The 71405-nt window shown below is 47.6% G+C and overlaps 2 protein-coding genes across 4 annotated transcripts; one reads left to right on the top strand and one right to left on the bottom strand.

The window, feature by feature from the left end:
* PLA2G2E (phospholipase A2 group IIE) lies at positions 15134 to 20516 on the top strand. Of its 2 annotated transcripts, XM_018054912.1 has the most exons (5): positions 15134 to 15173; positions 16036 to 16174; positions 16368 to 16474; positions 18712 to 18839; positions 19202 to 20516. In XM_018054912.1, the coding sequence occupies exons 1-5, from the start codon at positions 15134 to 15136 to the stop codon at positions 19238 to 19240; spliced, it is 453 nt and encodes a 150-aa protein (XP_017910401.1). In that variant the 3' UTR covers positions 19241 to 20516. The 2 variants fall into 2 exon arrangements, with proteins under 2 accessions (XP_017910401.1, XP_017910402.1); XM_018054913.1 differs by lacking the exon at positions 19202 to 20516 and having other exon boundaries at positions 18267 to 18798.
* OTUD3 (OTU deubiquitinase 3) lies at positions 24523 to 58386 on the bottom strand. Of its 2 annotated transcripts, XM_018054897.1 has the most exons (8): positions 58025 to 58385; positions 49605 to 49753; positions 44291 to 44403; positions 38122 to 38244; positions 33302 to 33433; positions 32525 to 32621; positions 30343 to 30521; positions 24523 to 29475 (listed from the first exon to the last, which is right to left on the bottom strand). In XM_018054897.1, the coding sequence occupies exons 1-8, from the start codon at positions 58243 to 58245 to the stop codon at positions 29302 to 29304; spliced, it is 1188 nt and encodes a 395-aa protein (XP_017910386.1). In that variant the 5' UTR covers positions 58246 to 58385; the 3' UTR covers positions 24523 to 29301. The 2 variants fall into 2 exon arrangements, with proteins under 2 accessions (XP_017910386.1, XP_017910390.1); XM_018054901.1 differs by lacking the exon at positions 38122 to 38244 and having other exon boundaries at positions 58025 to 58386.

Raw genomic sequence — 71405 nt, 5'->3', positions numbered from 1 at the left:
CAATGCCTCTCCCCATCCCATTCCTCTTAACCTGCAGCACGCTTTTTCTATTTCCATAGCATTCGTCACCTTCTAACATACTATATAACTACTTTAAAAAAAGCTTCTAGATATTTTTTCAGTCAGTTCAGTCGCTCAGTCGTGTCCGACTCTTCGCAACCCCATGGACTGAACAACAATAACGAGATACATCTTAAAATCAGTATCATTTTACAATTCTCTGACAGGTGGGATCCTTGACCTAGTTGTGTAAAACTTTCCATTGACCACTCAGATAAGAAGAACCAGCATCAAAGCATATTAGATTAGACAGAAGACTCTTTCACCTTGCAAGCTAAATTCTAAGGGGATTGTGGCTATTATTTTTCGCTGGCTCAGTCTCAGCTAGAGGCTTCCAGATCTCATTTTCCCTTTTATGTTTCTAGGCCATCTCCCAATATCTCAGGCTTTCTCTCAAAGCAGCGGTTCTGCAACCGCAGTGAGCATCAGAATTACCTGCAGAGCTTGTAAAAACAAGTTCCAGAGCCCGACCCCTAGGGTTTCTGGCTTAGAAGGCCCGCAGTGGGGTCTGGGAATTCGCCTTTCTAACAAGGTCCGGATGCTGCTGATGCTGCTGGTATCTCGTTTTTATTCTTTTTCTTTTCAGATGTATCTACCTGTTTATTTAGTGGCTGTGCTGGGTCTTCGCTGCTGCACATGAACCTTATAGTTGCGGCGAGTCGGGGCTGCTCTCACTGCAGTAAGCAGGCTTCTCGCTGCCTGGCTTCTTGCTGGGCGGGGCGTGGGCTCAGGAGTGTGTGCTCAGGAGCTGTGATGCATGGACTTCGCTCCGAGACACATGCCGTCTTCCCAGACCAGGCACTGGCAGGCGGGTTCTTAACCACTAGGCCACCAGGGATGGCCAAGAGACCACATTTTTTAAAAAGTTATTTATTTTAATTGAAGGATAATTGCTTTACAGCACTGTGCTTGTTTCCACCATACATCAACATGAGTCAGCCACAGATATCCACACGTTCCCTCCCTCCCACCCCACGCCTCTAGGGGGTCACAGAGCACCAGTTTGAGCTCCCTGAGTCACAAGGCAAATTCCCGCTGGCTATCTATTTCACATGTGACAGTGTATTTGCTTCCATCATCTCTCCATTCACCCCACCTTTCCCCTCACTGTGTCCGCAAGAGAGACCACAGTCTGCGAATCCCTATTCTAAGGAACTCTCTCCCCTAAATTCACCTGCCTGCCTTCCTTGATTCTGTTCTCCTTCTACTGCTTTTGTTCAGACTAAAAACAAAAAACAAACCAACACAAACCCTGAGGCATACTTCTCAAATTATTCTGGCTCCTCTTTTAATTTCCCAAGCAACGGGACCCCTGGAGACAGAGCGTCGCAAGTGCAGCCCAGCTTACCTGCCTTAACCTTCAAGTTGACGATAATTCAATTGCATCGTTTCTGTACCTTACTACAGGCAGATGGCATGTTGTATTTAGAGTAAAATTGTCCATTCCTTTTTTATTTTTCCTCTGTTATAAAACCTACCACCTTTTCATGGGTGGATCTAGAATCTGACTGTGGCCTGACTTCTGGCATTGATAAATCCAGAGCTAACCTGAGACTTTATGTAGGATTGACCACACTAGACGAGCCCTGCAAATTCAAGGCTAATCCCTCCACAGCAGGGTTTTCAACCTCAACACTATTGGCATTTGGGACTGGATACTCCTCTGTGGGGGGGGGCTGTCCTGGGTAGCGTAGGATGTTTAGCAGTGTCCCTGACCCACACCCACTGGATTCCAGTAGCATCCTGCCAGTTGCCACCCAAATACCCCTCCAGGTGTCCCCGGGGGACGCTGAGAACAGTCCTCTACAGTTTAGTGCCTTGGCTTTGAGGCCATTCAAAGTAACATAAAGGGAAAGGAATTTTGATGATCCACCTATACTGACCACTTCACCCTTTAATGCTAAAAGCTAAAGCCTTCGTGCTGTACAGCAGCACTGCTCACAATGCGCTGTGTGTGAGAGTCTCCCAGGGACTCTTGTTAAAAGGCAGACTCTGGTTTCTGGTCTCACATTTAGGGCCCCTGTGGAAAATAGTGTGGAGGCTCCTCAAAACACTAAAAAGAGAACTACCATATAATCCAGCAATCCCCAAACTGGGTATAAATCTGCAGAAAACAAAAATAATTCAAAAAGATACCTACACCTCGATGTTCATAGCAACATTGTTTATAATAGCCAAGATACGGAAATAATCTGAGTGTCTATCAACAGAGGAAGGACAAAGAAGATGTGAGATGTCTACACACAGTGGAGACAGACACGCACACTAGTCTACTGCTCAACCATAGAAAAGGATGACAGCCGAGCCGTCTGCAGCAGCATGGACGGACTTGGAGGGTGTTAGGCTTCGTGAGACACATCAGACAGAAACAAATACCGCGTGATTTCACTCGCATGTGGAATCTAAAAAATAGAACCAACCAGTGACTATAGCAAAAGAGAAAAGACTCACAGATATAGAACAAACTCACGGTTACTAGTCAGCAGAGGAAAGAGGGAAAGATAGGGGTGGGAGATTAAGAGCTGCAGACTACTCTGCATAAAGTTCACAAGCCTCGAGCACGTACTGTACAGCACAGGGAAGACAGCGAATATTTTTTTAAAACTTTAAATGGAATATAATCTATAAAAATATTGAATCACTATGTGTACACCTGAAACTCACATAGTATTGTAAGTCAACTATACTTTGATTTAAAGTATAAAATCAGTTTTAATTTTTTAAAGTGCTGATTCTGGGGTGGAACCTACCTGCGTACTTGAAGTCCAGCCCAACTCAGTGGATCAGAATCTGCCTTTTAAGAAAATCCCCAGAGGACTCATATGCATGTTAAGTTCGAGAAGGACTACCTGTAAAAACACACTCAAATTTAGCTGAAGCTTAAGTGCTGGTCTGCAGAGCTGGCTGAAGAAACACAGGAAACGCAAGTCCCACCCCTAGGGACTATAGGACGTGCCTACAGAAAGCCTCATTCTCTCACCGTGAATCATCATGAATCCTTGTTTCAGTTGTGAATACAGCCTAAAGATTCCACAGCTCTCCAACACCTGCTAAAGACCTCTGCTATCCCAAGTGCCTGTGCTAAGGCTGGCTCTAAATTCAAGGTCAAGATAAATTATGTGGTTCACGCTTTTGCTAAGTCCCTTCTCATGTACCTGCCCGTTTCTGTCACCTGAAGCTCCACTGGAAAGGGAACAGGAGCTTGCCTCAAATGTCATCTGTACTTTGCTTCCTAGTTCTATTTTTATTTCTTATGTTCCTAATGAAGATCAGATATGGGTTTTGAAGGAAGGTCATTAAACAGTATTTTTCCCTTCCCATGTAGGTGGTTTTTGTAGTGAACTTTAAATTCTATCTCTTATTAACCCAGATCCAGATGAACATCTTATTTCACCTGACTCATTTTTTTTAACATTTTGAAACATTTTAACACAAATACTGTAGAATTTTATCTCTAAATTTATGATTTCTATGCCACGTATTCTATGGACATGAGTCTGAGTGAACTCTGGGAGTTCATACAGAACTCTGAAACTATGTCTGCTAAGTCGCTTCAGTCGTGTCTGACTCTGTGTGACCCCAGAGACAGCAGCCCACCAGGCTCCTCCATCCCTGGGACTCTCCAGGCAAGAACACTGGAGTGGGGCGCCATCGCCTTCTCCAATGAATGAAAGTGAAAAGTAAAAGTGAAGTCACTCAGTTGTGTCCGACTCCTAGCGGCCCCATGGACTGCAGCCCACCAGGCTCCCCCGTCCCTGGGATTCTCCAGGCAAGAGGACTGGAGTGGGGCGCCATCGCCTTCTCCGACACTATGTCTGGCACATTTTATGTTATGTGGTCTAGTTCACTGACAGACTTTTCCTTGTCTAGTTCTGGCCTTTCGTTACTATCTGAATACACTTATCTTATCTGCTTTCATCTGTTCTTAGATCACCTTTGTTCTGTTATCTCAGCAGTTAAGGCCTTGATGGACAAATTACTTTCAGGTCTCAATCTGAAGATGTTTTGTGTCTAACATCAAAGTGTAACAAGGTGATCCTGGGTAGGAAAAGACTTGAAGATGTTTGAACCCTTGGTGAGGACAAATGAGAAAGGGATGGGCCTGAGCTTGGCTGTTGGTGTTTCCCACGTGGTGTCATTTAACATGGAGCAGCATACACTCAGGAGGTGTGATGACGGGGACGGTAAAGATGGATGATGACGATGATGAAGATAAGGAGGAAGGAGGCAGGTCAATAATACAATCTTTCCCGTGGCACTTAAGTCCATGAAATGTCATATTGCTTTAAATTTCCAAATCAAATCAATGCGGCTCACCTGAGCCAGGTTGGTGGGCAATTTAAGTCATGTTTTGGAGGAATCTCTTCCACCTCCCTTGGATTTGTCCCATAGTCCTCAGGATTTATTCAGGCCAGGACATCTGGGAAAGAACCTTGGTACACCACAGCTGTACTTCTTAGTGGTCACTTGGCCCATATGAAAAGCTGAGGCTTGTCTCTCTCCAAGCCATGGTTGAGCCCACACATCTTTCTGGAGGTTTCTAACCTCTGCACCTGGTGTTCAATCTCACCTCCATGTACCACCCAGATACTCACCCTGGTGTCTCCTGAGTACAAGTAGGGCCAGATTTCTGCTACCCATGGGAACTTTCTGGGTTAGTCTAGATGTTTCTCAGTTTCAAACGAGAAACTGAAGTCAAAGCAGCATAAGTCTTAAAGAGAATTGGTTGACTCACATAATTTGAAGGTTCAGACCGGAAATCAAAGAATGTTGGATACAAGAATCTCAGCATAGCTCTCTCTGTCTCTCTCAATCACTCTCTGTCTCTCTCCACTTCCTCCACCAGCCACCATTAAGCATACTGGCTTAATTCTACACACAGCTTCTCCCATGAAGTCAAGAAACAAGGTCACTGCCAGGTCTTTACAGCTCAAGGCCCCAGAGAAAAGGAGACCCATAAATCAAACCTAAGGAAAGATTCTGATTGGTCCAGTTTGGGTGCCTATTCCTGGAAACATTGCTGTGTTTGGATATCCTGGGTCATAAGTCCACTCTAGTGGTAGAAAATGCAGGACACCATGGCAAACGATTGTACAGGGCCATTGGAATGGAGGGGAGATGGTTTTTCAAAGTGGAAAGTGTTTGTTACCAAATGGAGACATGTTAACACAAACGCTCCCCACTACACCCTGCTCAGTTCCGCTGACTCAAGGTCGTGTCCGACTCTCTGTGACCCCACGGCCTGCAGCACGCCAGGCCTCCCTGTCCATCCCCAACTCCCAGAGTTCACTCAAACTCACGTCCATTGAGTCGGAGATGCCATCCAGCCATCTCATCCTCTGTCGTGCCCTTCTCCTCCTGCCCCCAATCCCTCCCAGCATCAGAGTCTTTTCCAAGGAGTCAGTTCTTCTCATCAGGTGGCCAAAGTATTACATATGTCTTTATGTATGTGTGTATATATATAACACCCGGTCACATAAACACACAGAACGCCTAGTACCAAGACCTCATGAATGGTCTCTTTCAGACACTAAGCACCGCACGGCTCTGCTCCATCAGCTTTAAGCCAGTGCCCTGTTCTGCGGAAGATATAGCGTCTCAGGAGAAGGTCTGATTGGCTGGCTTGTGTCATGTGCTTGCCTTTGGGGGTGGAGCCTCATTGTGATTGGCAGTTCCACCAGGAGCGTGTTGAATGAGAGAAGGGAAAGGAGAGGAGAGGGGATTCTGAGCAGAAGGAAGCAAAGATGCCCACAGGACTTCCGAGCCTCCGAGCCTCTGTAGCCGCAGCTCCTCCGGGCTCTCCCAGCAGAGCCCTGCTCACTCTTTAAGGCCCCAGCTCAGCAGCCGGCCCCTCTCTGCAGCTCTGCTTAAAGGCCAGGCTGGCAGAATGGATCGTCCCCTGTGACTCCTCGGCTCCATTCCACACTGTTACAGCCGCTCACACATCTGCTTACCTGTCCCCTGGGATCAGCATGAATCTTTTCATCATGGCAGTCAACAGTGTTAGAACCTAAATGTTTGCTAAACTGAATGTGTTGGATTCCTTCTCTCTCTTTGTAGGGACCTGGGAACCATTCATTTGCGCCTATTTTGAGTATCTCCAGGCAAGATGGGGCGTGTTCTGCTGCTCTGGCAGCTTCTGTCTGACTTCTGGCAGCTCCTTCATCTGGGTCTTGAGACTTGCTGAGCACATCAGAGCCGCCTTGCTTTGACTTTGAGATGTGCTTTGTTCCTGCGTCTTACCTTTCCAGTTTTTCTTCCTAAGGTTGTAATTTCTCTTTGTCTAAGGGCATCGAATTGTCTTGTCTTCTGGCTGACAGGGAGGCACCTGGGTGGTCCTTAGGATGCTGACTTCCTGGATAGAGCTTGTGCATCTTCCCAACCAATTAGAACAGCAAGATTTATATCTTTACATTTAGACTCTAGGGCTTAGGGCAGATATCTCCAGAATTACCCAAATCCAGCTGGGGTTCTTCTGGATTTTTCTCTAAGAGTAGTTTCAGCTCCACAATTTCATTGAATCAGTTTGGATTTAGTATTTTCCCCCAACCGTACGATAATGGGCCCTTCTCTCTACCCACTTCCAATTAAACAGGATTTCTGAATTTACTCTGTGTGGTTCTGGAAATACCCATGGAAGCATAGTGGTGAACACAACAGGCTCTGTGTTTCTGCAGATCACAAACCAAGAAGCCCCAAGTGTTAGGTTTTGGGCACCTGGGTATCTCCAAGGAGGGCGGAATAGCAGGCTCTGGAAGACCAACGCACAAAGGGTCAGAGGAAGCGGCTGAGGTCAGCTTCAGTGCATTGCTCCCACCGACTCCTGAGACCCTGAGCCTTGGGGACATCAGCCCTGTTCCTGAACTCACCATGGGGAGGCAGCATGGAGCAACAATGTCAGAGCTGCCTGTCATCTGAGCCAGCCTGTGAACGGGTAGCCTTGGCTGATTACTACCTTGGCAGGAGACTGAGCCTAAATTCCACCATCTGTGAAACAGGAAGCCCAAGACCCATGCCACCGGGCTGTGGTGAAGGTCAAATGTAAAGCCCCTGGAATGACATAGGAGGCGCTGAACGGACGTGGCATCACCATCAGCCCTGACTACCCGGACAGACAGACCAAGGAGGCCCTGCCCAGGGCCCCACACTCTAGAGGGCTCCACGTGTCACACACACACATAATCAGATGTACACAAACTCATGGACACAGAGGGACGCACACAGAGACACATAGGCACACAGACACACGTGTCCATGCCTGCATGCACGCTGGCAGAGGGGCACACAGACACACACGCTGAATGTGTTGGGAGGCCCAGGGGTGTCTGCAACCTGACAAGCACCCAGCCCTCAGCATCCTCCTCACATCCAGCATCATTCCGGCCCCAGCGAGCATCCTCTGCCCTGTGGGTGGTGCTGCAGCCACGTCATCAATGGACACTTCTTCCCAGGGAGGCCACGAGCTGCAGGAGCCAGGGGTTGAACAACCTCATCAGACTCTCCTCTCGGAGGGGATGGAAGTACTAGCTCTTCTTCCTTTTTCTTTTTTTAATTTTTGGCTGCACGGGGTCTTCACGGCTGCCCGCGGGTGTTCTCTAGTTGCAGCGACCAGGGGCTGCTCTTCATTGCCGAGCATGGGCTCTAGGCATGCGGGCTTCGGGAGGTGCAGTGCACGGGCTTAGTTGCCCCATGGCAAGTGGGATCCTCCAGACGAGAGATCGAATTCACACCCCCTGCGTCGGAAGCACAGAGTCTTAACCACTGGCCTACCTGGGAAGTTCTTGCCTAACAAAGTGCCACCTCCCATGAGTTCCAAATACCCTTTGCCGGTGTCTGTTCAAACCACAGGTCTGGAGGTGCTCGTGAACTAGTAAGGTACCCTCCAAGGACTATTTGAGGAGATCAAACAATACATACTACTTGTACACTTATATAAATGGAGGTGATTGTTGGATAGCATCACCGACTCAATGGACATGAGTTTGAGCAAACTCCGAGACATAGTGAAGGACAGGGAAGCCTGGCTTACTGCAGTCCGTGGGGTCGCAAAGAGTCAGACACAACTGAACCCCAGCAGGGCATATCACTGTCGTGAGAGCAGCTTCTTATATTGGCAACTGAATGACACTGAACGTTAGAATTGGGAATGGTTTTATTCTTATTAAAATATTTGGCACGTGTGATTAAACTTTCACCAAAAACTTTCAGAAAGTCAACTTATTCAAATAATTTCATTTAAAATTTTGTGTACCATGTGCTATAATTGATATTGTGCATTTTAATTTTCATAGAGAATTCAGAGCACTTTAGAGGAAAAGCCTTTTTAAAAAATTGTTTTGTTGTTCCGTTGCTAAGTCATGTCTGATTCTTTGGGATGCCATGGACTGCAGCACACCAGGCTCCTCTGTCCTTCACTATCTCCCAGAGTTTACTCAAATTCTTATTCATTGAGTTGGTGATGCTATCTAACCATCTCATTCATTCTCATTGCTGCTCGCTTCTCCTCTTGCCCTCCATCTTTCCCAGAATCAGGGTCTTTTCCAATGAGTCAGCTCTTCACATCAGGTGGCCAAAGTATTGGAGCTTCAGCTTCAGCATCAGTCCTTCCAATGAATATTAAGCACTGATTTCCTTTAGGATGGACTGGTTGGATCTCCTTGCAGTCCAAGGGACTCTCAAGAGTCTTCTCCAACACCACAGTTCAAAAGCATCAGTTCTTTGGTGCTCAGCCTTCTTTAAGGTCGAACTCTCACATTCACACATGACCACTGGAAAAACCATAGCTTCAACTATACAGACCTTTGGCAGCAATGTCTTAGCTTTTTAATATGCTGTCTAGGTTTGTCATAGCCTTTCTTCCAAGGAGCAAGTGTCTTTTTTTAATTTCATGGCTGCAGTCACCTTCTGCAGTGATTTTTGGAGCCCAAGAAAATAAAATCTCTATTTCCATTGTTTCCCCATCTATTTGCCATGAAGTGACAGGACCAGACGCCATGATCTTAGGCTTTTCACTCTCATCAAGAGGCTTTTTAGTTCCTCTTCACTTTCTGCCATAAGGGTGGTGTCACCTGCATATTTGATATTTTTTTGTCTTTAGATTTACTTTTTTAGGAAACAGTTAGATTTCATACACTTTGAATATAATTACATCTTTAAAAAATCGTTTAGATCATCACTGTCAGAGGAACACAAACTAGAGGACATTTTGAATATAGCATAGTTGATTTCACTGAAATGAAAGCAAGAGAAATATATTTTATGGAATAAATGTATAATAATTTGTGAAGTGTGTCTGTCTTTATAAGTCATTCAAACATCACCAGCCCATCAACAGAGCACACGAGAATGATGAAACTCAATCGATTTGAACATATTTCTGAGTTTCAATTTTATAAAAACTGTGGCTTTCCATAGTTTCTTCAATTTATTGTTGGGAAAGTATATTTAGATGGAAACATAGAACATGCTTTATTTCCCAGTCTGTTGGCTTGATTGATAACTTTTAAATATTTACACACATGGTATGAGGACTCATCAGCCCCGAAAAATGTTAAAATTTTAGGAGTAAGACTGACCACCACCAACCAGGACGGGGTGGGAGTCAGCGAGCAGGGACGGCTCTCCATTTTGGTGTGAGGGCTTCTCGAGTAGGTGGCTCCTCTTGTTCTGCAGCGCAGGCTCTGGGCACCCGGCTTCAGTATTTGCAGCGTCTGGGCTCAGCAGGTGAGGCCCCGGGGCTTAGTCGGATCTTCCCAGACCACAGATTGAACTGGTGACCCTTGCATTGCTGGGCAGATTCCTAACCACTGGGCCACCAGGGATGCACCTGCGGGTACTATTTCGTTAACTCTCCCAACAATGCTATGAGATGGACGCTACTGACGTCCTTACTGTGCGGATGAGGAACAGTGTGGGAAGTGAGGTCATTTGCCCGAGGACACCCAGTCAGCCAGCGGTAACACCAGGCAGCCTGACCGCGAAGCCCACAGCATCATCTGAACCAGGACCCTATGGCACCTGGAGCAAAGGGGCCCCTCCCAGCGGGCTGGCCTGAACGTCCCCACCCCCCCCCCCACCATGTACAGGCACTTACAGACACCCCCCAGCCAGCATCACACAGGAGCTCATGCAGCACCCCAGCCCGTTCCTTTGTGGGCGTCCCTGCTCCCTGTGCCCTTCTTGGACCAGCGGGGGCAATGAAGCCGTCTGGGACGGAGACTCTCGGCCTCCGCTCCCTCCCGTGGCCCTGCACCTGCCCAGCAAGGGGTGGCGCCTGGCACATTCATCACCCTTCCTCCTTGGCTCCACCACCCACCTGCGCTGAACCAGGTGTCCACTGAAGCATGGGCCCGCCCTGGAGTCCACGGTACCCCACTCTCCTGCCTGCTTCTCTTCCTGGCTGCTGTCTCTCCCATTCATTCACTTCTCAGCAGCCAAAGTCACTTTGTCCAAACACACAAGCAAGTCACTTGTTTCAAACCCTTATGCCATTCCACCGGTCCCTGGACAGAGCTCAGCAAGGCTCAGCAGAGCCACTTTACAAGGATGCTGGTGACCTTATAGACAACCGGCCCAGGCCAAGGAGTCTTGTTCTTCACCCTCCATCACAAATGGGAGGACCCAACTCTGTGATGACAGTTGTACAAAGCCCGTTCCCACCAGAGGGAGGTTTCTCGTTGGGGTGAAAATATCACCAGGTCTTTCAGAAAGAAAGAAAGTGAAGTCGCTCAGTAGTGTCCGCCTCTTTGCGACCCCATGGACTGAAGCCTACCAGGCTTCTCCACCCACGGGGTTGTCCAGGCTGAGGTCTTGCAGAGAGGGGCCTTATTCTGCCCTCAGGCCTTCTCCTGCATCCCGCAAGCTCTAGGCCGCTTGCCCATCAGACTCAAGCTGTGAGGTGAACGGGAGGTCAAGATCCCGGGATCAGCTTCCCAGTGAATCATGCCCTTCAAGACCCACGCACCACCAGCCCAACTCCCCAGGCTCCTTTCAGCCCCCCAGGGGCCACGTCCTTCAGACCACAGGGCCTCTGCACAGACTATCCTTCCATTTAAACTCTCCCCACTTCCCTATGAACATCTTGAGATCCCTGCTAAATCATTTCTTCCACAGGGAGCCCTGCCCAGATCAGACCTCCCCACTAAATGCTCTCATAAACCCAAGGAACATTTGGTTGGGCTGCTTATTCCTATTTGAAAGCTTCCATTCAGTACACGATGACTAATGTCAGTCTCCCTGCTGCACTGCCAGCTCCATGGGGGCAGAGACCAGGTCTGGCTTTGCTCTCCCATGGAGCCCCAGCACCTAGAAGATCCTCAGTCTAGTTTATTGACTGAAGAGCAATGAATTCTTTCGGATGAAGGGGATTGCACTTTGCTGGGAGAGGCTGTAGGATCCTTCGGGCTCCGGGGTAAGCATGGAAGTGAAGAGATTAAGCAGATGACGAGCTCTCTGCAAAGTGCTTGCAACACTGTAGGAACTTAATAAATGGTGGTTGTTTTGCCTTTTTTTATTGCGATGAGGATGACAATGTCGAGAAGGAGGAGGATGGTGACTTCTCACTACAGGGACAGCTTTACACCAAAAGAAAGAAGCCATTGCTGAGAGATGGGACTGTTTCCTGTTCCCCCATCATGGAAGTTAGGATCTGCAAGTGGGGGCAATAACCCCACTGAAATGCGGGGAGACCCACTGCATGCTGGCCTCCAGCAGGGATGAGGGCTTTGAGCTCCTAGGCCAGTAGCTGCCTCCCGTGTGACCAGGTTAAGGAGGGACCCAGTGTTTATGGATTCCTCCAGTGGGCATGGCACCCTGCAAAGAGCTTTCCACATTTCATTTCCTTTTCATCTGGCCCCAAACTCTGAAAAGGAGGCCTAATTATCCCCCATTAGTGATGATGCAGTGGAGGATGGGATGGTTAGATAGTATCACCGACTCAGTGGACATGAATTTGAGCGAACCCCGGAAGACAGTGAAAAGCAGAGAAGCCTGGCGTGCTGCAGTCCATGGGGTTGCATAGAGCTGGACACGATTTGGCGACTGAACAACAACACAGATGATGAAACTGAGCTCAGGTGGTGATGGAACCGGCCAAGGTCACGCAGCCTGTAAGTGGTGGGGCTTAGGTGAACACTCAAGTCCCTGTCTTGGTGATGCAGAGATCCAGAGCTTTCAACTACTTTGTGCTACTAGTGAGAAAACCATAAAACCAAACACATTTCCTGAATGCCTAAACGTCTCCTCCCAAACGTCCCCACTTCACACCTCAGCTGGGGACACTGCCACCTGGAAGCCTGCCTAGATTTCCCTGCCTGACTGGCCCCACAGTCCTTAGGTTTCTGCCACAGGTGCACTCTGGCAGAGCTCACAGGGGCCCCTGTCCTGGTCAGGCCAGGACTCAAAATGGCTCAATAAAGGGACTGTCTCAGAAACCCAACCCTTCCTGAGAAACACCCTTTATGCTGCTGGAGGAAGGGCTGTGCGGCAAACCTCCCCAGGAATCAAAGCTAATTTTCAGTTATTTAGGAGGTAGCTCCCCTGTGAGTCACTGTTTGGGATATAATGACCTAGGCCAGGAGCCCGGGGCTGCCAGGAGCGCCCTCGTTAAAATCAAAAGGCAAAAGTGAGAAGGGGATGCCCCCTCCCCCCCGGAGACAGCGACTCAGCACAGCTAGGTGACCCTGGCCAAGGGCACTCACCTCTCTGGCTTCTTTCCCCCCAAGTCTCCCAGGGGGTGAGCACAGCCCAGCATGGAAAGGGTTCCAGGAGAAGTCCTGAGCAGGAAATGGGAGGGGCCGGAGGCAGGGCCGCAGCAGAATGTATGTCAGTGTTTACCCAGCTTTACTGTCCAGGGTCAAAAAACCTTTAATCCCAAATCACTGCCTGAGATCCCTGCCACCAGCCCTCCCCACCCCACCCCAAGGTGACACCTCCCCAGGGACTCTATCCCTGACAGGATAGGGAATATCGAGTTGGGCCAGGGAATTTGAGTTGGGAGTCCTCCTCATCTGCCGGCTGAGGCCCAGCCTCCTCCCCTGGAAAGGATGCTAAAGCCAGACCCCCAATCAGCTCCTGAAGAGGAGGCCCTACACCGGGTGTCTCAGCTTGAGGCTACAGGACGATTTTTACTGCTGGCCCTGGCTACTCTCCCTTTCATGGACCCTCTCCTCACTAAAAAAAAAAAAAAAAAAAAATTGGAAAGTAAATGCTGTGACTACAATGATATGAAGCTAAATATAACCCAACCTGGATTATAGTCACTCTGACTTTAAAGAAGGGAGAAGATTTTGAGGGCCCCTTTCCCTGGTGGTTCAGATGGTAAAGAATCCACTTGCAATGCAGGAAAGCCGGGTTCAATCCCTGGATGGGGAAGATCCCCTGGAGAAGGAAAGGGCAACACATTCTATTATTTTTGCCTGGAGAATTCCGTGGACAGAGGAGCCTGGTGGGCTACAGTCCATGGGGTCATGAAGGAGTTGGACACGACTGAGCAACTAACACTTTCACTTTTTCAAAGATATCACGGGTGCCCGGCGGCCTGCCTGCTGTTGGCATTGCCTCCTGTAAGCCCTTTAAACTGTCTGGGGCCCCCGTTCTGGCTCACCAGCTACTTAGGCGTGGGTCTCAGTTTGCTCCTCTGTAAAATGGGGATGATCACTGTGATCGAGTTATGAGGCTGTTTGAAGGTTCCTGGAGATCCTGCTGGAGAAGAGCTTGGCATGGTCCTGCCACAGAGTAAACAGTGGTGCGGGGACTGCTGAGCTGGCTGTGAGCCTTCCTCTTTCCCATGAAGGAGATGGCTTCTATCCCCATAATAGAAACAGGAAAAACCGAGATTCCTCACAAGGAAACGTAACGAATAGTGGAAGCGGGACTCCAGGGGCACAGACCAAGCAACTCCCAGGCCCCCGACGTTGATGGAAGTGGCCGATCTGGTTATCCCAGCAGACCAGGAACACGGAAGGCAGGGGGATGCCGCAGGCCAGGTCCCGGCATCTTGCGTCCGGTTCTGCCTGAGTGGACTCCAGCCAGCAAATGAGCCCATGGTGAGGCTGAGGCTGGTGGGACTCCGACATTTCTGATCACAGCAGAGCCTCCTCTGTCCTGCTGACTTCCAGCCACGCTCTGAAGCCCAGCCTCCATGTGCTGACCTGACTCCAGGGATAGCAGTCTCTCTCAGAGCCAAGCCACAGTAGGAAGCTGCTGTCTCCACCATGCGGGCCCCAAGATGACATCAAAAGGATGGAAGCTTCCAGTCCCTGCTGGAATGTGGGTTTTCCAGCTGACTCAGACAGAGCCTGTTTCTACAGGAGCCACGCTACACCACCACTCAAGGGTTTTGGGGAGACAGAGTTCACAACTGGGAGGATTTTCACTACCCATCAAGCAAGCAGGAGCAGTCCTAAGAAAGAACAATAAAGATAAATCCCCGAGCCCAGCTGGCTCAGCTCCCAGCCTTTGGACTCTAGGTTCTTGGACACACGGCCCCCAGGTGCCCAGAGCCTTGTCATTTAGCCAAGCTACAGTCCCTGTCTGGGTCCAACGGGGGCTGGTTGAGGGGCAGGGCGGGGAGCCGGACCCAAGCTGAACTAGCCAGTGACATGGACACAGGACAGGCTCGCCCTTACTGCTCCCAGGACGTCTGAGTTCAGCCTCTCTGAGTCTCAGGAGCAGGGTCCATAAAATGAGGGTGAGAAAAAGACCCCACAAAGGAAAAGCCCCTGGCACGCCCCAGGCTCCCAGCTCTGCGCTGAGGGTGAGCGCAGGGATTCTGGGGCAGAGGGCAGTGGTGGGAAGGGCGGGGAGGAGAAGGCCCAGAGGCTGGCCCCACCGCCTGGCTCTGGAAGCAGAGCCGCGCGCCCCAGCCTGGCCCCTCCCCTGGGGACTTGGCCAGAGTGTCAGAGCTGGAAGCATCGTTGCATCACTGGGTGCTCGGGGGTTAATGATGGGGAGTGGACAGGACCCGGGTATTTAACTAATCGGGGAGGTGTCTGGAGATCAGAGGTGCCCCTGCTGGCTTCCGTCTCCTGCAGCCCAGCTTCTCTGCCCCCTGCTCCCCTCCCCACCCCCCAGGATGAAGCGGCCCCCTCTTCTGACCTTCCTGTGCCTCCTGGGTAAGTGACCTTCATGCCTGCGCTCCTGCTCTGCCCCAGCCGGGAACACTCCGGGGGCTCCTGAGCCAGCCCCCAGGGAGGGCGTCATCGGTCACCCTGAGACCAGCACTGGCCCAGGAAGAACTGGCCAGTGCAAAGGGGGCACGGCTGCAGCCTGGACGGCCTCGGGGGACAGAGGGGAGGAAGCGGCAGGGGCCCCCCAACAGCTGCTGCTGCCCGCGCTCCACCGCCCACCTGAGTGTCCGTTTCTGCCTTTAACCTGCCAGGCGGGCGGGCCCCCACTGCTGCAGCAGCAGGACCTGGAGGAACTCGGGGAAGTCCGGGTGGTCAGGAAGTTTATCCAGCGACATCTGATGGGACTCGATGGGGACAGAGTGCTCCTGGGGGCGGGGGCGGGGGCTGACGCCAGGGGAGAGGATCAGGAAACCGGGATGGGAGCCTAGAGGATGAGTGAGGGGGTGGTTTGGAAGGAGAGCGGGGTGGGAGGTCAGGTGGGGACACGATGCGGGTGAGGACCAGGAGACCCAGGTGCAGCGGCGTCACAGGGACGTCACTACTGACTGGCGCTGGCGCTCAGTCGCTCAGTCTTTGCGACCCCGTGGACCACAGCACGCCAGGCCTCCCTGTCCATCACCAACTCCCGGAGCTCGCTCGCACTCACGTCCGTTGAGTGTGTGATGCCATCCACCCATCTCTGTCGTCTGTCGTATTACCCATTAGCACTGTTACCATCGGGAGTGAGGTGCTCGGGGAGGTTCCCGAGACGATCCGAGAGACGCCTGCGCTCAGATGTGGGGACTGCAGCTGGCCGCAGAGGGTGGGGCCCTGAGGGAGCTGATGCCCGCCCGCTCGGTCCCCGCAGTGGCCCTGGCTGGCGGGAACCTGGTCCAGTTCGGGGTGATGATCGAGAGGACGACGGGGAAGCCCGCGCTGCAGTACAATGACTACGGCTGCTACTGCGGGGTCGGCGGCGCCCGCTGGCCGGTGGACAAGACAGACTGGTGAGCAGGCGGCCCAGCTGGGGTCCTGCCTGGAGGGTGGAGGTGCCGGGGGGAGCATCCTGCGGGGAGCTGGGGGTACCTAGGAAGCTGAGGCGTGACCACCACACTTGCGAGCCACTTTGGGCCCTGAGCCCCCCCAAGCGGCCCCCGTCCAGCCCAGCTGGCCCCTTCAGGCCGACCTCGATCTTCACAGGTGCTGCCATGCCCACGACTGCTGCTACGGGCGCCTGGAGAAGCTTGGCTGCGAACCCAAAATGGAAAGGTACCTCTTCTCCGCCACCAGGCACAGCATCTTCTGCGGTGAGTGAGCGGACCTGGGGGTCCCCCAGGCCCCTGGAGAGGGAAGGGATCAGCCAGGAACCCCTCTCCTGATGGAGACCCTTGAGCCTGGTCACCTGGGCGGGAGAGGCGGGTCTTCCATCATCACAGCGCTAGGGAGAGGCGTGTCCCTGCTCCCACGGCACCCGGTCTGGAGAGCCCAGGACCCATCAGCTCCTGCCCTGGGACCCCAGGAACAACCCTCCCATTCAGAGGCGCCCCCTCGCCAGCTTCAGCCTCTGAGGGGAGGAGCAAAGGGCCAGCACTGAGCCCCACCCAGAGAAGCTGCGCCCAGACAGCCCTCCCCAGGGCCTGGGCGGCCGCTAGGGACAGGTCCCCAGACCCAGAGGCTGGAGCTCGGACGCGGGGCCACAGACCCCGCTCCCAAAGGCTGACTCACCGCACCAGGGCGCCTCCTTGCCAGACCCCATGCCCACTTGGACCAGTTAGCCTTCTCCTCTGCTCCCTGGCCTGGGGAAACAGCTGGACCCGCATCAGAGTGTCAAGGGCTCCGCGCAGCCCAGCCCCATGGAGGGAACTCACATCGGAGAACCAAACCTCCTTCTTCCTGCCGCAAAGCCAGGAGTAGCCTGGAAGGCAGTGGGCTGGCCCGGAGCTGGGGGCACACAGCACAGGGGGCTGGGAGGGCCAGCGAGGACTCAGATCTCTGGGGTCTGTCCTGGGGGCGGGGCAGGACCAGAAGCAGAGCTGCGGGAGGCAGTCGGGGCTCCCAGTTTCCTGTTCCCACCGCCGCCCACTCAGCAAAGCAGCTTTGGTAGGTAATGAGCTCCCAGTCACAGGGAGCTCATGCAAGGCTGGAAGCCACCTGTTAGGGACAGCGCTGAGAGGGTGAGTGAAGGGAGGGGTCAGGTGAATGGGACACAGGTTCGGGGAGCCCCCTCCCGCCGTGTGGCTCTGGGCAAGCTATAGAGCCCCTCAAAAGCTCCTATTTCTTCATCTGTAAAAGGGAGACCTAACCTCGCACTTGCCAGCTTAGCCTAGCTCCTGGGAGCTGACGTAGCTGTTAAGCCCCTGCCAAATCTGAGTTCTGTTGAAAGAGCAGGTGAGAGGAAAACCTGGATGGGAAATCAGGCTGACCTTCGCGAGAGACCCTGAGGAAGCTGGACATGTCTGAGCTGGGGGACGTCTTCGTGGGGACAAAAAGGAACCAGAGCCCCTGAGGACAGACAGAGGTGGTAGAGGCAAGAGGAGGCTTTGGGGCCCCTGGAGCCCACAGAGCTGATGTCCGTGCCACTCCCCAGGCTGGGTGTGGGCGCGCGTGGAGGGGGCGCCCTGAGATACATGCTGGGAAAGCGGGCTCCGTCCCCACTGAGGGCAGCAGGCACAGGCCCCAGCTCCAGGCCCTCTGGGCACGCCCAGGTCACCCGGGATCGGGCTGCTGCCGTTCAGTAGTTTTCCTCTCTGGTTCACTGCTGCCGGTACCATACGCAGTCCATTACGTGGGAGAAGGGTCGCCCAGAAACACAGCCGTCCCAGGGCTGGGACAGGTGGTCTCCCCGTGCGGAAGGGGCTCAGGGCAGTGGAGTGGGTTTGGGAAAGGAAGGAACAGCAAAGATAAATCTCCAGGCTTCTAGCGTCCCTGGCCCCAAAAGGGCCTCAGCACCCTGCCCGTTCCCTCACCCAACCCTGGAGCATCCCCCCGGGGAGCGTGGGCTTCCAGGTGGAGAACGTGGACCCCAGCGCGCTCCCCTGCACGTGGCTGGGAGTGGCGGGCCCAAAGTTCCCGGGCCCTGACTGCCCGCGTCCCATCCAGCCGGCAGAACCAGCTGCCAGCGACGGACCTGCGAGTGTGACAAGAAGGCTGCGCTCTGCTTTCGCCGCAACCTGGGCACCTACGACCGCAAATACGCCCATTACCCCAACAAGCTGTGCACTGGGCCCACCCCCCCCTGCTAAGGGTGCGGTCTGCCTCCCACTGAGGCCTGCCAGGGCCCCCAGGCCTCGGGGGGGTTAGCACCAAAGGCTCTCCCCACCAGAAAACTCCTTTCCCGTAAGCCCATCCTTCCCTGAGAGGCCCCAGACTAAGCCCTGGACCATCCCTGGCCTCCCTGGCCACAGTGCCCTCAAAAAGAGCCACACCAGGGGCAGAGGGGCCCCTGGAACACCCAGAAGATTCTACAACCCATCCCCTGGGATCTCAGTCCCCTCTTCTGAACATGTGGATAATGTTTGCCCAGGATCCTAACACTGGCCCTCAGATTCTGTCCTAGGGTTTCACCAGTCTCCGGCTTCATTGGCGCCGGTGTTTCCTGAGGGACACAGCATGGGTCTGGCTCGGGTGGCCCCTGCAGGCATATACACTCTGTCCTTTGAGTTTTCCATTACAGTGAGTATCTGTGATTCTCTTTTTTTCTAACGTGTTACTGTCTTATCCAAGATAATAATGGCAGTCTCTAGCAGAAATATTTCTGGCCATATGGCGTAATGTGAAAAGCACGCAAAATACCAGCCTAAAAATATTGTCCCCACCATGTCATCAGGCTTCAAATCCCTCCCATTAGAATTCTGGCTTAGAGGGAAAAGAGGCTCTCAAATTAGCTTATTCAAAGCCCTCCCTTGGCAGAGGGGCACCCCAGAGGTCAGAGAGGGAAGGCTCTACCTGGAGGGGTGTCCTCACTCCCAAGCCAGTGGCCCTTCTTCTTCATGAGTCGGTATCAGTCACTGCCCCTCTGCCCCTCTCCTTGTCAGCATGAACAACCCAGAGTGCCCAGGGAAGGTCAGCTGTGAGGATACCCATGCCAGGCCCGGCTCCAGATACGGGGAGGGGATGAGGAAAGATTTCTACATCCTACATCTGGCATCCTGAGGCTGACTTTGGAGCCAATTCAATGCACCAAAGGATTCCCATCAAATCGGAATGCAGCCTCCCCGGGAAGAAATAAACTTCAGCAGATTCTACTGCTAAATATAGACATGCTACTCCACTGTAAGATGCTGATAAAATCTTCCAGGGTTGGGATAAGCCTACTCAATGAGATAAAGCATGTAAAAACGCACTGCACAGGCAAAGCTCACGGCGGACAGGGAATAAACGTTCACTCCCGCTCTCCATTTCTTGGCGTGTGTGCAACACCCAGGGCTTTGAGGGCAGGAAAGAGCCTGATGCCACCGAAAGGATAATCACCATAAATTTTAAAAGGTGAAGAAGTTCTGAGCTGGCCAAACAAAAGAGAGCAGATGTCTGTGCTTTGCTGCTGTGACTGACTCAAATCCTGTGTGAAAAATCAGCAGGAGATGAGGTCTTCAAGCGCAACGCGGGTGGGTGGGGAAGAGAGGACCGCGTTTGTTAGGCAGCGTGGTCCTGAGGCGCCCTCTGGTGTCCATTTTGTTCAGGCTGCCGGGAGGAAACAAATTTGGTTTAAACCCGGATTTCCCTTTGTCAGGGAGGGCAAAGTGTGCTTCAGGGCTGGTGAAATCAGTCCTCCCATATTTTCAGTAATAGACAAGCTGAGAAATACTAAGCCCTTAAAGACATCTCAGAATGACGGTGCCACTACACACGAGCGCAGGAACCAGGATCTGACTCGGGCGGTGCTCTGGACCGGACGTATCGCCGGGAGGAGGCCCCGGTGACGTCACAGTTGTTTAACCATCTGACGGGGTGGAAATTAGAACTTGAGAACTAGCCTCGGCGCAGCCCGATTTCCCAGGAATCAATAGCTATTTGGTGAACGAGTCAATGATTCCATCTGAATCCTGTTCGTGTGCCTCTATAGCCCATACCCTTGATTTCCAGCTGTAGACTTGGTAGGAAGGACTGAAAAGAGGAAAGCAGAACCCTGAACTTGATGTTGTTGGAGGTTCCAGGTAGAGCCTTCTGCTTTGCCAGTTAGCAGCAGCATGTCATTCAAGACCTCACCGCTCAGGAAGCTTATTAGAAATGCAGAATCGTGGACCTGATCCCAGACCTGCTGGTTAACAAGACCCCCAGGTGGTTCATCAGTTCAGTTCGGTTCAGTTCATTTCAGTAGCTCAGTCGTGTCCGACTCTTTGCGACCCCATGAATCCCAGCACGCCAGGCCTGCCTGTCCATCACCAACTCCCGGAATTCACTCAGACTCACATCCATAGTATCGGTGATGCCATCCAGCCATCTCATCCTCTGTCATCCCCTTCTCCTCCTGCCCCCAATCCCTCCCAGCATCAGAGTCTTTTCCAAGGAGTCAACTCTTCACATGAGGTGGCCAAAGTACTGGAGTTTCAGCCTCAGCATCAGTCCTTCCAATGAATACCCAGGACTGGTCTCCTTCAGAATGGACTGATTGGATCTCCTTGCAGTCCAAGGGACTCTCAAGTGTCTTTTCCAACACCACAGTTCAAAAGCATCAATTCTTCAGCTCTCAGCTTTCTTCACAGCCCAACTCTCACATCCATACATGACCACTGTAAAAACCATAGCCTTGACTAGACGGACCTTTGTTGGCAAAGTGATGTCTCTGCTTTTGAATACGCTATCTAGGTTGGTCATAACTTTCCTTCCAAGGAGTAAGCGTCTTTTAATTTCATGGCTGCAATCACCATCTGCAGTGATTTTGGAGCCCAAAAAAATAAAGTCTGACACTGTTTCCACTGTTTCCCCATCTATTTCCCATGAAGTGATGGAACCAGATGCCATGATCTTAGTTTTCTGAATGTTGAGCTTTAAGCCAACTTTTTCACTCTCTTCTTTCAGTTTCATCAAGAGGCTTTTTAGTTCCTCTTCACTTTCTGCCATATGGGAGCCCCTAGCATAAGCTATGAACCAAGTGTTCAATCAAATAACTTGCTGAATAAGTGGTTAGAAATCAAATCACATTGGAATTTCCGAGTTAAGAGTCCAATTATGACTTCATGGACATTTGTCTGCTTCCTTAGGGTTCCTTGTAGTCTCTGGAGAACTGAATACTGTATTAAATCTCATTCTCTCCCTCAATACACTTTCATACAAACTATGCCCCTGGCCCCGCACTGAATGCAGGAGGCAGAGACAAGCCTGCCGTGGCCAACCTCCAGACAGACACCACCAGTCGGTCTTCACTGGCGAGTGTTGCGGTGGAGCCAAAATCGGGCTCTCAGAACCACGTTCCTCAGCCCTTCATTTCCCATCCAGTCCACCAACCCCAGCTTCATTTCCCAGTTTGATTTCTATCACATCACTCTTCCGCCCTGAACCATCTATGGCTCCCCACTGTCCACCAACCCCTGGCATTCAAGCTTGGTTTCGGGAGCTTTATCCAGCAACATGTATTTCTCTATGCTCCTCACCACTGCCAGAACAGGCCCACCTCCGTCTGCAGCTCCGCAATAGCTTCCTTCAACCTAGAAGGCTCCCTCTTCACAGACTCCTTATCGCCACGTTCACATCCACATGCTTGGAGGCACATCTCAAATGCTGCCTCTTCCATCTTTTTCCACTTGGAGGAGGTCTCGCCCTCCTCTGAAGGACCAAGCAATGTGTTCTTACCTTTCCTAGGGATACTCACCCCAGTTATTTGGGCTCTCACTTTGGGTTCCTCCATGGTGCGGGCAGACTGCCCTGAATTCAAATTTGTGATCTTGGACCCATCATTTATTCCCTCCTGTGTAAGACGGGGACGTGACCATCAACCTCACCGGGTGGTCTTAAGGTTTAAATGAGACAACTTATCCAAAGTGCCTGGAGCCTCAGAGAGCTCCATCTGTGCTAGGTCACTTTGCATTTTTTTTCTCCCCTATTTAATCCATCACACAACAGATGCTAAGTAAGTATCTGTTCAACTGAATCCACAGATACATGATCACGGTGATTTTACAGAAGTGGTGTCATACACATGATAAACACTGTACTAATTTATTTGAACAGCCCCTTGGTTCACTACTATGAGTGCTCATTTATCTTCAGTGGACATGTGTTTAGAAATCATTCACCTTTTGTGCCCTGAACGTATGTCGTACAGAGGCAGTGAGGCAAAATTGGCTCGAGAGGTGGTGCGCAGCCTCTTCCTGGAGGGCCGCTACCTATGATGTGTGCCAAGGTCAAAAACACACATGGAGGCGGACTTGGAACACCGATTGCACGCGGTCAGGAGGCATTGGGAATGCCTGATGTTTGGAAGTCATTCAGCAAGCGCAGCAATAGTTTTCTGGTAGCAAAAGACATGTGACAAGCGTTTGAAGAAAGGAGTCCCCAGTCTGCCTCCAGATGAATTGTCCCTCCTTAGTAACTCTGTCCCAAACTCCTGGGACATCCCACTCTCCCACTCGAGGGCTTTGATGATGCTGGCCCTTCGATCCCAAAAACCTCACTCCCCATTTACACCTATTTCCCTTTTCATCCCTCATCTAAATGACACTTCCTCCAGTCCCTTCTGAACTCGCGGCCTTTTCCTATCAGTACCTCCTGTTATGGCCTGTCTTCTCTTGGGTCATAGTTGTGTCCACTTTCACTGCTGGGCTGAAAGGTTTTTGAGGACAAGGTCCATGTCTGATTCAATGCCCAGAAATAAAGATTCCAACACAGCACAGGTTCAGTAAACGATAAATTCCTGGATGTTTGGATTGGTGAATAAATTGAAAAACTGAATATCTTGATATATCTAAGTCCCTCTACATAGGGAATTTCAGACAAGTTTCGCCAAGACAGAAAAGTTTTTATGCTGCCAAACCAGAATCCATGAATCAGCAGGATTGGTCTCGATCCTATTTAATGTACAAAGTTCTAAATCACTGCAACACTGCGGTCTGAGTGCCCGCTCTGTCCAGCAGTCTAGCTAAACCCGTACTGGAGCAGAGCATTTATGACAAATTGTGGCTGTATCTCAAGGTTGACACACACTTTCTGCCTATCTGGGGAACAGGTAACTTTAATGCTGGGTTTTTCAACCCTGCTTTCCTCTAGATAACCATGACCAGTTGCCAAGAGGGGACAGGGGAACAGCCGCTTTCCCCTTATGGCATCTCAGCCTTTGGCACCACACACTGTCCCTCACGCGGAGTAAGCAATAGCCTGGAGGAAAACACAAAGAGCAAACTGTATCCCTTTAGTTGTCCCCTCTGAGGCCTGAGGACACTTCCGCCCTTGCAGGCTCACCCGACCTCGCAGGTCACCAAGACCCAGGCAGGAAGCCCCAGGGCCACCATGCAGCCCAGCAGGCGGCCCCCGGCCCCCAGCAAACCACAGGACAACACCAAGGTGGCCATGGACGTTCTCCGCCCAGGGCTGGGGGGGCAGAACCCTACACTGGGGCAGCACTCTGGTCCCAGCAGATCTTTCAGAGAGATTCTCAGTCGGGTGAGCAGGGTCCGGCGTCTGGGCCTCGCGGGCTCAGGAACTGCATAGCATCTGTGTACCCCAAGGTCCCCGGGTCATGGGACGAGGCAAACATCACACAGGGAGGACAGTGACCGAGAGGGAAGGGACGGCTCGCCAGCTGCTGCAGTCTTCACCCACCCAGGGTGGCAGCAGAGCCCTTTCAGTGTCAAAGTACCGTGGGGCCCATCCACAGGCTGCTGGATGAGCACACAGGACAAGATCAGGCGGGAACCCAGAGGCCAAAACCACTGGCCGCACGGCCGCAGCCTTGGCCTCGGGACCGGCCCTGACGGTCTCGCCCAGGGCCCGTCCCTCTGGCGCTGTGTGGCCATCTGCCCCTCCCCGTCCCGAGCACCTCTTCCAGGTAACCTGTGCAGTCACTGCTGCCCACGTGTGTCTGCGGGAAGGCGATCCCTCCTGGAATGGGGTCAAACCAAGCCCCAGAGCTCTAGAGAAACCCTCAGGTCTGCCAAAAGACAGCTGCTCTGTATTTAGACAACTGCTAACTATGAGAGATGTTCTTAAGACACCAGGCAGAAAATGGAGGCGGCCCCCCGGGTGCGCGGCCACACTCACCTGGACAGAAGCTGCAATCAGCTGCTGGAGCTCAGTGAGACCCCAAACGACTGTCCCTGGGCAGAACAGGCCCAGTTTCCTGCAAAGTCTCTGAGAAGGACCGGCAGGCTCTCCATCTCGTGCCATCAAACGGCGGTCAGACAGTGACAAAGACGACTCGAAACTGTCTTTAAACTAGAATTTATTGGTGTACAAAACTCCAGTTCATAGATAAAGTGGCACATCTCTGCAGCTTCTATTGCACCAAGTATTGAAGGTTAAAGACACAACAAAAGAAAACATTTGGTTTTGGAAACACTGCAAATAGCCAAGTACAGTACTTTGGTAAATAAAAAACAGAACGGTTCAGAGTAACACAACGCAAGGAAAGGAGGAAGAAATGAACTACGGACGCCAGACAACGGTCACACTTCTCCCTGTCAAGCTCCACGGATAAGGCGAGACTTGCTAAGTCTCTGGGTCATGACCCCACGGAGGTCTTGGCTATCTCCGGACTGCAGCGAGAGCAAGTATAGGGCAATTAGGGGAAAAAGGGAAGGTGGCTGAGCCACAGGGGCTCCAGTATTCTCCACAGACCCACCTGCCCCCACTCGTCAAGGGACTAACACCCACCAGCGCCTCCCCGTTGGCACGGGGAACACAGAGGTCTGTCGTTAGGCTCCCAGCTCCTCCCTCCTCCTCACGGAGCTCGCTGCTGGTGGATGCTGGAAGGGTCGCTCCGGGGAGGCCGAGCGCCGTTCCCCCCAGAAGATGAACCATGGGAGGAGCCCACAGCTGCACTCCTCCGCTGCGGCCGAGGGGTCGGCACGCAGGCCGAGGTCTGGGGCCACACGCAAACCCCATCACAGACGACCGGCAACGGTGCCCTGGTGGATGCCGAGCTGGGAGGGGGAGGGTGGGCTGCCGAGCTTTCGCCCAGCGGTCGTGACCGCCCAGCGCTGCGGCACAGTGAGCACCAGCGGTTCTGGAGCGGGGGACGCCCTGCTCACAGCAAGGTCACCACACACCCGTTCATGCTTTCACAGAAATTATTCTTCACTGGTATCAGCTCCTTCTTGAGTAACTTTGCAAGGATGCTGAACACTTTAATCGAGTTACAAAGTAGTCTGCACTACGGGAGCAGGAGTCTAGAAGGTAATCCCTCCGAGGAAATGGTAAGAGCCTGAGGTTTTCACAGGGCACGTTATCCTGGACACACGGGGCCAGGCAGTGGACAGGGCCCCAATCCTGCCCAGGGCCGGGCTCTGGGGCACCTTCTGAGTTCAGTGCTGGGCACGCGCTTTGTGACTGGTGCCAGTGTCTCTGCTGCAGACCAACTGTCTGTCCCCTCTCTCGTAGGTGACGGCAGAAGGTTGGCTATCGTTTAAAATCGAGATCTTCAACTTAACGAAACATACAATTTGCTTTAGAGTCAGAAAGACACACCTTGTAGAAAGTGCCATTATCAAATCACCTCAGAACAACTGTCAGAAGGCCCCAAGAGTTTGAGCAACACTTGTTCTGAAAGCTGAGATGAACAAAACAGTGAACAATGAAAACATCAAAACAAACAAAAATAAACAAACTGCATCAGACTCTGAGTCTAAAGGTTTGCCACAGAGAGACAGAGCCTTGAGGTAAAAAGGTGAAGAGCTACGCGTCTACCCCAAGCGGAGTCAGAGGCCCACGGCCACGGCACCGAAACCAAGCCCCACCGTCACGCTGCCCACACCGGCCCTTCTGGCAGGCTGAGTGAGTCAGCCCTGACGAGGAAGCCGAGTTTCCGTCAACCGACTGCGCGTTCTGGGCTGAACGTCTCACAGAGGTAAACGGACAGCATTCCATGTGGACCCGGTAAAACCCAGGCGGTCTGAGAGTTTCTCAGAAAGAGAGAAACTGCACACTGACGACAGGGACTCCTACGAGGCGAGCACGGCCTCACGCCAAGTCTGCCTGATCCCCACCTACGGAACACAGGCGCGGCTCCCCCAGTCAGCATCTCCTGCCAGCAGAGCTCCCTGGGCGAGGCGGCGGCGCATCAGAAACCACCCCCTCGAAGCCCGGCCCCAGCTGCCCCACAGCAGAGCTCCCACTTCACCAGCCCTCGGAATCACACGGGGTGTAGAAGTGTGTTCAGAGCTTATAGGGGAAACCACAGACAAGCTCGACACTTGAGACTCCTTTCTGCCACAATTCTTCAGCCAGACTTCACTCCTAAAAGCATATGCTATTATTGAAAAATCAAATATACATACACAACTTCTAACACCTCCTGGTGGCAACTGTGTTAATTTAGAAGTTGTGGCTCTATGCTGTTCTAATACATCTTACCTCTCGAGTACAAAGCTGTTGCCACTAAAATTTTATTTCTTATTTTGACCTTTAAAAAAAATTCATACAACTTTTATGTACAGCTTCTAAGACAAGTAAGCAGCTATGGACCACCACTCCATCCCCTTTCTCCTGACCAAAGCTACCGAGATAATCCCACAGAACAAACATCTAACAGCCGCAGAGGCTAAGAACGCTTCACTCCTTACTATGCAGTGCCCTGAGCAACGGCACCAGGTAACCACCACCAGGCGGCCAGGACCAATCAACACGCCAGGCCCCCACTTGGCTGCCAATAACGTGGTTCTCCAGAGCCTCTCACAGAACCAACTAACACATGGATTCCATCTACCTCATACTCTGGTGGGACGGAGGCAGTGAAGTTTAAATTTAAACCCTTAGCTAGAAGATATCACTAAAGCTGGATACATGTACCCCATCCCTAATAATTAACATACTGAACACAAACCAATTATAACTGAAAAACTGTGAAATAGTAATAAAAGAAAATTACTGAAGCCACTAGATTAGTTTTTAAAACCAGTTACTTTACCCAAGAAAAGGTGAAGCCCATTCTCAGAATTATGTAATGCATAAATAAATGCACCCAATGTTCTACAGTAACTCTTTAGCAACTTCTAAAACCCAACAGCGCCCAAGGCCACGTTCTTTAACCATGTGAACTAAAGCAATCCTACCACTCCTGACCATGGGTCTCCCTCAGCTATTTCAGACTCCTAACTGCTTAATCGTGTGAGAGGATCTGGTCTCCTGAATCCTCACAGTACAAACATTCAGGAAACAGTGCTCACTCAGATGCTCGGCCACAGCGGAGAGCCAGGAGAACAGAGCCTGAAGCAGTGGCCCGCGCTCCCTTGGAGACAGCGAGGCAACAGAGACGGCTCACCTTCTCATACCGAGCGCCAGAAGCTCTAACTCAGGACCCTGTGGCATGCAAAGAAAAAATGCTATGCCATTTCTAAACCTGCTTCGTTGATGTACTATACCAGCATGTTCTGGGGGCACCTCCAAGAGGCTTCTGAGGCTCCAAGCCCGAAAAGTTACCAAAGCCAACAAACAGAGAATTAAAATATATAATCAAAACCGAAGAAAGCAAACCACCTGCTGATAAAGACAACCCACTGAATCCAAAGGCAGCCCACACAATGCTGTGTCTACACATGTCAAAACCTTCTTATTGTTTTCTTTTTGCCTTGGAACTCTTGCAATTTTGAAATCTGAGATGGAGGAGAAAACCAGTAGTTCACCTTTCAGTTCAGCATATATTATTTCTTCCAATATTAGGTCCTCAAAAGGCAAAAATGGTCCAAGATTGGCCACTTCAAGGGTTAATTTTAAAGTTCACATCCATCTAACTCAGTTTGAGGAATGATGCCTCCCACTGCCCAAACCCGACTATTTCAGCACTGCGCAGCCACTGCAGGGCCTCAGCCACAGTGCTTTCTCGGCCCAGCTGGTCTAACCTAAGTCCCTGACGACTTCTAGAGGGTGCTGGAGAGTTTTTCCAAGAGCAAAATCCCAAACAGGGCTTAACTAGAAAGAAGAAAGTGCAGCATTTTATGGGATTTCATTTTCACAAAACTAACAAATTAAGCAACAGCTCAAGATACTTTTCCTCTGAAGGAATCTCTCTAAATCTAGAATAGCAAGAAAGAAAGACACTCACTTAAAATGTGAACATGAAAAACCTTACCAAGTCTTCCACTCTCTCCGTACAAAACAAAAGAACTCTTCAGACTCCTCCTGTGCAAAACCTCAGACTCTCGTGATCTTTCCCTTCACAACTACGGATTCTGGACTGCATGCTTTCAGAATCCCAGACCTGAATCATAAGCAGTCATGCAGCACCTTCTTGCCATCAAGAAACAAGTATCAAACACTCAGCAACACTACCAATTTTCCAGCAAGGCCCAGGCCTAAGTAACAGTCAGGCCTATTTATCATATGGCTTGAGTACAAATGAAAAAGCAGTACCTGCAATCCCATCTGAACACCATGATCAGAAAGAGAAATGTGGTTGTTTAATTGCCACCCTGACTACAGGCCACAACCTCCCTATCACATTACTTTGGAAAAACAATTCCTGAATTATTCTCTGATTAACCTGGAGTAGAAGAAAGTTAATTCTAAACATGTACCTGAGTTGGAGATCATTTATAAACTATCCTGCATATTAATGTCTGTTTGAAAATGAAACAGAAACAAAGGAAACTTGTCCTCTGAATGTCTAGCAATTAATCTAAACTATCTCATCCGCAATTATAGCAAAACGCACCCCAAGTGTTAAGGAAAGATCCCAGGGTCACCAAACTCTAAATTCTCAGGGCAAATAAAACCACACTTAAAAGGTTTTTGTTTGTTTTTTACCTAACTATCCACCCCTCAAACTTGGTATTTTAAACACAGAACATGAACGGCTTCACTGCACTTTCATTAAATAAAACACATCACTGGACAAAACTCTGGACAAAAAAGAGGCAGCCGAAAGAAACTAACTCAGTGAGTGACTCTGTGGGTTGGGTTCTGTTCTGTAAAGGACGGCCTCACTGGGAAGCCTGGCACACAGCCCTGCACTCCCCATTCGCTGCTCGCAGCTCCCAGGAGGCCAGACTCAGATGCTGAGAGCCGCGAAGGTCTTCACCAAGGTGACCTGGGCGCTCGCGTCCGCGTCGCTCCTGCTGCTGTCCCTGTGGCCCCTGCTCTCCAGGGCTTTGTGCCGGTGCCTCTCCTCCTGTCGTTTCTTCTTCTCTAGTCGCTGCTGTTCTCGCCTCTGTTTGTTTGTGACCTGAGAAAGGAGACTGCCGTGTGAGTCAGTACAAATGTATATCCCCGTGCTAGGCTAGCAAATAAAGTCAATTCCATTCTCCTCATAAAGTAATTCAAAATAACCTAAAGAAACATGAACCCTAGGCCAGCTGGAGATAATGCTCAAAAACGCCACAGGATGCCTTTCTGTGTGTAATGCCCCAAGGGATCCTAACAGAATCCTTACACGCTTGCTGCACCTCACCCTCTGCCTGTGACTTTTTACATTACGTTACATTCTGAGCTCAGAACTTCCTGGTAAAAATCTTAACAAGAAGTCCCAAGTTCAGTAAAAGCCATGGTGTCATATATTGCCTGTGAGAGTTGGGCTGGGAAGGGAGAAGCACAACCTTTCTTGGAAGCATCTTACAACTTTCCAGAAGATCTTAAAAAGATCCACATACCCATGTCCTTTACCCTGTTAATTCTCCTTCTGGGACTCTAGCCAAGCAAATAATGCAAAAGACAAAGATTTACACACAAGGTGTTCACTGAAGGTGACGGCATCTACAACAAATGGGACGCAGTCACACGATCAGCCAAGAAAGCCACCCACATGCTCTGACATCAGGCAGGAGGAGGAGCCCATCTGTGTGTACAGAGCAGGAACTGAGTATACTTCCTTCCAAGCGTCACTGCAAAGTCCAAATGGGACAAGTGGGGTCTTCATTCCACTTCATCATATACTCCCATGACTCCCCATATTTCCTACAATAACCACTTTATAAAATCAAAATAAAATCACATACGAACACGAGCTCCAAGTTCCCACCACTGCTGCCAAATTACAGAGCCCCGACTTCACTCACTCACTCCCCATTTACCCTGGCAACCCCATCATGCCTACCTTTGGGAGCTGGTTTTTATTTGCTTTGTTTTCCTCAGTAGGGCTGGCCTTACTGTTCTCAGTCCTGCCTTCATTTACACCCTGATTTCCGAAGATTCTGGTGCCACTGCCACCCTCTTCCCATAAAGGACCACACTGCGTCAGCACTCCACCACTGGACTCAAGGTTCTCCTCTGCATCTTTCAAAGAAAGACGGTTTGTTAAACTAAAAACCTAAGATAGTTACACACTGTGACAAGTGTTAAAAGACTCAAAGTACCTGGCTCCCTATATCATTGTCATTCAGAGAGCAAGTTTCCTTGAGGCAAAATTCCAGTATCAAGTCAATACAGTGGGGAACATAAGGGAAAAATTACTGGTAAAATTTGGAAGATAAATTTTAAAATAACCCGTTGACCAGTCCTCTCATCAGCTTCCTACCAGCTGAGTGCTTTGATTCATCAGTTTAAGCCACTTTTTAACATTAATTTTTAGGGGGAAATCTTTCATTTGTACCCCTAAAACAGAAAGGAAATAAGCTCTAAACCTGTACTCTCCAATACAGTGGCTACTAGCCACATGTGGCTGTTTAAATTAAAAATAAAGTTAAATAAAATTTTAAATTTAGTTCCTCAGTCTCACTTAGCCACCTGTCAAGTATATTCCATACAGAATAGCACAGACTCTATATAGCGCAGCTTTAAAATCACATGGATTCGCTTTCTAAGAAGGTACAACATACATATAAGGACGATAATAAAATACCCAATCAGAAAACTATTAATATAATGCCAGGAACAGTATCTGGCATAAAATGTCTGGCAATGAGTACTGAAATCATTCAAAATAAATAACTTGCAAAAACAGATATTAACATTTTTTTTTCCTTCCTCTGAATCACAGAATTAAAACTCAGTTTAAGATCATGTATGGATGCGAGAGTTGGACTGTGAAGAAAGCTGAGTGCCGAAGAATTGATGCTTTTGAACTGTTGGAGAAGACTCTTGAGAGTCCCTTAGACTGCAAGGAGATCCAACCAGTCCATTCTAAAGGAGATCAGCCTTAGGTGTTCTTTGGAAGGAATGATGCTAAAGCTGAAACTCCAGTACTTTGGCCACCTCATGCAAAGAGCTGACACATTGGAAAAGACTCTGATGTTGGGAGGGATTGGGGGCAGGAGGAGAAGGGGACAACAGAGGATGAGATGGCTGGATGGCATCACCGACTCGATGGACAAAGTGAATTTGAGTGAACTCTGGGAGTTGATGGACAGGGAGGCCTGGAGTGCTGCAATTCATGGGGTCACAAAGAGTCGGACACGACTGAGTGACTGAACTGAACTGAACTGAACTGAACTAAGCAAAGAAAAATTCTGAATTATCACCAGTTAACTGATGCTAGTAATGTAAATATTTCCACCAGAAAAGTAATTTTTCTCTCCATTTCAGTTATCATTTTGGCATTAAAATGGAATCTTCTTTCTAAAAGGATAGGTCTTCCCTGACACTGTCCACTCCTCCAAAACTGGCTAAGTGGCCTTCCCATGCACCCCCTAGCACCCTGTACCCCAACTTCATCACATATGATTACGCCAATCTACTCACCTGCCTCCACCATGCCCCTCCACCCCCAGACTACAAGCTCCCTGATGCAGAGCTAGCACCCAGTAAAACCCACCTGCAAACACAAGGTGCTCAGTAAGCAACTGCTAAATGAGTAAATGACAATATAGTTAACTCCCTGCCAGTTGATTAAAGATGAAAACTCGATACCATCTATTAATGCACATGCATGGAATCTAGAAAAATGGCACTGATGACCTAGGTGCAGGGCAGGAATCGAAACACAGACACAGAGAATCGACTTGTGGAAGGGCGGCGGGGCAAACAGAGAGTGACACTGATCTATACACACTAGCTGTGTAAAGAGACGGCTAGCGGGAAGCTGCTGCACAGCACAGAGAGCTCGGCCTGGTGGCCTATGATGACCTATGACCTAGAGGGGTGGGGCTGCGGAGGAGAGGCCCCACAAGGGAAGGATATATGCATACTTACAGTTTAGTCATGCTGTTGTGCAGCAGAAACCAACACAACATTATAAGGCAATTATTCTCCAATTATTAATAAAAATATTAAAATTAAATATTTGAAAAATCACCAACATAATCATCTTGAAAGCTTAAGAATATCAATCACAGACTTACTATTTCTTCTCCCCTGGTTCATCTGCAGCATGGCAATTATCGCAGATTCAATATTATAATTTTCAGCTTCCAGGTTCTGAACTATCAAATTAAAATCCTATGAAAGAAACAAAGGAACACATCAGAATCTGGGTATACTTTCCTGTCCGTCTCTACATCAACAATTTGATACACAAAACGATTTAACTGAGGCAAGGTTTCAAGACTTTCCATCTAGAAAATGTCTTAATATTCTCAGTAAGGTGAACACCTGAAATAATTGTTTAATAAAGTGAATTCATACAAAACTGCACTAGTCAGAAAATAATAAATCCACACACTTTCTTAGGATTTTGAACAATACTGGGTAAAGTGGAGAAAACAAGAGAGAAATGAATAAACAGCTCTCAGTAAGTTACACTACATAACTAAATCAAACTACAAATATCATGGGCCTGCTTTGGCTCAGCGGGTGTTGGCATGCTAGAGTGAGGCCATAATAGTGTGGCAGTTTCTCAATAAGTTAAACCTGTACAGACGGGTTTTCAACAATGCCTGTCTATAAACCTGGGATCCCCAACCTCCAGGCCACGGACCAGTCCCTCCTATCAGATCGGCGGTGGTGTTAGATTAGAAATAAAGTGCACAATAAATGTAATGAACTTGAATCATCCCAAAACCACCATCCCCCAGGTCCCCTGGATCTGTGGAAAAACTGTCTTCCACGAAACCACTTCCTGGTGCCAAAAAGGTCAGGGACCGCTGCTAAATCACAGTTACCACATGACAAATACTAACGGAACACCCAGTTGCGTTGCAAACTTTCTGGACAGCATCTTCTACTTCATCTCGCAGGTCATCTTCAAAGTTGACTCCCTTTGCCTTGCTCTTCTCTCTTTTATTTGATTCATCTTGATGAAGCATCTGAAACTGAAGGACGCAGAAAGAGTGATAATCATGGAACTCTAGCACACTATCTTCAGAATCTTGAATACAGGAAAACACTCCATCATCTCAAAACATTCAAATATATGAAAAAACATTCAGAAACAATCTTAAAGGAACAGCAAGCACTAAGCTAAATTTCATTCACACAGAGATTCCAGGCCACAACTTGAAGTATTTAAGAAGAAAGGCCCAGGGACTCCCTTATTGGTCCTGTGGCTAAGACCCCGCACTCTAAATGCAGCAGGCCCAGGTCTGACGCCTGGTCAGAGAACTAGATCCCACATGCCACAGCTCAAGAGTTCACAGCCACAACTGAAGATCCTGCAAGGCGCGGTGAAGATCAAACATCCCACGTGCCACAGCGAAGACCTGCACAAATAAATCTGTTTTTTTAAAAGAAGGCCCAGGATACGAGATAAACTGTTCAGTATGACATTAGAGACCAACATTTTGGCAATGAGTGCTGACTCGGGCAGCACACACCTGTCTCAGCTGGATTCCAGAGCTGTGAGCCTAGTAACAGAATCGGTCTTCTACAGGAGCACCCAAAGAGCTCTTCCAGCAGGACAGCTCACCTTGAAGAGACACACGCCCGACTCTCACCTGAGTCCCGAGGCCCTGTCTGTTCACCAGCAAGCTGTGGCGTGCTGGAGCTCCCGTCCAGACCAGAGCATCACAGACGAGCACGACTCCGGAAACTTCCCGTGCCACCGCCACACTCCCGGGAGCCCGTAGGCCCGATTCTAAAGCCACCGAGAGCTGCTCACTTGGTATCCACAGGACTGTATGACGCAAGCCCATTTCAGAAAAGCTAAAGTCATCCGTCCATGGCTTCCAATCACCTTCTCCCTCTGCTTGCTATTATTAATGCAGCGAGTGGAACATAAGCAAGGACACTTTTGCTTTCTGTCTATAAAAGGGCAAGTGGAAGCCAGCAACGTGCAGTATATTCCATGGAATGTGTAATAAAAAGCAAAACCTATTCTAAAATTTTACCCTAACAGTTTGGCTATGTGTATCAAGATTCTTTGAAATTTATCCAAAGGAAATAATGTCACAGATAGAAAGAATTTACGTAAAAGTGCTCATTCCACTGCCATGAAGGGTGGTGAATAACTGGAAACACCTACAGGTTTCTGAGTGTGGGTATAGTTAAATTACCTACAGAACAGAGCTTCATTCCCACTCAAGTAAGGAACACAACAAGGATTTTCACTACCACCATGATTATTTAACAATGTCTTGGAGAACAGCAATGCAATTAGCCCCTCAATAAAGAAAAATTAGAAGTACAAAACTGGAAAGGAAGAAAAGTTATCACCATTTGCAGATAATTCTACACCTTTAAAAGAGAGAGAAAACAAACAAAAAAAACCTACTTCAAACAAGAATAATTCTGGAAAGTCATATAAGAATCTAGTGTCCAGAATAAAGAGCTTTTTAGAAAACCAAATCACAAAAAGTCCAATTAAAACACGTGCAAAGGACTTGAATAGACATCTCTTCTAAGATAAACAAATGGCAAATGAGCACATGAAAAGATGCTAAACATCATTAATCATTATGGAATGAAAATCAAAACTACAAGATGCCACTTCACATCTTGTAGGTTGGCTGTGATTTTAAAAAGAAAGAAGGAAAAATAACAAGTGCTGGTGAGGATGGAGAAAAAGCGAAGTCCTCCATACACCGCTAGTGGGAACATGAAACCAAACAGCTACACACTGTGGAAAACAGTGCCGTAGTTTCTCAAAAAGCTAAAGACAGAGTCACCACAGGACCCAGCACCTCCCATACACAGCTGACAGACCGGGAATGCGCAGGCCCACTGACACAGACGCTCCCGGGAGTAATGCCTTAGCACTACATGATTCACGACTGGCCAAACCTAAGGACGCAGAACTGTAGATACAGAAGCTCAGATCTGCAAGTGGACTGTAAGTTACATGCAGAGTTTCAGCTGTGCATCACTGGTACCCCTGACCCCTTGTTCACAGGTCAACTGTACACCCAAAACGTTGAGAACAGGTACTCAAACAAATACTACACCCAAATAATCACAGCAGCACTATTCACAATAGCCAAAGAATAGAAACAATTCAAAGGCCCACCAAATGAAAGGATAAACAAAATGCGGTGTATCAGTAAAATGGAGTACTGCTCGACCCTGCAAAGGAGCTAAGAAATGGTATGTGCTACAACGTGGATGAACCTAAAAACATCACGCTAAGGAAAGCCAGACATGAAAAGCCAGACAGCGTGTGACTCCCTTCATAAAAAAAAATCCAGAAAAAGTAAATCCAGAGAGACAGAAAGTAGACTGGTTGGGGCTGGGGCTGAAAAGGAATGGGCAGTAACTGCTTAATGGGCACCAGGCTTTCTTTCAGGGTGTTGAAAATTATTTGGAACTGGATGGAGGAAGTGTTTACTCAGCTTTGTGGGTGTATTCAGTGCCACTGAATCGTACACTTGAAAATGGTGAATTTTACATTATGTGAACTTTCCCTCAATTAAAAAGAAAGAAAACTCTGTAGGATAGCTGAGTATATACATAACATAATTTTGTTATCAAATTTCATACATACAAATGTAAAGGGAAAAAAAGACCCTTTCCTTACAAAAGGAACAGAAAACACAAAGCATCTAAGAATAAAGTCAGCAAACAATGGGATAAAACTATATGAAAAAACGCTCCTGCAGATGACTGAAAACAGTCAATTAAACAAACAAAAAGATTAGCAGGTTCCTGGCTAGCAAGATTCAACATCATACAGATGTCAATTTTTGCTTATTAATTTAATGAGATTACAATAAAAGGAAATATTACCAGGACTCTTTAGCTACACAAACTTATTCTAACATTCATATATAAAACAAAAAAGCAAAAATATACAGGCAACCATAAAAAAAGAAAGTAATGATGGGTAAAAAATTCTACTAGATTTTTTACAATAGACTTTCTTCATTAAAACAATGAACAAGGAGCATCTGAACAGAAAGCACAGTGGGCTAGAATCACTGTCTAGAAATAGACCCACTACATACGGGGGTCAGTGTATGAAAAAGCAGCGAGCCGAGCCAATGGAGAAGACGACGTGCGGCTGTGGAGATGAGCAGTTTGCGTTCAAGTAAGTAACAACAAGGAAAAATATAGTTGGATCCATACACTCACATCTGTATATCAATTTAAGTACCAAATAGAGACATGACCTGATTTTCTTTTAAAAAATGAACATACAGAAGTACTAAAATAAACTATGCGACAATTCTTTTAAACTCAGAATGGGAAAGAGCTTCCTAATTAAGACCCAAAACCCAGAAGACATTTACCTGATGTCTTGAAAATGAGACAAATTTAACCACATAAAAATCTAAAATTCCTTCATAGGAAAGACAATATGAGAAAGAATAAAAACATAACAGACTGAAAAAATTTTGCAACTCATACCACAAATAGAGGCTAATTTCCCTAGCACATAAAGGATTTCCCAAAAATCATTAAGAAGACTGAACAGAAAAAAAATAAAGAACATGCATACAGCTCACACACAACAAAGCACAGACTGGCTTTAAACCCAAGGAAAGATGTATAAGCTCATTAACAAGAAACATAGAAATTAAAATTATGTTGCGATTTTTTCCCTAAGCGACACAGATTTAAAAACTGGATGACACACTGCGCTGGCAAAGGTACAGAAGAGACACACTGCAAGCGGGAGCGTGAGCTGGCAGGACTGCTACAGAGAGCAGCCTGGCGACACCTGCCAAGTTACAGACGCACACAGCCCCTGATGCGGCAAGGCTCTTCCAGGAACTGACTCCACAAACACACCCGCGCATGTGTGAAAGGACACGCATGTAACGCACTGTATGTTGCTTGTAAAAACAAAGTTTGAAAGTCATCCAAAAGTCCATCGAAGGGCCTATTTAAGCACATTATAATGCATCCACACACTAAATAACTATGGAGCCATTTAAAAAGATGTAGGAAGTTTCTTATGTCCTGCTATGAATTAAACTCTTGAGATATGTTCCATTGTTGCAGTGCAGAATGCTATGCAGAGGATGCTACAACTGTGGATGAGCAGAGTGCATTCCAGCAAAGCTAGACTACACGCACAAACCCACACAATGCTTGATACGTAAACATCTCTAGGTAGTTTTATGATAGACTAATAACAGTGGGTGCATCCACTGTTTACCAGAGGTAAACAAGGGTGACAGAGTGACTTTCACTTTATTTTTTTAAATTACAAAGAAAGTGTCTAATCATGTGAGGAAAGACACATGAGATAATAGGAAAAAGCTATATAATACGAAAACAGTAACAAAATGTTGATTCTGTGTTACGTTTTATTTTCTTCTTTACTTTTTCTATAGTTTCCAAATTTTAGATATGAAGCATGAATCAATTTCAAAACATGGAAGTAACTTTAAATGTTTATATAAATTATATTCATGCAATCACAGCCATCACTGTGAGGGAAAGCAGAAGAATGACAATTTTATCCGCTGCCTTCCCCCAAATGAACAAAGTTTAAAAATAAAAACCAAGCCCACAGATTCTTAGAGGCCACTTTCTATGAAAACCTGACTGGCTTCTGGCTCCAGGGCAGAGCCCCGGCCGGGTCCCTACGGGGCTGGGAGCAGAGGGCGCCGGCCCCGCCCACCTCAGTCCGCAGGCGTGCGGGCGCCTCTGAGTCGTCATTGATCCTGCGCACGCTGTCATAGTGCTCGCCATGTCGGTACGCGATGTGCAGCTCCCGCCCGTTGCTTTTGTCTGTTCCTCGGATCTGCAGGCAGAGGGAGAGGAGATGCCAGCGAGGATCTGCAGTGTCCACGCTGGAAGAGCAAGGCCACCTGGCTCCCAGGACGCCCAGTCCACAGGCTCTCTGTAACAGCGCCTGGGAGCATCACTGTGATGCATCCTAAGCAAGTTCTGAATTATCTTCCTCCCACTCACGTGTGTATGACTGCATGTACTTAATATGCAACTAAATGGAAATAAAGCCATTTGAAAAGGCATGTTCAAACACCAGGGGCAAATTCACCACAGAGTTAAGTAAGTCTAAGTTTCAGGAGGGTCAGGACCCCTCAGCCCCTCAAACGCTCAGGCTCCTTCCAAGAAGGAAGGCCCAAAGGCAGATGCAGATGTGTGAGCCTTGCATCTCAGACAACTGGGGGCCTCTTTGAGGGAAAAAAAATAAAAAATTACAAACATAAAACTGCTATCACCCTTCCTAAGACCTTGAAAGGGGGCCATAAAATTGAAGGACCTGATACTTAGGCTTCACAGAAAATCCACCCTGTCTTTAAAACAAAAATAGGATTTTTCACCAAACACATACTGAGACACACATAAAGGTCCCATCTGTATCAATTTCAAAACAAAACTACGTACAGTCGAGCAGCACTACTGCACTGCACACCCCAGAGGTACTGCTCACAGAGTGCTGTGTGACCGTGCCCCTGGCGCACAACCCGGCCGGAACAGTGCTCCCAGGAGTCATGCGAAACACACGCCCAGCGATGGAGCCTGGGCACTTCCCCCAAACCACCACCTCCACAGAAACTCCACAGTAATCCTCACTCTGTCCTTTAGAAAGCTGAGACTGTCTGTTAAATCCCCCAAATATCAGCACCTCCTTATCTTTGTGCAAAGTCATAGGCAGTTAAGACATTATTACTAAATAGTATCTGTGGTCTAAAAACAGAGCAAAACCATGGAACAAACAGGAACCACACAGGTCTAGAAGTCAGAATCACAGAAGTTTTCTCCAGGTAGAGTATCTAGGTCTCAAAGTGCAGAGAGTCTGGTTTTGACACATACAAAATAGAGAGCACTGCTCATCTCCCGGGAAGACTACTAGAAAGGAAATTAGCCAACAGAATCTGTGAGTGACATCATCCCTACAGCACTTACATATTTAAATAATAACAACACACTATGTATTATCCAGAGGAAAAAATAACTTGAGCACCAGTCACCAAATTGTTAACTGTGCTGCTCAAGGTGCGGAAGATCACAGAGGACTTTCATTTTCTACCTTACACGTGTCTATACTGTTTACAGAAGCATATATTCTATCTGCAGCCAAAAAAAAGAAAAAGTAGGCTGAGTATAAACCTCCTCATTACTGATATAAGAGCTCCTACTCATGACTTCATGAAGTGAAGTCGCTCAGTCATGTCCGACTCTTTGCCACCCCATGGACTGTAGCCTACCAGGCTTCTCAGTCTATGGGATTTTCCAGGCAAGAGTACTGGAGTGGGGTGCCATTTCCTTCTCCAGGGGGTCTTCCTGATCCAGGAATCGAACCCCCGTCTCCCACATTGCAGGCAGACACTTTACCCTCTGGGCCACCATGGAAGCTGCCTACTCATGAGAGTAGCAACCAATTCAGTTTTAACCCTCAAATTTTATAAGATACTTCACAGGGGTATGGGGTGATGGGGGAAACCTAGTGGATAGTTCCAGTATATAGAAAATGTATTTATTTTGAAAACACATACTTTGACTATTAAGCAATTCATAACAGGGAACACTATAGAAATACATGGATTTAAGAGAAAAAAAAAGTCTAACTATGAAGAATATCTTCCACAACTACCTAGAAAATTAAGAAACTTTAAAAAAGCTACTGATGGAGCAATAGGCAAGCTGTAGTTACTAAGTTGGCACAGAGTATACTCCTTCAAGAATAGGATCGTTATGCTGTATATTCAAATGATTTTGATGACTTCTGCTAAGCAGTAAAGATTTAAGGACAAAAAACTGGGACAATGAAGGAGGTAACCAGTCTTCCTCACTCAAAGGCATCCGGAGGAAGAGCGCGCCTCAGTAAACACGATGGCTCTCCTGGGAGGACGCGCGACGACACTGCCCCAGAGAGCGAGCAGCACGCGCAGACCCCGTCCCCTCCGGCTCGCCGCGTCCCTGGGAAGTGAGGGTCCTCACCTGTCAGGCAGTAGCTACTTTACCCTGTTGTAGTGCGACTGTCAGAAGGACACTAGGCCAGACACAAGCAGTGATATATTTCTGCTTACATGGCATTCTGAAAAGGCAAAACTGTGCCGTGCTGTGCTTAGTTGCTCAGTCGTGTCCAGCTCTGCAACACCATGGACGTTAGCTCGCCAGGTTCCTTTCTCCTGGGGATTCTCCAGACAAGAATACTGGAGTGGGCTGCCATGCCCTCCTCCAGCGGATCTTCCCAACCCAGGGATCGAACCCAGGACTCCCGCATTGCAGGTGGATTCTTTACTGTCCAAGCCACCGGGGAAGCCCAAGAAGACTGGAGTGGGTAGCCTACCCCTTCTCCAGGGGATCTTCCAGACCCAGGAATCAAACCAGGGTCTCCTGAATTACAGGCGGATTCTTTACTAGCTGAGCTACCAGGGAAAACCCAGAGGCAAAACTACAAGAGACAAATGAGATTAGTGGTTATAAGAATCTGGGGACGAAGAGAAGGGACCAGTGACTACAAAGAGGCATAAGGCAACTTCATGGGGCAGTGGAAATATTCAATATATAAGTAGTGGTATATTCTATACGTAGGTAGCAGACATCCTGGAATGCGAAGTCAAATGGGCCTTAGGAAGCATCACTATGAACAAAGCTAGTGGAGGTGATGGAATTCCAGTGGAGCTATTTCAAATCCTAAAAGATGATGCTATCAAAGTGCTGCACTCAATATGACAGCAAATTTGGAAAACTCAGCAGTGGCCACAGGACTGGAAAAGGTCAGTTTTCATTCCAATCCCAAAAAATACTCAAACTACCGCACAATTGCACTCATCTCACATGCTAGTAAAGTAATGCTCAAAATTCTCCAAACCAGGTTTCAGCAATATATGAACTGTGAATTTCCAGATGTTCCAGTTGGTTTTAGAAAAGGCAGAGGAACCAGAGATCAAATTGCCAACATCTGCTGGACCATCGAAAAAGCAATAGAGTTCCAGAAAAACATCTATTTCTGCTTTACTGACTATGCCAAAGCCTTTGACTGTGTGGATCACAATAAACTGTGGAAAATTCTGCAAGAGATGGGAATACCAGACCACCTGACCTGCCTCTTGAGAAACCTGTATGCAGGTCAGGAAGCAACAGTTAAAACTGGACATGGAACAACAGACTGGTTCCAAATAGGAAAAGGAGTACGTCAAGGCTGTATATTGTCACCCTGCTTATTTAACTTATATGCAGAGTACATCATGAGAAATACTGGGCTGGAAGAAGCACAAGCTGGAATCAAGATTGCTGGGAGAAATATCAATAACCTCAGATATGCAGATGACAATACCCTTATGGCAGAAAGTGAAGAGGAACTAAAAAGCCTCTTGATGAAAGTGAAAGAGGAGAGTGACAAAGTTGGCTTAAAGCCCAACATTCAGAAAATTAAGATCATGGCATCTGGTCCCAACACTTCATGGCAAATAGATGGGGAAACAGTGGCTGACTTTATATTTGGGGGCTCCAAAATCACTGCAGATGGTGACTGCAGCCATGAAATTAAAAGACGCTTACTCCTTGGAAGGAAAGTTACGACCAACCTAGATAGCATATTAAAAAGCAGAGCTGTTACTTTGTTGACAGAGGTCCGTCTAGTCAAGGTTATGGTTTTTCCAGTGGTCATGTATGGATGTGAGAGTTGGACTGTGAAGAAGGCTGAGCACCAAAGAATTGATGCTTTTGAACTGTGGTGTTGGAGAAGACTCTTGAGAGTCCCATGGACTGCAAGGAGATCCAACTAGTCCATCCTAAAGGAGATCAGTCCTGGGTATTCATTGGAAGGACTGATGTTGAAGCTGAAACTCCAATACTTTGGCCACCTGATGTGAAGAGCTGACTCATTTGAACAGACCCTGATGCTGGGAAAGATTGAAGGTGGGAGGAGAAAGGGATGACAAGAGGATTAGATGGTTGGATGGCATCACCAACTCAATGGACATGAGTTTGGGTGAACTCCGGGCATTGGTGATCAACAGGGAGGCCTGGTGTGCTGCGGTTCATGGGGTCACAAAGAGTCGGACACAACTGAGCGACTGAACTGAACTGAACTGAACTGAGGTAGTGTAACATTTACATGACTATGTCCAAAAAACAAACTATACACCAGAGACGGGTGAATTTTGATATATGTAAGTTATATCTCTATAATTGACTTTATTTTTAAAGAGCAACAGCTAAGCAAAGGAATAAGCAATTTACAAAGGCATATATATGCAGGTGGTACAGGAAAATGGGGTTCCCTGGTGGCTCAGACAAAAAAGAATTTGCCTGCAATGCAGGAGACACAGGTTTGATCCCTGGGTTGGGAAGTACCCTTGGAGAAGGAAATGGCAACCCACTCCACTATTCTTGCCTGGAGAATGCCTTGGACAGAGGAGCCTGACGGGCTATAGTCCATGGGGTCCCAAAGAGTCGGCCATGACTGAGCAACTAAAACTTTCACTTTTCACAGGAAAACAATGAAGGAAAAAAGGTCACTGTTCCCTGTGTAATAATATGATATATAGGGATATGTAGTGTGTGTAGGTATATATGTACGATGTATCTATCTATGTGTGTGTGCATGCTCAGTCGCTCAAGCGTGTCTGACTCTTTCCAACTCCATGGACTGTAGCCGTCAGGCTCCTCTGTCCATGGGATTTCCCAGGTAAGAGTACTGGAGTGCGCTGCCATTTCCTCCTCCAAGGGATCTTCGTGACTGAGGGATAGAACCAGAGTCTCCTGTAGCTCCCATGTTGCAGGCATATTCTTTACCACTGAACCAGTTCTTAAAATGTGACACCATGATATGTCTCTTTGCAGTTATATACGAATGTTTTTATACTGAAGAGTGTGTGTGAATAACAGATACACACTAAAATGTTAACAACAATTATCTCTAGGAAGTGTGATTGGGTGACTTTTATTTGCCTTTATGGGCTTTTCTGAATTTTCAAATTGTTCTATAATCATTATGTTTTACTTTCTAATGTAAAAAAAGCTAGAAATGGTGAAGTAGAAGAGAAGGGGAAGGAGGAGGTCTGATAGGAACCACCTGACCAGTCTCCAGGAGCTGAGCGACAGCATGAAAACTGCAAGGAGGGCAAGCAAGGGGTGGTCTGTGTGTATTTTCATCCTGACCTGTGACCTTCCATGCTCCAGAATGTTTGGTTTGATGGACTGTTTGGGAGATGGGGTTAATTTAGAACAGCAATGGTAACAGAATACCAACGGCAAGGGCGAAGGGGTATGAGGAGGGGAAGGGAGGCCTAAGCGGCTCAACATCATGCTCTGCCATCCCACAGCACAAACTGAACACTTGAGAAGTCTTACTTGCTGTAGAAACACCATCAGAATGCTATGGCTAGCTGGGGAGAGCACAGACATAGAGCTTGACACCCTAGGCCATGAAATTTTGTTGTTCAAAAGTTCTTTTTTAGCAACAGTTTATTATAGTCAATTTGGTCTTTGTTTCTCTCCATCTAAAATACAAAAATATACACATGGAACAGGTATATTCAAACTAGAATCTGTATGCAAATCCTCTGAATTCTCATTCAGAGATTTTTACAAAATTTTCTATGCTATTTCCACATTAGGCTCTCTTCCCCAAATCACCCAATTAACTAACTGTTGAGTAATATTTCTGGCATTTTAAGTCTCTGATTTATACTTCAGACTCCATTTGTAATGCAGGGTTTAATTCCAAGCCACCACAAGCTTGGTGAGGTTCACAGTCCAAGCTACCCTGCACAGTTCAATATCATCAGTCAAGCCCCATTATCTTAGGATATCCCCAAAGATAATTTTTAAATAAAGGTTTCATATAAATTCCTCAGCAGATGACCTACCTGCCACAAAGGGGCATTAAGTTGATGAATCACCACATTCAACTGATGATTTCTTGCAAACGCTACAATTGCATCATTGCCAGCAAATGTTCCAGGCTTTGCCAAACTGGCCACTGTACGGAAGGAAATAGGAAAGAAAAACAAAGTCTTTATAATGCTTTGGTATTTATTCAGTTCCCAAAATGAGGAATCAGGGTATATGCCTGGAAAAGTCCAATAGCTCTGTCAGAGTCTAGCAGTCTGTGCATGTCCATAGTTCGTTCTCTAAATCTATCTCATAGATCACCTTTAACCCTCGAAACAGCCATCAGAAAGAAGCGGAAGAGGTATCATCACACGCACCATCTTACAGATGAGGAAACTAAAGCAGAGGGCAGTTTGTAACTGTGTCCTAGGTCACAAGTCAGTACACAGCAGAGCTCAGTTTTATCCCAGGCATCCTGACTCCAAGATCTTGGCTCTTGGCCACTCCATTATACAGCCTATCACAATCTGCCCTCAAGGAGTTTACAACAGTGGGGGACAAACAACAAGAAAACAGACACTGCTGATATGCAGGCGCTTCAGGAAAGAAACACGCAGTAAAGCATCTGGCCTTACACAGAGAGAAATCTGACCTTTGCCCCTGGCTCCTGGGAGAGAACCTCTAAAACCCTGGCATTTCCCAAGTGACAGGGGTGTCTCTATTATTCACAGTGGGCCCCTCAGCCACATCTAACTGTTTATGCTAAGCTTATGCATGAGGTGACTTTCAGTGGACCTCTCTGGTCAAATGACCCTAGAAAGACCTCAGGGACTAGAGAATGACTTCAACCACTTAGGCCATCAATCAGTAACATCTACATGATGACACCCTAATAAAAATGCTGGACACTGATGTTTGGGTGAGGTTCCCTGGTTGACGATACCGTGTTTTATGTAACCTTCCGATATTTTACCGTTGTATAACCTTCCAAGATTCTCAGTTCAGTCACTCAGTCATGTCCGACTCTTCCCGACCCCATGAATTGTAGCATGCCAGGCCTCCCTGTCCATCACCAACTCCCGGAGTCCACCCAAACCCGTGTCCATTGAGTCGGTGATGCCATCCAACCATCTCATCCTCTGTCGTCCCCTTCTCCTCCTGCCCTTAATCTTTCCCAGTTATCAGGGTCTTTTCAAATGAGTCAGCTCTTCACATCAGGTGGCCAAAGTTTGGAGTTTCAGCTTCAGTATCAGTCCTTTCAAAGAACACCCAGGACTGATCTCCTTTAGGATGGACTGGTTGGATCTCCTTGCAGTCCAAGGGACTCTCAAGAGTCTTCTCCAACGATTCTATCCTTTGGCTAACTTGACCTGGATCTTTTCCTTGTAATACACTATGTAACTGTGAGTATAACAGACTTCAATGAGCTCTGTGAGTCCTTCTAGCAAATTATCAAACCTGAGAATGGTTCTGAGAAACCACAAATTTGCAGCTCGTGTCAGAAGTCAGGGGAGTCTTAAGTAAGACTGTGTCTTCAAACCTTGCAGCTTGGCTAACTCCAGGTGGGGAACATAAGCCAGTCTGAACAGTGGGGAGGGGAGGGGAGGGGAGGGGAGGTGTACCAGATAAGCTTCTCAGCGGAGACAACTACAGTGCTTCCCAAAGGGCAGGTAAAAGACAAACAGAAGAGGAATGGATGATGTTCCAAGCAGAAGCAAGAAACAGAACACGGTGAGTTTACGGACTGCACAGTACTGGCAGGAACTTAGAATGCTGAGATGGCAGGGCGGGGGAGCAAGAAAATATACTGGGAAATAGCAAGAAGCCAGGCAAACAAGAAAATCACAGATCGTAAAGGCTAAAGAGTTGGAACGTTCTTGAGGTCAATGGGGAGCTGCCTACAAGTGTTAGACAGGGGAAGACCTATCTGATATATGTTTAGATCACCTCTCTGGCTTCCACATGGAAAGCAAAGTGAAGGGGTCAGGAGGCAATAAGACCAATCCAAAGTACTGGAGAAATCTAGACAAACAGTCAAAGAGGCCTGATTCTATGAGGCGGCAGAAATGAGGAAAAATACATTGGAGGAAAAGTGACAAGACTTCACAAGTAAGTAGTATGAGAAGGCATTGAGAACGTTCAGGTTTCTGGTGGGTATCTGTTTAGTTAGGGAAAAGATGATGCTGATTCTCCAAAGCCATAGACCAAAGAAAAGACACAGTCAGAGGCAAGGATAACCAGGTCCTGAAAAGTTAAGTGAGCACTCAACTATTCTATCAACAAATATTAGTGTCGACTATGTGCCAGCCATTGCCACAGTGGGGAACAGACACAGTCCCTGCCCTCAAGAATCTCACAGTGTAACGAGGGAGACATTAAAAACACACAACTATAAGAGCAGGAAATGTAACACATCTGGGCTTCCAGTGACACACAAGGAGAACGGGCAGAATTCCAGGTGTCCTTTCCGTCTGCTGTGGCAATCAGAGCCACTACCCACTGGGACACTCAAACCGTGACACAGCACCTGCACATCTAAGGTCCTGCCACACCCCTAAACCTACCACGTGGTCTTCACTGAAGAGGGTCAAAGCAGAATCCCTACTCACAGACCAAAGATTCTCTTCACATAAAACATTTATTGAATCAATGACTCAACTCATTTTATGTATCATTAAACAACAAAACTCGCTCCATATATCCATATTTAATCTATAAACTGGTGACCATCTAATTAACTGGTGCCTGCCGGACAAAAAATGATCCAGGAAGAGGACCGTGAGAACTCAGTGACTAGAATAAACGACTCAGTGGAGTTTCACTGCTGTGTCTCTCTTGCTGCTTGTCCCTAATGAATGAGTGCTTTCCCAGTGATGAATGGGAAAAGCTCCCTGCTCAATGTGTTCCTCCTGCTGCCTTTTACTTTATTAAAGCACAGCTACGCTAGCCATTCCTCAAGTACAACTTCAAAATCATCTTTGTCTCTACCAACACCGGCCCCGGCCCCCGCCACCTCCAGTGAGGCCTGTCAATTACACTACCAAACTGGGGGCTGGTCTGGACTCACTCATCATCCCCAGAACAGCCCTGGTGGAAACGTGCTCATCCCTTCACCAATGTGCAGAGCCCTCCACCTCAGCCCCTTCACAGTCTCTCCCCCCACCCACTCCTGACTGGTTCCCAGAGTCAGCGCTCCAAAACACAGAATGATTCTCTTTCCTGAGACAGATAAGACTGAGCCCTGCAATGAAAACATAAATATATTAGCACCTAGCACAGCAGTCTCAGTAAATAATTGTCAGAATCAAAGCTTAAAACTCATAAGTATTTTCTTACTAGATTTGAGCCTATTAAAGTACTAATTTAAATCCCTGACTTGCCTCAAAGAAATCAGATTGTGCTTGGGTTTGGGGGAGAAATTAAAATGACCTTACTGATTTTTCTGATTATAAAAGTAATTCATGATCACTTAAAAATCAGAAAATCTACAGAAGATAATTTAAATACTCAATAGTCCCAGGATCCCCAGATGGCGGGCACTAAAAACTTCTTTTAATTGCATAATCTAGTTTACTCTTTACCAAAACTCCCTAGAAATTAGGTCCTATTATCTCTCCTTAATAGAAGTTGTTGAAAGACAGAGAGTGGTTTCTGAAAAATAACTGGAGCCAAGAGTTATAAACCATAACTAACAACCGATGGCTGGATGGCATCACTGACTTGATGGACACGAGTCTGAGTGAACTCCGGGAGTTGGTGATGGACAGGGAGGCCTGGCGTGCTGCGATTCATGGGGTCGCAAAGAGTCGGACATGACTGAGCAACTGAACTGAACTGACCATAAACTGTGAGCATCTTTCCAAACTTGCAGATGATATCACTCTAACGGCAGAAAGCAAAGAGGAACTAAAGAACCTCTTGATGAGGGTGAAAGAGGAGAGTGAAAAACGTGGCTTAAAACTCAACATTCAAAAAACTAAGATCATGGCAACCGGTCCCATTATTTTGAGGCAAATAGAAGGGTAGGAAAGGGGAAATAGTGACAGATTGTATTTTCCTGGGCTCCAAAATCACTGCAGGTGGTGACTGCAGCCATGAAATTAAGCCATGAAACTGCAGCCATGAAATTCAAAAACACTTGCTTCCTAGAAGAAACACTATGACAAATGTAGACAGCGTATTAAAAAGCAAAGACATCCCTTTGCCGAGAAAGATCCTTATAGTCAAAGCTATGGTTTTTCCAGTAGTCATGTATGGATGTGAGAGGTGGACCATAAAGAAGGCTGAGCACCAAAGAATTGAGGCTTTCAAACCATGATGCTGGAGAAGACTCTTGAAGAGTCCCTTGGACTACAAAATCAAACCAGTCAAACCTAAAGGAAATCAACCCTGAATATTCATTGGAAGGACTGATGCTGAAGCTCCAATATTTTGGCCACCTGATACGAAGAGCCAGCTCACTGGAAAAGACCCTGATGCTGGGAAAGACTGAAAGTGGGAGGAGAAGGGGACGACAGGGGATGAGATGGTTGGAGGGCAACACCGACTCAACGGACATGAGGTTGAGTAAGTTCTGGGAGGTAGTGAAAGACAGGGAAGCCTGGCATGCTGCAGTCCACGGGGTCGCAAGGAGTCAGACAACAACGACAGACCTTTCCTAATTTGCTTTGTATAAAGACACCTTTTAAAAATAGGGTCAATCTTGGACTGCACGAGTGGCGCAGTAGATGGGAATCCACCTGCCAATGCAGGGGACAGAGGTTCAATCCCTATTCTGGGAAGATCCCACATACTGCGGAGCAACTAAGTCCGTGTACCACAACTACTGAGCCTGCACTCCAAAGCCCTCGAGCCGCAACTACCAAGCCTGCATGCTGTGGCCACTGAAGCCTGTGCGTCCAGAGCCCGCGCTCCGCAACAAGAGAAGGCCCTGCAGTGAGAAAGCTACCTGCCGCAGTGAAGAGTAGCCCCCTCACTGAAACCAGAGAAAGCCCGTGTGCAGCAACGAAGACAAGGCACAGCCAAAAATAAAACTTTTTAAAAAGTAGAATCAATCTAAACACACTGTTTTATAACCTGCTTCCCCCCTTCTCCCTTCCCCTCCACCCCAAATAAAAAGTCACTTTTCAAGTTAATTATCATCATTTTTACTAATGGCACCTACATCTAAACGTACTGATTCTTAACAGCCTGACATGCTGCCTGTAACAGCAGAGACAAACAAATATTTTTTGAATAAAAAAATGTCATAATTTATGTAATCAAACCCCTAGCTGGGAGGGTCGGGGATGCTAACGGATTACCCAATGCATCACTCCTGGAGGATCCAGTGTCCCACGGTGAACCTACCATGTTTCTCAAAAGGAATGTCATCTTCCACAAAGGGTTCAAAATCTTCTCGCTGCTTTATCATGTAGTCCACTGTCTCCTGTCGGTGCTTGAGATGATTTCGTGAGTGTCCTTCCAACTGATCACCAAGAGCTCTGAATAGGCAGTTGCTATCAAAACAAAAATGCTGGTCAAGACCTTTTAAAAATGAACTTAGTTCATCTAAAACAATGATGCTTCATGGCAGGCCATCCAAGGTAATCTTTCACACAGAGAAGAGATAAAGCTTCAGCTCTCTGACTGTCCAGAATTCTTCCCAGATACCAGGGGCAGGAGAGCACCAGGGAAGATATTCAACCACCTTCCCTTTTTGAGAGGCAACAAACAAGAATCCTACTCCCCATTTACGAGCTGGCTGACTCAGGAAAGATACTGAACTTCTCTGAGCCTCCACTGCCTCAACAAGTGGAGTTGGTGATTTACTAACCACCTGAAGACAGGGCCCAGACACCACGGCCACTCCACATCTAAGGGCTCTCTATGACGCCCAGATCTCCTTCCAAAATGGTAAATCATATCTACTATCTCTTTTCTGAAAGCCCTTCCACTATGGCTGCACAGCTAACTAATCATTCACCTAACAAGTATCACAAACACAGCAATTTGTCAAGCTCCCAATAGAAGCAATCAAACTTCCCATCCTGTTTTGAGTCCTGAGGACACAGTGGAGAAAGGCGTGGGAAGGAAAGCACTGGGGCCACCCGCAGGTGCAGCTCACGGCTCACTCTCCCTCCCGGTGCCTCTCCTCTCACTTAAGGAGCCACAGTGATGTTTCTACTTCTGCCAGATGAAAATTCTCCTAGCTTTCCTTTTGTTTCCTTCCTAAAATTAAACTGCTGGTAATAAATCTTAAGAGTTTACTTTCACACCCCTTAACGGCTTCTAAAATTCCAAACTACATCACAAACACAGAGCCCAGATACACAGAGACTGAAACACAAGCTGGCATCCTCAAAACTAAGGAAAGAGCCCTTCTGAAGCCAGACAGTTGCGCACTTTCACATCAGACTGTTCACTCTTCCAAATGAAAATCTATGACATTCTAATTCCAAAATATAAACTCATCACTTCTCAAAGGACTTTAGACCTAAGTGTTTGGCGACAGAGGTTTTTTTTATTTTCAACTTAGAAAAGTGAGTTTTCAACAGAAAGTTGGAGAGGCAGGAATCTCTTCAAACGTATAAGGATTTATACTTCTTTTTTTGGCAGGTAAGAAGGGAGATTTAAAAGGCAACAGACTCTATAAACAAAAGAATCCAAGAAACTCTGCATCTATCTAGGGCAACATTCTAGAAGGAACTAGAACATAACAGTTCTATACACTAGAATGAGGGGTCTGTTGCTAAAATCTAACAATGGTGGTCTTTTCTCAACCACAGGGGGAAAAAAGGAAGCCAATGGATAACACGTTCCCAATTTTAAGCTTCTCTCTCAAACTCTTCTTAAACCTTTACCAACTGCTACCACTAGTTTACTCCTAAATTCCATTTAAGAGGTACGATTTGGCAAAAAATTACATACGAAGTTATTTTACATTTGATATCTCAAAATTCATGGTATTCTACAGAAAGTAACATGTTTTCTAAGAACTTTCAGTAACAGGGGCAAATATTCCACACACAAGTCAAAAAAGTAGGCATGAAACTGTACACTGCATAAGCTCCACCACCTTCACCTGCACACTGTGTACACAGATGCAGAAACACACACAAACGTACGCGAAGAAAAAGCACTGAAAGCGTCACTTAAGCAGCTCTGACAATGTGCCAGGGGCTGTTCCAAACACTTGATTCGTATTAAAAGCATTTAGTCCTTACAGTTAACTCTATGAGACAGACACAGTTACTATCCCCCTATGGTAAAGTGCCCAAGGTCACAAAATCAGTAGGTGGTGCAACCAGGATTCAATGCCAGGCACCAAAATGTTAGTGAAGTTATCCCTGGGTAGTTAGGAGTATGTGTCAAACTTACTTAAAATGTTAAATATACTTTTCTATATTTAAAAAAAACTTCCTCATGCTCACTAAAAATAGTCAACATGAAAAATCAAGATAGATGAATCACTTCCTTTTCTAGCAGTTATAAGGCAATGACACAGGAAATGTGAACAACACTGCAAGTGACCTGGGTTCCCTCAGGGAGCCCAGGAAGAGCGCTCACCATCCTCATGAGAACAGTGCGGCCAGTGCCCGAGGGCCTCGAGGAGACCCCCCACTGCTTTCTGGGCCCACGCCTCGCCTACTACACTAGAGCAGCGCCTCTCCACCCTCACACTGCTGATACTCTGGACAATCCTCTGTCCCACGCCCGGGATGGAGTTCAGCAGCATCTCTGGCCTCGGCCGACTAGAGGCCGGGAGCAGCACTGCCACTGCTCTCCCTGCCAGCTGTGACGGCCAGCAACATGCCTAGCCGCTGTCCTCCCCACTGCAGAGCCACGCCACTCTCCCCACAGATGCACATACAAAAGTCGTCAATCACACAAGTAGCACCCAAGGGCTTTGGGTGCTCAATAATTTAGCATGAGACAATACTGCAACACAGACATGAAAATAATTGACGGGCTCTTAGGGTGCAGTTGGGCTTCCCAAGTGGCACTAGTGGCAAAGAACCCGCCTACCAATGCAGGAGACAGAAGAGGCCTGGGTTCCTTCCCCAGGTTGGGAAGAGCCCCTGGAGGAGGCAATGGCAGCCCACTCCAGTGTTCTTGCCTGGAGAATTCCAAGGACAGAGGAGCCTGGTGGGTTACCATCTATAGGGTTGAAGAGTTGGACATGACTGAAGTGATTTAAAACACAAACAGGGGGCAGTAATAGTACAATACGCAGAAAAATGGGCAGCGGGTCAGGTTTTGTTCCCTTGTAGCTCAGCTGGTAAAGAATCCACCTCCAATGCAGGAAACCCTGGTCCAATTCCTGGGGCGGGAAGATCCGCTGGAGAAGGGATAGGCTACCCACTCCAGTATTCTTGGGCTTCCATGGTGGCTCAGCTGGTAAAGAATCCGCCTGCAATGCGGGAGACCTGGGTTCAATCCCTGGTTTGGAAAGATCCCTTGGAAAAGGGAATGGCTACCCACTCCAGCATTCCAGCCTAAAGAATTTCATGGACTTTATAGTCAATGAGGTTTCAAAAAGTTGGACACGACTGAGTGACTCACTTTTGAGGTCAGACCACTGCTAGAGTACTAGATGTAATTCTGATCAGTACATTTTAAGGTATGTTCAAGTGAGGTGATGTGGCTTTAAACCTGGTGACCTTCAGCCTGAAGAAGGCTCCAGGGGACATGAACGCTGCCTCCAACTGTTATGGTGAAAGGGATATTATCCTTGTACAATAAAACTAAAACCAAAACAAGGAAGCTACAGAGACAAGGACAAACAAAAGGCAACTTTGTGTTAGTTTTACACAGACAGACTGCACAGACTAAGGATTCTGTACATTTCTATTGTCAAGCCTCAGGAACTGTCCACCTATGTGCTATACAATATGGTTGCCACTATCCAAGGTGATTACTAACCACTTGAAATGTGGTTAATCTAAATTCATGTGTGTTTAAGTGTTGAATACTGGATTTTGAACAGCATTTTTTAAATGTAAAGTATCTCATTAAAATTTGTTACATTGACTATATGCTGAAATGACATTTTAGATACAGTGGCTTGCCGTATATACTAAAATTAATTTCATCTGTTTCATTTTACGTTTTTAATATGGCTATTGAAAAATTTTCAAATTATACATGTGGTTCTGACTTCCATCAGGCAGCGATGGGCTCAATCACTGACTCTCAGAAGTGTGATCTCTGACTAGCAACTTGAGCATCACCTGAGAACTTGTTCAAAATGAAAATTCTGAGCCCTCCGCCCGAGGCCTGCTGAGTCAAACTCTCTGGGGTTGGGACCCAGCAATCTAGTCTCACTAAGGATTTAATTAGCCCTCCAGGTGATTCTGTTTTATGGTAAAGTTTGAGCAACACTAGGATCTAGACTCTAAATCAGCAGTACTCAATAAAACTGCACTTTAGAATCCATGCGGACTTTTTCTTTTTTTTTTCAATTATTCACAACCAAGCCCCACGGCCCAAGGTTCTGGTGCGGCTGATCTGGGGCAGAGCCCATTCACTGTATTTTTTTCCAAAGCTCCCCAGGTGATTCTACTGTGCCACCAAGGTGGAAAACCACTGAGCAAGACCCAAAAGATGAGGCTGCTACACACGTGAGGCAGGAACTAATGGATATTGTAGATACCCTTCTGTCATTAAAATCCTATAATTATAAAAACAAGGTAAAACTTTAAAAATAAAACAATTGTCTGAGATAGAAATAAGTAGCTAAAATTAATGATTCTTCAATGCTTTAATATTAGAACACTACTAGTTAGTCCTATAATTTGAGGCTACATTTAGGAAGACGCAACCGGATAGAGTTCAGAGAAATGTTAATATTGTACTGCCTAATCCAACTAGAGATTCTATTCATGCTACATTCAATCATGTTTTTAAGGACCACATCAAGGTTAAAATATTTCCTGTTTTGAAACTGAATCCAATTTATGTGGGTCCATCCCCTGGAGAAGGAAATGGCAACCCACTCCAGTATTCTTGCCTGGAGAATCCCATGGATGGAGGAGCTTGGTGGGCTACAGTTCATGGGTCACAAAGAGTCAGACACGACTGAGCGACTTCACTTTCACTTTTCACCTCCAGACAACACAATAAATATGAAGGTGGCCCATGAAGCATTACAACACCCTATAAGCGGCTCCCTGATTAACCCATGCTACACTGATCCAGCTAACATAAAGGCTAAGTTACAGAATACCAGCTGGTTTATTCCCAAGCACCCAAAGGCTCTAGCATGCTACAAATGCCACACTGCCAACAATGAATACATTTATATAGCGAGATGCTATCTCAGGCTATTCAATATTCTTATCAGACCAGAATGGAAAGTCAGAAGAGTGGAGACTTGATTATTTTTTCATTACCTAACTTCATATTTCACCAAGAGTACTCAAGAAATATCAACAAACAAAATAATCCACTGATATCTACTAACCCGTAACAAACAGGAAGCACCATCCACTGCACAGTGATAAAGCCTGTCTCCACCATATCCAAAAGCGACACAATACTACAGAGGACTAAACGGCCCACTGCATGGCACCCATGGGGAGAACTTGTGAACGGAAAGGGGTTCGCTTCGTGCAGCCCACAGAGGAGGAATCACCATCACCATTCGACCTAACACTGTCCAAAGAACAGGGGCGCCAGAAGGGAGCGGCACAAGCACTGCGGTCAAGCTGGCCTCCGGCCTTGTCAGACTCAGCAATTTGCGGGTCTCTCAAAAATGAGGTGCTCCTGTGCCTTTACACATATTACTCCTCAGTCCGGAGTGCTCTCTTAGCATGTTTTTATTGGCCCTTCATGGCCCAGTCTGAGAATGACCTTCTCTGAGAGGCACCTAGCACAGAGCAGGTTTCGATGAACATGTGCTGAATGAACGCGGTTTCCCTGGCCACTTCAGGGAGTGCTGGCCGCTTTCTTCTCAATAGTATGCTATAATCAGTCACTGTAAAGAATCTATCAACTTGTATTTTAAGTATTTATACCATTCATTCTTAAAGTATGACCCAGTTTGGGAAGGGAGGGTGTCTCTGAGACCTTTTCAGAGTTCTGACTCCGAAACTAATGTTAGTTATCCTTTTCGCTCTAATTCTCTCACAAGTGTACAATGGAGTTTTCTAGAGGCTACTTGATATGCGATATCTGTTATCACTGAAAGCTAATATAATGTGTTTGCGTACCATGTTTTTACTTTACTTTACTTTCTCATATAGTAAACATTGATAACCATAATCCACATAAGCCAAAGCTCTTTGGAGCCCTCATTCAATTTTAAGAGGGTAAAGGGATCCTAAGACCAGAATGCGTGAGACCTGCTGTCCTGTTTCTTTCTTACTAGGCAATGTATTCCCAGCACCTTCCTCAACCAATGTTTCCCGAATTAACTATAGAAATACGCTCTCTTCAGGGGCAGGGGAGCAGAAGTAGCGCTCCCGAGGTCCCCACGGCATTATGAGAACTCGCTCAAGGCTTCACAGCTCCCTGCGCTGCAATTCCTGCTCACAAGCAACCTTCTGTTGAGTATGTCAGTTTCCTGGACACACTGACAGTGGGAATACCAACCCGTGTAGCAGACAGAAGCAATCCAATCATCTGCAAGGAAGAACCAGACACCAGCTCAGACCCACCAAATTCAACTGATACTTCGGTTTATAAACCAACGTCTTGTGCTTATGAGTGGCTAATGCCCAGAATATTTAATAAACTATATTTGACAAAAATCAAGTATTAGGCTAAAAGCAAGACCCAGCAAAGCAACCTTTGAACTGTAGCGACTCCACTAAGAAAACAGCTCTTTGAGGGGCCCTGCTAAAGGCCTAGGTAGCCTTCCTCTATGATATTCTTATCATCATTTATTCAACAAAAATGCACTGAATGCCTTTAATGTACCAGGCACTGTGTTAGGTGGTGGCGAACAAATTGCAATCAAGCTCTAAATCCAATCCGCCTAAAACACTGCACATATGTAGGAAAACTGGAAAAGGTAAATCAAGGCCAGGTCATACATAGTCTTGATTAATAAGGTGCAACATAATGGAAACCAAACATTTTCTTGCCCCCCTTCCACAGTTAAGGCTGTATGGTCTTCAGCTTCATCTTATTCTTGCCTCTTTGCCTAGCTGAGCCCCCAAATGAAGGAGAAACAATAGCCAGGCTGTTATTAATACTGCCTCTTCCACAGTGCCACACTCTTGCAACCAGACTCCCTTTTACCTACCCCCACAATGGGGATGCTAACTGATCTCCTCGCCTCTCCCTACCCTTTTTATTCTTTCCTCCACACTCCTGGATCCATATCCCTCTTCCTGGGATCATTTTTCCTTCCCATCATCCACTCTCTCCCTCCTACTATCCCAAGTGTTTACCCCGTGTTCTTTCAAAAAGCTAGACCTACAAAGCTGGACTTAGATTCCTGTCTAAACCCCCCAAGCAATGCTAGGTAAGCGCCACTGCTTACAGAGGAGAAACTGAAGTCCATGCAAGGAAGAATTAAAGAGAAACTGCCTTCAACTTAGCAAACGACAGGCCCTCGCAGGCCTAATTTCCCGAGTGTGGCAGGAGGGCAATACCCAACAGTAAGGGATGAAAGGAGTCCAAGCATCCTGTCAAGTGGGGCTTACACTTCCTTGCGCCTGTCTGACTGCTCTTCATATGGCCCTGCTCTCTGACCGACTGGCTCCATCTCATTTCCTCAGGTCTTGACTTAAAGTCATCTTTTTTTTGGGGGGGGGGGCGGGGCGGGGAGGTGACTGGCTCCATCTCATTCCTTCAGGTCTTGGCTTAAAGTCGCCTTTTTTGGGGGTGGGGGAGACTGGCTCCATCTCATTCCCCCAGGTCTTGGCTTAAAGTCACCTTCTTTTTGGTGGGGGGGGGGGCGACTGGCTCCGTCTCATTCCCTCAGGTCTTGGCTTAAGAGTCACCTTTCTTTTTTTGGGGGGGGGGTGACTGGCTCCATCTCATTTTCTCAGGTCTCGGCTTAAAGTCGCCTTTTTTTTCGGGGGGGGGGGCGACTGGCTCCGTCTCATCCCCTCAGGTCTTGGCTTAAAGTCACCTTTCTTTTTTGGGGGTGGGGGTGGGGGGTGACTGGCTCCATCTCATTCCCTCAGGTCTTGGTTTAAAGTCACCTTTTTTCGGGGGGGGGCCGGCTCCATCTCATTCCCTCAGGTCTTGGCTTAAAGTCATCTTTTTTTGGGGGGGGCGGCTCCATCTCATTCCCTCAGGTCTTGGCTTAAAGTCACCTTTTTTGGGGGGGCCGGCTCCATCTCATTCCCTCAGGTCTTGGCTTAAAGTCATCTTTTTTTGGGGGGGGCGGCTCCATCTCATTCCCTCAGGTCTTGGCTTAAAGTCACCTTTTTTTGGGGGGGCGGCTCCATCTCATTCCCTCAGGTCTTGGCTTAAAGTCACCTTTTTTTGGGGGGGCGGCTCCATCTCATTCCCTCAGGTCTTGGCTTAAAGTCACCTTTTTTTGGGGGGGGCCGACTGGCTCCGTCTCATCCCCTCAGGTCTCGGCTTGAGAGTCACCTTATTTTTGCCCGGGGAGGAGGTGCTTCCCGGGCACCGATCTCAGGGAGACCTTCTGTCGGGACCCCCTACAGTTCGCCAGCACGAGGGCCACGGGGGAGGCCGCGCGCGTCTCGAGAGGGGGCGCCGGCGGGCCCGCGGTCCTCCCGCGCTCCGCCGGCGCAGGGAGACGGCCGCCAAGCCCCGGCGCCAAGCGCTGCGCCGCCCCCGCCCCCGCGCTCCCGGGCGCGCCTCACCCGTCCCCCGGCACCTCCCGCAGCTTCAGCCCCAGGGCCTGCAGCTGGTTGGCGAAGCTGACGAACTCCTCCTCGCAGCCCCCGCCGCCGCCGGACTCCGGCCGGTTCCGCCGCTCCTTGGCCAGGGCCCGGCGCGCCGCCCGCTCGTCCCGCTTGCGCTCGGCCTCGGCTTTGCGGCTGCCGCTGCCCGGCCGGCCCTTGGCGGCCTGCTTCCGGGACATGGCCTCGGCCCCCGCGGCCCGCAGCCGCAGGAGGAAGAGCCGCAGGACCGCCCGGGCGGCCGCCTCAGGGGCCGAAGGAGGCGAAGCGGCGCGGGCTACGGAGCCCGGCGACGGCGACGCGACCACCGCGCCTGCGCCGGCCTGAGGGCGGGCGGCGGGGGGGCGGGGGGAGAGGCGCCTCGGTCACGTGGCGGGACCCCGCCCCCCTCGGCCGGGCCGGGCTGACGAGCGCCACAGAGAGCTCGTCGGGGAGAGCTAGAGGGGCAGCCGTGTCGTTTGCGCCGCTCCTCCCCCTAGCGGTGAGCGGTCCTCCCAACTGCGGCGCCGCTAGGACCGGAGAGAACAGAACAGGGAAAGGTTCCAAAGCCGATGAGGAGTTGCTCAGCCGTGTCCGACCCTTTGCGACTTCATGGACTGTAGTCTACCCGGCTCCTCCGTCCGTGGGATTCTCCAGGCAAGAGTACTGGAGTGGGTTGCCATTCCTTTCTCCAGGGGGATCTTCCCAACCCAGGGAGGGAACCTGGGTCTCCCACATTGCAGGCAGATTCTTTACTATCTTAAAGCTGAATGCCGAAGAATTGATGCTTTTGAGCTGTGGTGTTGGAGAAGACTCTTGAGAGTCCCTTGGACTGCAAGGAGATCCAACCAGTCCATCCTAAAGGAGATCAGTCCTGGGTGTTCATTGAAAGGGCTGATGTTGAAGCTGAACTCCAATACTTTGGCCACCTGATGAGAAAAACTGACTCATTTGAAAAGACCCTGATGCTGGGAAAGATTGAAGGAGGGAGGAGAAGGGGACTACAGAGGATGAGATGGTTGGATGGCATCACCGACTCAATGGACATGAGTTTGCGTAAACTCTGGGATTTGGTGATGGACAAGGAGGCCTGGCGTGCTGCAGTCCATGGGGTCCCAAAGAGTTGGACACGACTGAGCGACTGAACTCTTTGCTATCTGAGCCACCAGGGAAGCCTGATGGCTCAGCCCACACCCTTGATTTAATCCTGCCCTTCTCTGCCTTCTCTCATAACTCAGAGAGAAGTAGCCCTTGTCCAGAACCACTAGCTCCTCTGATAATCTGGATTCCACCCTAACACCACCAACCTACGTTTGCCTGAACCAAGGGTTTTCATTGGACACAGGACTTTCGATTTTAAAACGGGGACAGCACCAGGCAAACCAAAGTAGCTGGGTAACCCTAATCCACATCTGCTGCTGCTGCTGCTGCTAAGTTGCTTCAGTCGTGTCCTACTCTGTGCAACCCCATAGACAGCAGCCCACCAGGCTCCCCCGTCCCTGGGATTCTCCAGGCAAGAACACTGGAGTGGGTTGCCATTTCCTTCTCCAATGCATGAAAGTGAAAAGTGAAAGTGAAGTCACTCAGTCATGTCCAACTCTTAGCGACACCATGGACTACAGCCTACCAGGCTCCTCCATCCATGGGATTTTCCAAGCTCCCCTAAAAGCTAACTCCATCAGTAATCGCCTCTCCCCTGCAGAACCTCTCTTCTGCCTCATTCTGGGCCCTCTTTCTTAACACTCTCTCTCCCCTGCAGAACCCCTCTTCTGCCTCGTTCCGGGCTCTCTTTCTTAATGCTGTCTCTTCCCACAGGTGTTGCCACGGTGTTGCCTACCTCTTGACCCTCCAAACAGCCTCTTTCACCATTTCTGGAAATGTTCCTAAAGTTTCTGGCCTTGATCATTTTATTTTCGCACTCTACCTACAAGTTCCCCTTTGGGAATAGCCTCCGTTTCCTCAGTTTCAACTAGCATATTTATCTTCAGCTCTTGTGTTAGATGCGGGTATAGCATTGAATCAAAGAGGCACAGCTATTGTCCTCCAGGAGCCCAGATTCCAGTGAGATATATAGGCAAGGATACAGCAGTTTCCAGGCTGCATGACATATGTTATCAAGAGTGCAAAAAGTGGAGTGAAAAATGCAAACAGTTTTCCCAGAAGAGCTGCGTTCTGGGCTGAAGCTCAGAGGATCAGTAGGACTTGGCCAGACTAAGACGGTTAAAAGAGAGAGGATTGTGTGTCCAACACCAGAGCTCTATTTTGAGGAACTGAGGGAAGTTCAATTTGACCAAGGAGCCCAGAACTTGAGTTATGAGGTAGGAAATGAAAAGAAGGGTCCGTTCTGAGCCCAGTCTTGCAGGCTAGAGGAAAGGGTTTAGTCCAAGTCCTTAGAGCCGTGGGGAGACGCTGAAGCATCTTCATCCAGAACTGACATGAGCGGGCTTACCTTTAAAATACATCTTTGGCTTTAGTTAGGAGAATGTGTTAAAGGTAGGATGCCAGGCAGAAAGTTCCTGTGGCTGCGCAAAGACAGATGGTGGTGATGCGATGCTGAGCCTGGGACGGAGAGAAAGAGGAGTGGTAGCCTGGGAAGACGGGTTCACGTGCTGGGAAAAGCTCGTGAAACAGAGTGGGACTGAACTGTTGCGGAATGTTTCACATGCTTCTCTGAAGTTCCTGAAATTCCTCCTCTACAGATCCCCCTTTTATTCTCAGAGAGAACATGAATTATGCCTGGCCCTGTCTTTAATTGCAACAGACCTTCCAAGGCCTGCAGCAACCCCTCTGCTTACATTTAGTTAAGTTGGGAGGCAGTGCTAGGAGTTGAAACCCCTGGACAGGATGGTAGAGACCCAGGTTGTGCTCCAAGTCTACCACTGACTCACTCCATGATCGTGGGTGAGTTGCTTAACCTTTTCCTCACCTATAAAGTGGGAGTAACAGTGAAGACCACATACAATCATAATGATAGTAATGATAAACTTTTATAGTGTTTACCGTATATAAGGCATTATTCTATTGCTTTCCAAATACTACCTTATTTAATCATTACAACAGCCCAGTGAAATTTGTGGAGGGTTTTTTGAAACTGGACCTTTTAAAAAAATTTTTATTGGAGTATAGCTAATTTCACACACTAGCAAACTAATGCTCAAAATTCTCCAAGCTAGGCTTCAACAGGACATGAACCAAGAACTCCCAGATGTTCAAGCTGGATTTAGGAAAAGCAGAGGAACCAGAGATCCAATTGCCAACATCCGCTGAATCACAGAAAAAGCAAAAGAATTCCAGGAAAACATCTACTTCTGCTTCACTGACTACACTAAAGTCTTTGACTATGTGGATCACAGCAAACTGTGGAAAATTCATCAAGAGATGGGAATACCAGACCGCCTGACCTGCCTCCTGAGAAATCTGTATGCAGGTCAAGAAGCAACAGTTAGAGCCGGACATGGAACAACAGACTGGTTCCAAATTGGGAAAGCAGTACATACACCAATATTCATTGGAAGGTCTGATGCTGAAGCTGAAAAAGCAGTACTTTGGCCACCTGATGCGAAGAACTGACTCACTGGAAAAGACCCCGATGCTGGGCAAGACTGCAGGCAGGAAGAGTAGGGGACGACAGAGGATCGGATGGCATCAGCGACTCGATGGACAGGAGTCTGAGGAAGTTCCAAGAGTCGGTGATGGACAGTAAAGCCTGGTGTGCTGCAGTCCCTAAGGTCGCAAAGAGTCAGACACGACTGAGCGACTGGACTGAACCGAGTATTCCTCATCTGGAGGAGGGCATGGCAACCCACTCCAGTATTCTTGCCTGGAGAATCCCCATGGAGAGAGCAGGCTGGCGGGCTACAGTCCATGGGGTTTCATAGGGTCAGACCAGGACTGAGCGACTGAAGTGAACTGAACTGAGAGCTGATTTACGATGTCGTGTTAGCTTCAGGTACACAGCACAGTGAGTCTGTTATCCGTATATGTATGTGCACTCTTTCCTAGGTTCTTTGCCCGTATAGGCCATTAGTGTGGAGCAGAGTTCTGTGTGCTATGCCGCACGTCCTTATGTTGTCTGCTGTATATGTTGTAGTGCGTATGTGCCAACCGCAGTCTTCCAGTCTATCCCTCTCCTGCCTTACTCCCTGATAACTATAAATGTGTTTTCTCCATCTGTAACTCTGTTTCTGTTTTGTAGAGAAATTCATTCGTACCCTTTTTTTAGATTCCACGTGTAAGTGATATCATATGATATTTATCTTTCTCTGTCTGACCTACTGAAACGTGTGTTATTTTTAATCCCCACCTTGTAGGTGAGAAAACTGAGGCACAGAGAGGTCGAGTAACTTGCCCAAAGTCACACAGCCAGGAAGTGGCAGAGATAGGATTTGAAGCCAGGCCACCTCGCTCCAGAGTATATGCTCTTAACCACGGTGTTATACCACACATATAACTTTTTCTTAAACTCTGGAGAGCCCTCTACAAAACACCTGAATTTCTTTCATTATTAACTCCCTTACCCCGCCCATAATTGTTGTCGATACAGGCTTTCTACTGTATCTGTTGTCAGATATGGCTACTATCTGCACTTTCTCAGCATTAAAGTGCAGCATAAAGGTTTAGGGCCTGGTAGGCCTGGGTTTCTATCCTGGTTTCGTTTTAGATGAGTTATTTAACTTCTGAACCTCAGCTTTCTATTCTGCAAAACGACTAAGATAACGTTAGAATGGGAGGAAGCGTTGCAAAAATGGCATAAAAATGTAAAGCCCCAGGTCAGCAGTCGGTACCAGCATAGTTAAGCTGTTTGGATCGCCCCTCTGTTTGTGGAAAACTCCTGGGCTCAGGGCAAAGAGTGACACTGCAAACCTCAGAAACCAGGAAAGAAGAATTTCCACAAAAGAAGAGTTCCACCAAACACGCGGGAAGGCAGAACCTATGGAAATACTGGCAGTTGCAAAGGCTTGCGCATCGAGCGCAAGTTCCTGCGCCCGATGCATCGTGAGGCCAAACAAACCAAGGCATCAGAGTCTGGAGCAGAGAAAGCTTCATTGAGGGCCATGCAGGGAGATGCGAGTGCGTGCGCGCACGTGTACAATCACTCTGTCGTGTCCCGCTCTCTGCTCCCCCATGGACTAGAGCCCACCAGGCTCTTCTGTCCCCGGAATTGTCCAGACAAGAATGCTGGAGCACATTGCCACTTCCTATTCCAGGGGATCTTCCCAGTGTCTCTTGCCTCTCCTGCTTTGGTAGGCAGGTTCTTTGCTGCTAATGCCACCTGGGAAGCCCCAAGGAGATGGGTGGTTTGAGCCCCCAAAACTCCAAACTCCTAGAAGGGTTTCAGCAAGCCATTTTCAAAGACAAGGTGAGAGAGGGTCTTAGTTGGTTTCTCCAGACTTCTTAGTGTAGAAATCCTTTGTTCTTGTGGCTATCCACACAGGTCAGGTCACAATATTCCTGTAAACCATCAATATGACAAATCTTATTCTCTGTTCTGTGACTTTTTTTTCTCTCTATGAGTAGAAAAGTGTTATACCCTTAAATGTCAGAGCCTTGAGAATGGGCTGTCTTGTGTATTTCAGGCTATAGGCAATATTCTTAACTGGAAGCAAAAGCAATTGAATCAAAGGTTAAAGTAAAAAGCAGATCTAATATGCAGTCAGGTTAGTTCTTCCCTATTACAGCCCTTCTTGTAAAATCTTTTCTTGCAGAAGCCCTTGACCTAGCAGGCCATGCCTAGAATTTTGAACGAGCTTGTCTTTCCTCTGTCATCACAGGCCTGTGTTTAACAATGTCTCCCTTTGAGTGAAAGTCAATACTGCTTATCAATTACATCTAAAGGCCAAAGAAGGGAGGACTAGTGAATTAAAATGAATGTTCTAATTCTAGCTTCTCCAGAATTAATTAAAAGAATCATTGAACCTCATTGACTGGCATTTGGTCCAAATTAGTTTTTTTTTTAAGTGTGACTAGGGACTTCCCTGGTGGTCCTGTGGCTAAGCCTCCATGCTCTCAATGCAGGGGCCCCAGGTTTGATCCCTGGTCAGGGAACTAGATCCCATATCCTGCAACTGAAAATATCCCTCATGCCACAAGGAAGATTGAAGAATCCATGTGCTACAACTAAGACCCAGCACAGCGAAATAAAATTAATTGTAAAAAAATTTTTAGTGGGACTAGTCAGTCCTAAAGGAAATCAACCCTGAATATTCACTGGAAGGACTGATGCTGAAGCTGAAGCGCCAATACTTTGGTCACCTGATGCGAAGAGCTGACTCAGAGGAAAAGCCCCTGATGCCAGGAAAGACTGAGGGCAAGAGGAGAAGGGGCCGACAGGATGAGATGGTTGGATGGCATCACTGACTCGATGGACATGAGTTTGAGCAAACTCCATGAGATGGCGAAGGGCAGGGAAGCCTGGTGTGCTGCAGTCCATGGGGTCACAGAGAGTCAGACATGACTTAATGACTTAACAACAAGAAAGTAGAATTTTAGTGAAGAAATGCAGTTTTAAGACTTGCAAGAATATACACTGAGAGTATGGGGAAATGAGAAATCTCACACACTACTCTTGGGAGGTAAACTAGTCTGGCCACTGGGAGGGCAATTTGGGCAGTCTCTGGTAACATTTAAATGCCTGGTGACTAAGAAATATCCCATCTGGTTAACTGTTCTAAAACAAATCTCGCACCCAAGCACTAGGAGGTGGCATAGCAGTGAGTAAAAGAAAGTAATCAGAAACAGAGTAAAACCCATCAGTAGGCAAAGAGCTTCTGCAGCTATGAAGCAGTCATTTGTGAAATACTAGGCAACCATGTAAAAGAATGGTGAAGGGAAAATGAAGTAGGTCTAGATGAGCTCACATGGGTGGCTTTCCTGAATGTTGGTAGAATGAAAAGGCGTGTGGCAAAGCAATCCATTCCACTAATCTTTGCAGAAAACAACGAAACAGAAGAACTAAATGTTTTCTACTCTACGTGTGTACGTCACTCCTCGGAATATGGGGGAGACAGCTCCAGGACCCCCGTGGCACCAAACCCACAGGCGCTCGAGTCCATCATATCACGTGGCTGTAACACAGTCCTTCCCGTGTAACCGCGGTCTCCCCACTCGCAGATTCAACCAGCCTTGGATCCACCGTTGGCTGAATTCATGGGCGGGAAACTCCCAGATACAGAGGCTGTTCTTTCTTTATTTTATTTATTTACATTTATTTACTTTGGGCTCTGCTGGGTCTTTACTGCTGTGCTTGGGCCGTCCCTCGTTGCTTCTCCTGGTGGCAGCTTCTCTTCATGCGGAACGTGGGCTCGAGCGTAGTTACTCTAGTAGCCTGAACACAGGCTTCAGTAGGTACTGCACGCAGCCCCGAGAGCATGGGCTCGGGAGTGAGGCACAGGCTTAGTCGCCCCGTGACATGTGTGGGATCTTAGCTCCTCAACCAGGGATGGAACCCGTGTCCCTGCATTTCAGGAGGATTCTTAACCACTGCACCGCCAGGAAAGTCCTTGCTGACTGTTCTTAAATATGTGAAAAAAAGGTCTGGAAAGATAAAGACCAAATTGACAGGAATGAGGAGGGAGGAAAGAGTGGTAGTGTACTTATCTTGATATGTTATTTTTTTAATGAGTGCAATATGGATGTATATTTTGTATATAACAAAATTGTTTTTACTGAACTAGTAGAATCTATTCTTTCCTTCACACTGAAGCTCAGCAGAGTTTTGGGGGACCTGCTCTATCAGGTAAGATGAACTGGTGATAAGCATATTGCGTTTCCCTAAGTCTTTTAAGCGTTCTCAGCATCTTGGCTTCTTGCCTTTCCCATTGTACCACCCTCAGGTCAATCTCATTGTATTGTTAATTTGCTCTTCCTGTGAGGACCTGGCTTTTTTGTTTGTTTGTTTTTAACTTTTGGCCTCTCAATAGCGTGCTGCGTCTTAGTTCCCCAACCAGGGATAGAAGCCATGCCCCTTGTGTAGGAAGGGCAGAGTCTTGACCACAGGACCACCATAGAAGTCCCAGGACATGGCTTTCTAAGCAAAGTCAAGTGTCAACTCAGCCATGTCCAAACTATCACGGATTTTTTTTAGTATTGAATTTAATGACACGTCATTCCACTTGATGGGCATGCAGCGGATATGTAGACATCGAATACTCTGGACAAAGAACGGCCCCTCACCCCGCCCCCGGAACCACTCTGCATGCTCACCTGGGCAAGGTGGCTGCTCTGTGCAGTTGGCTGGTTGGCAGAGCCTCAGAGGACAAGTTCAGGGAAGAGAGCACCAAGGCCAGGTCTTTCATTTCACCCTTTGTGCTTGATGTCGCAATGCGGCACGGTTTGACTGCCTTCTGTTCCGTCTCTTAGCAGGCCACAGGGAAGAATGTTATCCAGCAAAAGTCTTAGAACGTCCCTAACAGCCCCACTCCAGTGTTCTTGCCTGGAGAATCCCAGGGACACGGGAGCCTGGTGGGCTGTCGTCTATGGGTCGCGCAGAGTCGGACACGACTGAAGCGACTTAGCAGCAGCAGCAACAGTCTTGTGGCTACTCTGCGCTCCCAGTGCAGGGGGCCTGGGTTCGATCTCTGGTCAGGGAACTGGATCCCACACGCCACAACCAAGAGCCTGCATGATACAGTCAAATCAATGTTTTGTCTTTTTTTCCTCTGTCTCTTTTGGGCGTCCTCTGTGTCTGTTGGTGGTGGTGGTGGTGTGCGTGTGTGCAGACATGCGTGAAGCCTTGTCAGCCCTCTGCCTCTTTTCCATTGTGGCCCCTGTTCTTGGTGGTGGCTGCTCCCCTTGGGTGCCTCCAGCCCTTCTTGTTTTCCTCTCTCGTCATCTTTCTCTGAATCTCCAGCGCCTCCTTTGTCTCACTCCCTCAGCATAGGGTAGATGAAGAAGAAAAGACTTTCGGAGTGGTCAGGCTGAATTCAGTCCCGATCCCGTGTCTGCTGCCAGCCGCCTGTGTGACCAGCCCTTCTTTCCATCATCTTCCCAAGCTGCGGTTTCCTCTTCCCAGAAATGAGGGCAGCGCTGGCTCCTTCTCTGAGTTTGTCTGAGATGGTAATATCACAACCCTAAGAAAGTTCCCGATCAAATAAATATCAGCTTCCTGCCTCCTGTCTCCCTTACTTCTCCTTTTTTTCCACCTCACCACTGCTGACTCTCTCCACGTTCCCTTAAATGGCTAAAAAACTGATATAAATATATAAATATGTATATAAATTATATATATAAATTTTTATATAAAAATATATTCAGTTCAGTTCAGTCGCTCAGTCATGTCCAACTCTTTGCCACCCCATGAACTGCAACACGCCAGGCCTCCCTGTCCATCACCAACTGCCGGAGTACACCCAAACCTATGTCCATTGAGTCGGTGATGCCATCCAACCATCTCACCCTCTGTCGTCCCCTTCTCCTCCTGCCCTCAATCTTTCCCAGCATCAGGGTCTTTTCAAATGAGTCAGCTCTTCACATCAGGTGGCCAAAGTATTGGAGTTTCAGCTTCAGCATCAGTTTTTCCAATGAATATTCAGGACTGATCTCCTTCAGGATGGACTGGTTGGATCTCCTTGCTGTCCGAGGGACTCTCAAGAGTCTTCTCCAGCACCACAGTTCAAAAGCATCAATTCTTCAGTGCTCAGCTTTCTTCACAGGCCAACTCTCACATCCATACATGACTACTGGAAAAACCATAGCCTTGACTAGACAGACCTTTGTTGACAAAGTAATGTCTCTGCTTTTTAATATGCTGTCTAGTTTGGTCATAACTTTCCTTCCAAGGAGTAAGTGTCTTCTAATTTCATGGCTGCAATACCAAATTACATTTACATGTAAAGTAAACAGTTCAGTATCCTACATTGTTAATTTTTCTGGCAACTAAACAGAATATTTTGCCTGGCCCTCGAGGGGATTAAAGGACACAGGTTTTTCAGCCTGAATGGGAGGGGAATTGTGGTGAGAACAGATACATGTATATGTATGACTGAACGCCTTTGCTGTCCGCCTAAACTATCACATTGTTAACTGGCTATGTGTATGTCAGTCACTCAGTCATGTCCGACTCTTTGTGACCCCGTGGACTGTATCCCACCGGGCTCCTCTATCCATGGAATCCTCCAGGCACGAATACTGAAGCGTTGCCATCCCCTTCTCCAGGGGATCTTCCCAACCCGGGCATTGAACCCAGGTCTCCCGCACTGCAGGCAGGCTGTTTACCATCTGAGTCACCAGGGAAGCCCGTTAATCAGCTATACTCTGATATAAAATTTAAAAAAAAATTAGAGGAAGTAATACTGACTCTTAAACAGTATTTCACTATTATAATGTAGACCAAATTGTCCCAATTTCTTTGAAAAGAACATTCCCTTAATAATAGTGATATTCTAAAAATAAAGAATTTTAACAGAGAAAAGTTTTTATTTCCACGCGCCCCTCACTTGACTTCTCCATTTTACAGTGCCCCTTGAAGGTGATGAAAGGTGATGGGTGTGGGAATGGGAGCCCCCATTCCTGGAGGAGATGCTCATACTCCTTCAAAATGACTCTGCTAAGCCCTTGAGCTGCAGGACTTATCTGTACGGCTCCAGAACAATTTCTTTGTTTGGTGTCCCTGTGCCAACGATCCTAACTGCCCGCAGTGTCCGTGGTTATCATCAGACACCTTGGCAAACCACCTGAAGCCACCTCATCCCCGCCTGTGCCAGGACCCCACCCTGCGGCGCGGATTAACTCGCTGGCAGGCGCTGGGCAGAGGAGCCCTGTGCTGCAGGGCCCACAAGGGGGCAGCAGAGAGACATCTTTCTCTGTTTCCAGACAATCCGCAGGGAAGTTTTTCTGATAGGAAAAATATAACCTATAATGGGAGAAAACCTGAAAAGACGTTAAAGAATTTTTTTTACTCATCCATAATCCCGCTCTCAGAGATAGTGATTGTTGCAGTTTCAGTGTATTAGGTTGACTCATATGAAATCGCTGACAATTGACCATTTTATAACCTGCAAAAATAAGAGTTTCATGTGGTTTAACCTAACATTTCCTCCCATCTTTTCTCTATGATGAACAAAATGCGTTTTTAAATACAAAATTGAGATGAGACTGTATGTGCATGTGTGTGCATTTTTAAAAACTGCCTTTTAAAATGAAATATTGACGATTACAAACATGGATTAAGAATAATGCAATGTACACTAACATGCCTGACCCTCCTCTCTTGGGAAATAAAATGTCACATACAACTGAAGCCCACACCCACTACTACCCCAAACCTGCTCCCTCCCCAGTTCCTTGGGGTAACCACACTCATAAATTTGTTGTTTATCATACATAAGTTTACGTCACTACACAATATGCAGTATGGTTTAGCATTTTTAACTTTACATAAATGATACCAAAGTGAATGCATCATTCTATGACTTGCTTACTGAACTTTATGCTTTCAATATATCATTTTTATTGAAGTAGTTGATTTACAACATTGTGTTTCCAGTGTATAGCAAAGTGATTCAGTTATACATATATTTATTCCTTTTCACATTATTTTTTATTATGGTTTATTACAGGATGCTGAATATAGTTTCCTGTGTTATGCAGTAAGACCTTGTTTATATATAATAATTTATATGTAATTTAATATATTTTATATAATATGTATCTATTTATCTGTTAGTTTGTACCTGCCAATCCCAAACTCCCAGTTTATCCCTCCCCGTCTCCTTCTCCTTTTGGTAACCATAAGCTTCTTTTCTGCGTCTGAGAGTCTGTTTCTGTTTTGTAAATAAGTTCATTTGTGCCATTTTTAGATCCCGCATATAAGTGTTATCGTATGGTATTTGGCTTTCTCTTTCTGACTTACTTAACTCGGTGTGATAAACTCTAGGTTGATCCATGTTCTGCAAACAGCACAATTTCGTTCTTTTTTTGGCTGAGTAGCATTTCGTTCTATGCATCCGTGTGCACACACGCCGCATCTGTGCCCGTCCGTCTGTCAGTGGACGCTAGGCTGTCTCCACGTCTTCACTGTTGTAGACAGTGCTGCACCGAACACTGCGGCACACGTTTCTTTTCAAATTACAGTTCTCGCCATAGACATGCTCAGGAGTGGGTTTGTTGGGTCACACGGCAGCTCCATTTTCAGTTTTTTAAGGAACTACTCTAATGTTTTCCGTATTGGCTACACCAATTTACACTCCCACCAACAGGGTAGGAGAGGCCCCTTTTCTCCACACCCTCTCCAGCATTTGTTACTTGCAGACTTTTTAATGATGGCCATCTGACCAGCGTGAGGTGGTACCTCATGATAGCTCTGATTTGCATTTCTCTAACAGCGATATTGAGCATCTTTTCATGTGCCTATTTGTTATCTGTGTGAACATTATATTTTATTAACTTTATCCATGTTGATACATGTCACTTTTGTTGATTCATTCTCAAATTTTTGCTATTAAATATTCAGGGTTGCTATCAGCTGCTCTCCACTAGACTGGGCTCTTCCATGCTGGAACTCTGTATTAACCATCTGTGGCCTTAGAGGCCCCATTAATGGGTGTTGAGTGGAATGGACAAATGCAGGAAGTGAATGAGTAAGGACCACTGTTCTAGAAAATTAAGCCTGGATTCCTCTGCTGGGTACCCACGGCAGAGCGCACTGGTGATAAGAAGGCTCTCGTGTCTGGGAGAGGTATACATCAAGACTGCACATTTCATGGTGACGTCACATCTCCAGTGCCAGACTTAGGGCGCTGGAACGTGCCATCCAGAAGGGCAGAGCAGGAACACCAGGAAAAGCTCCCAGAGGATCCTGAGGCCATTCCTGAAAGGCGGTGGGTCCCTTTCACCATGGCAAGCAAAAACCCACATTTTTAGATAAAGGCATTGAGAATATGTCAACATGTCTCAGAATTCTCTGAGAATTTATCTCCAGTTTTATTGACAATTAAAATATATGATTGGTAGGAAATGGCATTGCTGGAACCTTCAAACACAAACAACCAAAAAAAAAAAAAAATCAATTCCTTTAGTAGCTAAAATCTTCTTAACTCTGAGGAGCTTATATTATCTGTAAAATGAACTGAAAAACGCAAGGATGACAATAAACCAGAGTAGCAACGAGGCATAGAGACAAGAGTTTAGGGGCTCTGGAATCAGAGTAGAGTTAGAATCCTGAACTTTCTACTTCTTGAACATGTGACGCTGGGTAAGTTAGCTAACCATTTAATTTCTGTCTCTTCATCTGCAAAATAAATACCGATGCCCACTTTGCAAGTTGATGGATGTAAACTGCCTAATCTATACTGATTATCCTATAAAAGGGAGCAGCTTTTATTGGCAGGCTGGTTTGGCAAGAAACTATTTCTGACACTTGAAGCTG

Source organism: Capra hircus, chromosome 2, assembly GCF_001704415.2.
Source record: "Capra hircus breed San Clemente chromosome 2, ASM170441v1, whole genome shotgun sequence".
Taxonomy (NCBI): Eukaryota; Metazoa; Chordata; class Mammalia; order Artiodactyla; family Bovidae; genus Capra; species Capra hircus.
This window is presented reverse-complemented; position numbering and strand designations above follow the sequence as displayed.

Bases quoted from the DNA above. Each gene is read 5' to 3' on its own strand.
- OTUD3 (XM_018054897.1), bottom strand. From the start codon at position 58,245: ATGTCCCGGAAGCAGGCCGCCAAGGGCCGGCCGGGCAGCGGCAGCCGC. The intron at 44,404-49,604 runs GTAGGTTCACCG...CCTTCCGTACAG, and splicing joins CATTCCTTTTGAGAAACATG to TGGCCAGTTTGGCAAAGCCT. The intron at 32,622-33,301 runs GTTAGTATTTGT...TTTCTTTCATAG, and splicing joins GCAACGCAACTGGGTGTTCC to GATTTTAATTTGATAGTTCA.
- PLA2G2E (XM_018054912.1), top strand. From the start codon at position 15,134: ATGAAGCGGCCCCCTCTTCTGACCTTCCTGTGCCTCCTGG. The intron at 16,175-16,367 runs GTGAGCAGGCGG...CGATCTTCACAG, and splicing joins CCGGTGGACAAGACAGACTG to GTGCTGCCATGCCCACGACT. The intron at 18,840-19,201 runs GTGAGTATCTGT...TCTCCTTGTCAG, and splicing joins CCTTTGAGTTTTCCATTACA to CATGAACAACCCAGAGTGCC.